At 38.4% G+C, this 72,089-nt stretch overlaps 1 protein-coding gene across 8 annotated transcripts; it reads right to left on the reverse strand.

The window, feature by feature from the left end:
• Positions 1-11,666: 11,666 nt before the first annotated feature.
• Positions 11,667-29,624, reverse strand: LOC107796845 (GBF-interacting protein 1-like). Of its 8 annotated transcripts, none has more exons than XM_075225460.1 (12): positions 29,206-29,558; positions 28,058-28,101; positions 27,760-27,816; positions 27,214-27,316; positions 26,582-26,696; positions 25,995-26,419; positions 25,698-25,874; positions 24,339-24,729; positions 16,652-16,934; positions 16,089-16,250; positions 13,981-14,490; positions 11,667-12,323 (listed from the first exon to the last, which is right to left on the reverse strand). In XM_075225460.1, exons 1-12 carry the CDS (start codon positions 29,390-29,392, stop codon positions 12,039-12,041), a joined length of 2,739 nt encoding a protein of 912 aa, XP_075081561.1. In that variant the 5' UTR covers positions 29,393-29,558; the 3' UTR covers positions 11,667-12,038. The 8 variants fall into 8 exon arrangements, with proteins under 8 accessions (XP_075081561.1, XP_075081562.1, XP_075081563.1 ...); XM_075225461.1 differs by having other exon boundaries at positions 25,698-25,871; positions 29,206-29,557; XM_075225462.1 differs by having other exon boundaries at positions 13,981-14,478; positions 29,206-29,557.
• Positions 29,625-72,089: the final 42,465 nt, after the last annotated feature.

Consider the following 72,089-nt stretch of genomic DNA (forward strand, 5'->3'; position numbering starts at 1 on the left):
CAATGCAGTAGGAAACAGAAATCCAGACAATCCAATTCCAAGAGAATCAACCAAGGCAAACCAAACTAACACACTTTAGCTGATACTTGAAAGAAAAGAAAACTGACTGAATAGGCTGAGCAGGCTAAGAGTTGAACAAAAAGCAGGCAAAAAACCAGTTTCTGATTTCTGTATCTTTATCCCTCTTACTATCTATTTCTTTTCAAACTCCAATGTCCAATTTCAGTCTTGAAATCTATTTTGGCTATCCAAAAGAATTCTTTTCCAGTTTTTCTGTTTTCAGAACTCAACTCTCCTCAAAATGTTCCCTCTCAATTCACTCTGTCCTTATCAATGTTTGTCTGTGTGTGTGTGTGTGTATATCTCTCAATGTGTATCACTCTCCCTTTTCAAGAAAATTCCCTCTATCTTTTTCTTAACCCTTTCTCCTCCTCTTTTTTTTTCTTATTATCAGATGTCCTCCCCTCTTATAGGCCCTAACCTCAGCCCTTTAACAGCCTGTTAGACCAAAAGAAACACCCTCCCATGTGCTGCCCCTTTTCAGTTTCCACTTAGCTAATTAAGTATTAACCCCCCATCACATTTCCTTGGCAGGCTTCACTTTTAGTAAGGTTTATTATTTCTGAAACTAAAGCAAAGTATGGGCAGCAGAATATATCTGACAGCACATGCTGTCAAACCATTTTTAAATCAAAAGCCCTTTATGCAGGAACCAGGCTGTGCACAAATGCACCTGTGGTGCACAAATGCACATGCTGTGCACAAGTGCACATGCCCTCCAATTCAGAACTTAAACAAAACATTCCTTTTACATTATTGATTCAAATTAACAACTATAAGTAAACAAACTCAGTTCCTAATTGATTCAAACAAATGCTTAGCAGAAGTAAGTCGATTTGTTATTGTTCAGCTAGTTTAAAACTAATTGACGACACATGTCGACTCGACTATATTAATCATAACAGGTGCAATCGTAGCCAAAAATCAGACATTTAACAGTATCACACAAGGGGTTCATATTGCAATGTTAACACAGAAAGGCCCTAGGAGCTAAATGAACGAACCAATTCAATATTCACTTGATTGTACAGCTTACACATACCATTATCAGTGAACAAGTAGAAGAAAGAAAATAATCAAACACAAAGGCTCGGGCAAGGTGGACAGGACACATTTAATAAAACTCGAAATAAATCACACAAAATATGAACAGGCCTTTTAAACGAAAATGGATCAACAGAAATAAGCAAAGAAAAGCAAGACTCACCTCAAATCTCGAAAAATCAAAAGCCTTAACTCGGATTCGGACAGACCTTTCTTAAGGCTGAACGGGCTTTAATCGAAGTGTTTCTCATATGAGAAACACTTCGATTAAGGTCCATTAGACCTTAATCCTTTGGTTTGAACAAAACACGGACCATCGACGAGGAACCCTATGGTTCCAAAAATCAGATCTGGGATTCATGCTTCCCTGGTCAGATTCGGACCAAACCAAGCATGGTTTGGTCACGAGGGGGTCTGGGGAGTGTCTGGTGTGAAACTGGGGTCAAACGGTGTAAGTCAGGTTCCGACTCGAATCTTCAAATGAAGATTCGAGAAGGTGGGAAGGGATTCGAGCTAGGTGGTTAACAGATCCAGGTTCAGGATGGCAAGGGGGTTCTATGGTGTTAAGGGGAAGGTCACCGGCGTTCATGCCGCCGGGTTTCTGGTGAAGGGAGATGGGGGCGGCTAGGGTTTGAAGGGGAATGGTCTGTGAAGACGAAGGCCGGGGTATTGGATAGGGGGGTAGGGTATGGTTGGAAGGTTATATATGGGATGGGTGGGTTGATCTCAACCGTTGGATAAGGCACGATGAAGGGCCAGGATCCTTCAGCTCGAGGGAAACGGTGTCGTTTCATCTTTAGAGGGTTTGGGTCGGTCCGGGTGGAAACGGGTCGGGGTCATCAGTGGGTTATGGGGAGGTGATCTTGGCCGTTGATCATTCAGAGATCAACGGCTCAGATCAGACTCAACCACTACGACGTCGTTTGGACGTCCTTGGTGTCAGCTTGGACTGGACTGGGTTGCACAGGGGTCTTGGGCTGAGTTTGTTTGGGCCAATTTGTTTAAAATTGGCCCAAGTCCGAAAAGATCTCTCTTTTTTTTTATTATTATTATTATTTTATTTTCTTCTTTATTTTAAAAACAAAAACCTAAGTAAATCAAATTAAAATTAAATAAACACTTAATACAATTGTTTGCACACACCTTAAAATATTTTAAAACAGGTAAAATCAAGTAAGAACAAAATCACGGACAAAGATGCCTATTTATGATTTTCTATTTAACAACCGGATTACGGTTCAAATTATGCATGACACATACATTTTTTTTGTATTTGTTTTAATAAAATAAAAATGGGCAAAAAATCATAAATAATTAACAAAGTGCCATGCAAAAATCCAAAAATTGTACAGCAGGACCAATTGTTATTATTATTTTATTTCTTTTGGAGCGATCGTCGCGCGAAAACAAAAATCACGTGCTCACAGTGGGGATGATGAGAGAGGGTAGGGGTGCGTTAGGACAGTAATATACTATCAAACCCATAGCTCCCAACCGTCCGATTAAACAAAATCAATGGCCCAGATCGAAGGCTTCAAAACGGGGTCGTTTGGATAGGCGGTGGGGCTGGACCGGATATTGGGGCGGGTTCCAGGGCAAAACGTTTTGGGCTTGGATATAGTTCAATTAATTTTGGCCCAAATTCCTTTTCTTCATTTCCATTCCTTTTCTTTTATTTAATTGTTTTTCTTTTCCTTTTTAATTAATTAAAACTTAACTTAAAAACTCCTAAAAATAATTAATTTACTAAATTAAGCTAAAAACCTAATGTAATATTTACAAAAATTAATTACTTCTAAATTAAAAGGGAAATTATTGATTTATAATTAAAAGGCTAGAAATGCAAAATTAAACCAATTTTGTGATTTTCATTTTTGATAAAACACCTAATTTAATAATTAATCTTAAAATGTAGAATTAAATTCTAAATGAAAATGCAACATATTTTTTGTATTTTTCACTAATTAAAATGCACAAACAAAAATGCAAACAATTAACAGAAAATGCCACGAAAATCCGCAAAATTGCAAACACTGAAAGAAATTACTTTGTTTTTGAATTTATGGGAGTAATTCATATAGGGCAAAAATCATGTGCTCACAATCCTGAAAGCAATCTTCGGGATACCTGGCTCCCGAATCTTCAACTGATGGTAACCTAAGCGCAAGTCGATCTTAGAAAACACCTGTGCGCCTTGAAGCTGGTCAAACAGATCATCAATATAGGCAAAGGATAACGGTTCTTCACTGTAACTTTGTTCAACTGACAATAATCAATACAGATCCGCATAGAACCATCCTTTTTCTTCACAAATAAGACAAGAGCACCCCAAGGTGATACACTGGGCCTAATAAACCCTTATCAAGCAATTCCTGTAACTGATCCTTCAACTCCTTCAACTCAGGAGGAGCCATACGATACAAAGGAATAGAAATGGGCTGAGTTCCTGGCAACAGATCAATGCCAAAATCAATGTCTCTATCAGGCGGCATGCCCGAAAGATCAACTGGAAACACATCAAGAAAATCCCGTACTACTGGGACTGAATCAACTGAAGGGGTATCAATACTGACATCTCTCACATAAGCTAGATACGTGTCACACCCCTTCTCAACCATACGCTGAGCCTTAAGGAAAGAAATAACTCTACTGGGAGTGTGATCAAAAGCACCTCTCCACTCAACACGTGGTACACCTGGCATATCCAGCATCACGGTTTTGGCGTGACAATCAAGAATAGCATAATGGGGCGACAACCAGTCCATGCCCAAGATAATATCAAAATCTACCATGCTGAGTAACAATAAATCAGCTCTGGTCTCAAAACCATTAAGAGCAAGCAAATACGACCGATAAATAGGTCCACAATAAAAGGATCTCCCACAGGAGTAGAAACATAAATAGGGGAACTCAAAGAATCCCGAGGTATACCCAAATACGGAGCAAAACAAGAATACATATAAGAGTAAGTGGAGCCTAGATTGAATAGAACCGATGCATCTCTGTGACAAGCCAGTATAATACATGTGATGATAGAATCAGAGGCAACAGCCTCAGTACGGGCAGGAAGGGCATAATATCTAGCCTGGCCTTCCCCTCTAACTGGCTAAGCAAGTGGGGTAGCAACTGGTGTTGTGATCATAGCCTGAGAACTCTGCAGAGTGCGCTGTGGCTGAGAAGTCTGTGGAGGTGCATGCCTCCCAAGTCTAGGGCAATCCCTCACCATATGGCGTGTGTCACCACACTCAAAACAAGCTCTAGGAGGATGTGGCAGTGGGAACTGTGCGGTACGGGTACTCCAAGACCCCTAAACACCTGAAACACTGTGTGAAATCTGAGATGCAAACTAATTTGGTTGACCCACAAAACCTCTACCATGACGTACTCTTCCTCCAAAATAAGGACCAGTGGGTCTCTCCAGTCTACGAGGTCTCCTCACTTCCCTATACTCTCTCTCCTGTCCTCGTTTGTCCTCTTTCTCTTGGACCCACCTGTCCTCTACTCGGCGAGAGGTCCTCACCACCTGCTGAACTGGGACCACAGGCTGTGTCGCTATGACACCTAGAACCCGACCAATGAGAACTCGCTGCTCTAGAGTGGGGGTGGCGAAAGTCTGGGTCCCTTCCCCGATCTGTGAAGTAGTTGGTACAACTTGAATCAACCACGCCTGAACTAATGTACCAAACATGCTCAGGAACTATGCTAATATATCCTGAAGTGCTAGAGTAGTAGTAGCAGTAGACGTATCCGGTGCCTGGGCTTTGGCTAGAACTGCTTGTGGCTCCTTGGTGGCAGCTCACGCGGGTGCTCTGGCTGCACCGTGTGCACGTCCTTGGCCTCTACCCCGGCGCCGACCTCTAACAGTTCTCGTAGGGGGCGCGGGTGTCTGATTATCTCTGGTAGCACGTGTCCTTACCATCTGTGAGAGAATGGAAGATAAAGGTTAAGGATTGTGATGTCAAAACCTCACACGACAAGGAAATCAAATGAAGTGGAATTTTTCCTAACGGTTACACAGCCTCCCGTAGATAAGTACAGATGTCTCCGTTCCGATCCGCGAGACTCTAATAAATCGGCTTGTGATTCATGACTCCTATGAACCTAAAGCTTTGATACCAACTTGCCACGACCCCGATTCGCCCTCCGTGAACCATTGTGACGGCACCTAGTCTCTGCGACTAGGTAAGCCTAACAATATGGAAAAATAAACCAATTTGCGTAAGAAAATAATAAGAACGAAATAGTGAAATAAAACAGTGTTTAAAAGTGTTGCTCAGCATACACAATATCAACTCTCAAAATCTAAATACTTTTCCCAAAACCCGGAATCTCATGATCACAAGCCTTTGAATGTCTACTAGTATCTAACTCCAGAATATCTAACAAAGGAAAGGAAAATATAGAAGGGCTAATACTAAAAAGGGGGAGTAGCAAGGGACTCTGCGGAGGCGGCAGATTTACCTCGGAGTCTCTACAAGCACCTCGTCTCACGAGTGATAAGTCTGAATGGAGGTACCTAGATCTGCACATGAAAAACATGCGCAAAAAGGGCATGAGTACACCACAGTGGTACTCAGTAAGTGCCAAACCTAACCTCGGTCGGGTAGTGACGAGGAAGGTCAGGGCCTTACTGAGATTAAATGAAATATTAGGTATAACAGAATAAGATAAGCAATATAGTTGAAAACTAACAGTAAGAATTAATACAGGATAATAAGGATAACAACAACTGAAACAGAGACAAAAACAATCACAAGAAAACACCACTCTTCACAAAGATAATAATCGGGGATCTCTTAGTATCCCGAGGATCTCTTAGTACCCTCAATATATTTCAGGGATCTCTTGGTATCCTCAATGTATTCTAGGGATCTCTTAGTATCCCGAGGATCTCTTGGTATCCTCAATATATGCTAGGGATATCTTGGTATCCCGAGGATCTCTTGGTATCCTCAATGTATGCTAGGGATCTCATGGTATCCCGAGGATCTCTCGGTATCCTCAATATATGCTAGGGATCTCTTGGTATTCCGAGGATCTCTTGGTATCCTCAATGTATGCTAGGGATCTCTTGGTATCCCAAGGATCTCTTAGTATCCTCAATATACGTACTGGGGATCTCTCGGTATCCTGCACTTCAGCTCACATCATAAATGCGTACAGGGGATCTCCCGGGATGTCGTCTCGTAGTCCCAAAGTAAAACACACAACAATGGCACAAAGAACACTCAAATAAACTCAACTTCATACCAAAGTAACACAGGCAATTCTAAACTAGCATGTTTCACGTAATTCAAATAAGGCAGTTAAAGCAAATAAAGCAATTAAGTCAATTATACATGCTTTTCTAAGCTAACAGCAGGTTTAAAAGTGCAAGTAGAATAAATAGGAAGGGAAAACACAATTAAAGTTACTTAATGAAAATAGGGTTTTCAACAATTAGCACAAGTACGCACTTGTCATCTCATGTACAAGGCATTTCAATTATCACAATACCAATCCTAAGGGGAAAGTCCCTCACACAAGGTTAGGCAAGCCACTTACCTCGAACCAGCTCAAATTAATCTGAAACCACGCTATTGCCACGAGTATTCGACTCCAAATGGCCCAAATATATTCAATTCAATTTCATAATGTAAATAACACTTCAAATAACTGATTCTACAAAGAAATTCTAAGCTAATGCGCGAAATTAGGTAAAATAACCAAAACGCCCCTCGGGCCCATGTCTCAGAATTGGGTAAAATTTATATTTTCAGAATCCTCATACTCTCACGAGTTCATGCATACCAAAATTATCCAAATCCAAGGTAAAATTCCCAATCAAAATTCGAATTCTAGGTCTAAGAACTTTCTTCCAATTTTTCCCCAATTTTCATCTCAAATTCAAAATTAAATGACAAAAGTAATAATAGATTAATGGAATACAACTAGAAAGGGTTAAGGAATTGTTACCCACTGATTTCCTCTTCAAATTCCTCCCAAAATCGTCCTCCCCCGAGCTACAAATCAATTTTTCCAACTTTTGAAACCAAACCCTCGAAGTTCCTATTTTCTACCCAGCAATTCCGCTTCTGCGGTCAAGGGACCGCACCGGCGGTCCCGCTTCTGTGGAAGAATGACCGCACCTGCAAAAACTCATTATTCCCCAAGTCCGCACCTACGACCTGTTCACCGCATCTGCGGTCACGCAGGTGCGTGAATTCATCCACACCTGCGGCTCTTTGCCTTTCCTCATATGGCCGCTTTTGTGGCTAAATTCCGCATCTGCGGGAGTCGCATCTGTGTCCTCCCAACCGCAGATGCGGTTATGATAGCAGCCCATAGAACTTCAGCTGCAAACTCCAAGTTCTAACTCCCCGTTAACCATACAAAATCATCCTGAGGCTCCCGGGACCTCAACCAAAAGCACGGACAAGTCATATACCACTATCCAAACTTATACAAATCTCCAAAATACCTCAAACAACATCGAATCAACGAATTAGCATCGAATTCAAGCCTAAGAACTTCAAAAACTCTCAAAATACGCTTTCGATCAAAAAGTTTATCAACCTCGTCTGAATGACCTGAAATTTTGCAAACACGTCACATTCAACAATACGGAGCTACTCCGACTTCCGGAATTTCATTCCGACCCTCGGATCAAAATCACACTATCGAACCGGAAACTTCAAAAATTCATCTTTGGGCATTTCAAGCCTAAATTAGCTACGTACCTCCAAAACACAATCCGAACACGGTCCTAAATCCTAAATCACCCAACGGAGCTAATGGAACCATCAGAATTCCATTCCGAGGCCGTCTTCACACTGTTCCGACTACGGTCAAATTTCCAAAACTTAAGCTTTCATTTAAGGACTAAATGTCCCAAAACTCTCCGAAACTCCACATAATTTCTCCCGACAACTCACAATAGCAGGAACAAACACGGGGAGAGAAGTTAATAGGGATCGGGGCGTAAATTCTTAAAATAATCGGCCAGGTCGTTACAATCTCTCCTCTTCACATGCTCAAACCATCGCAGCCTCAATTCTCGCAACTTGGCTTCCACGGATGCCACTCCCGCCTTGTCCCTAATAACTTCATTTCTGATGTTGTCTTTCCTGGTATGTCCACACATCCATCTCAACATCCTCATTTCTGCTACGCTCATCTTTTGTACATAGGACTTCTTGGCGTGCCAACACTCAGCTCCATACAATATAGCCGGTCTAACCACCACCCTGTAAAAATTTTCCTTAAGTCTAGGCGACACATTCTTATCACATAAAACCCCCGAAGCTAGCCTCCATCTCATCCAATATGCTCCAATGCGGTGAGTAACATCCTCGTCAATTTTATTGTTACCTTTGGATTATAGACCCATGATACTTGAAACTATCTCTTGTAGGAATGACTTGAGTATCAATCTTTACTTCTACTTCTTCTTCATGCCTCTCATCACTAAACTTGCACTCCAAGTATTCAGTTTTTTACCTACTCAACTTGAAACCTTTGGATTCCAGCGTCTGTCTCCAAAATTCCAACCTAGCGTTAACACCTCCTCGCGTCTCGTCAATTAGTACTATTTCATCAGCAAATAACATACACCATGCCACTTCCCTTGTATGTGTCGTACATCCAACGCTAGGGAAAACAAAAACGGGCCAAGGGTTAATCCCTGATGCAACCCTATCTCCATAGGGAAATGTTCCAAGTCTCCTCCCGCAGTCCTTACTCGAGTCTTAGCGCCTTCGTACATGTCCTTAATCACCCTAATGTACGTTATCGGGACTCCGCTAACCTCCAAATATCTCCATAGCACCTCCCTCAGGGCTTTGTCATAAGCTTTCTCAAGGTCAATGAACACCATGTGCAAGTCCTTTTTCCTTTCCCTATACTGCTCCACCAATCGTCTCACAAGGTGAATGGCTTTTATAATTGACCGTCTTGGCATAAATCCGAACTGGTTCTCAGAGATAGATACGTCTGTCCTCACTCTCTTCTCCACCACCCTCTCCCATACCTTCATAGTGTGACTCAGTAGCTTGATACCCCTATAGTTGTTGCAGTTCTAGATATCACATTATTTTTGTGCAACGGAATCATCAAACTCCACTTCCAATCTTCGGGCATCTTCTTCGTCTTGAAAATGACATTAAACAAGCTAGTAAGCCACTCCAAGCCTATCCTACCCGCTTCTTTCCAAAATTCCACCGGGGTCTCGTCAGGCCTAGTCACCTTACCCCTGCTCATCTTCCATATTGCCACATCAACCTCCTCACACTTAATATGCCTACAAAACCCAAAATCTCTCCGACTCTCTGAGTTCTCCAACTCACCCAGCACGATGTTCCTATCCTCTTCCTTGTTCAAGAGCCTATCGAAGTACTCCTGCCATTTACGCCTGATACACGCCTCTTCCACCAATACCTTATCGTCTTTGTCTTTGATGCACCTCAATTGATCCAGGTCCCGAACCTTCCTCTCCCTAATCTTGGCTAACTTGTACAACTTCCTATCCCCTCTTTTGCCCCCAAGATTCTCATACAATCTTTCAAAAGCCGCAGTCTTAGCCGCTGTGGCCGCGAGCTTCGCCTCTCTCCTTGCCTTCTTATAACACTCCCTATACGACCTTCGCTCTTCCTTGTTCGTGCTCCCCACTAGCTTCGGATATGCCGCTTTCTTAGCTTCCAGTTTTCCTTGGACCACCTCATTCCACCACCAGTCCCCTTTGTGGCCACCCGAGTAACCCTTCGAGACCCCTAACACCTCCCTAGCTTCTTCCTTAATGCAGTCCGCTGCCATGGTCCACATACTACTCGCGTCCCCACTGCTCCTCCAGGCCCCCCATAGCCAACAGCTTCTCCCCCAACTCCTGAGCTTTTCCCTTAGTCAAGGCTCCCCACTCAATCTTAGGTTGTCCGTACATCGCTCTCTTCTTCCGTCCAAGTCCATTACCAATAGCCTATGCTGCATCAACAGACACTCACTCACAATATTTTCTTTTAGTGATGTAGAAAAAATATTTTCTTTCATTTCAGTAAAATAAGTAGTTTCTTTTCATAATGTAGAAAAAGTATTTTCTTTTTCACAAAATGAGTACTTTCTTTTCCGGTTGTAGAAAAAGTATTTTTTTATTTCAACAAAAAGAATATTTTCTTTCATGTTATAGAAAAATTATTTTCTTTCATTTCAATAAATGAGTACTTTTTTTTATTATGATAATTAAAAAATAGCTCAGTAATCGTCCTCTATTTTATTGATATTAATTTTATTTGTTATTTTTCTGTTATGATAATGTGTTTCTTCTTTATTTTTAATTTTTTTTTCATGTGTGATGATTATTTTTGTCAACAGCTAGTTTTGTAATGTTGAAAAAGAGTTGGAAAATATTTTCCCCTCTCTTGATATAGAAAATATTTTTGGAAAAATATTATCCTCCAAATGGAGAAAACGAATTCATAAAGAAAATATTTTTCAAATATTTAAACCAACCAAACAAGGGAAGGTAGAACTCTAAATTAAACATTTTAATGGGTTAAGGTTGGGCATCATCATGGGTCCATTTGGGCTGATGATTTTTGATGGTTTAACTTAGGCTAGCCCAAAACAACCCATTTTCAAAATCATTCTAGCCCAAACCAATTAAAACTTGAGCGGATTGGGCGGATCAAATGGGTTTGAGCTTGTTTTGCCACCCCTAAATTTGACTTCATTTACATAACATTAAAGATGGGAGGCGTGCAGGCAAAGAAAGCTCATTTAGCAGAGTGAGGTGCAAGCACCTACAGTCGAATGAGAAGATTTTGATTCATCTCATTAGAAGCAGAAAAAGATTAAGCCATCATCAGGTATATAAAATACAGAGTACAGAATTCCATGGCTTCCTAAGCACATCAGGCCTAGCTAGAATCAAATAGCGATATTCTCTATAGTACTGTTTCTTTTGTGAAGGTTGAATTGCAACACTTAGGCCAAGCCATTAAAATATGAAAAGTAGTTGGTCCTAATAGTGAGTTTCTGAGCTTCCAAAATTCAAGGAGTTTGTTTGTATGCCTCACTGATATAGCAATAATATTTTGATATTGCCAATATGAATCCAAGATATCAAAGAAAGCCTCGAGTGCCACAGTTTGTCATGTGCTGTTATGATGTCCAGCATCTTAACTAATCCAAAAGATTCTTTTAAAATAAACACACTATGTACCTCTTCGCTTCGTGATAATAATGGAAAAGACAAACTAAAGTTGAATAAAAGAAAAAATATAAAATCACAGAAACTCTTGGGCATCGGCAAGATATTAAAATTTCCAATGTACCAAGAGCTTTAAAAGCTGTATCATACCAATTTACCCCACCATGCTCACCACTGTAAGTAATCCAGCAAAACTGAAAGAATGCAGCATCTTGCTTGTGCCAAGCACCAATTACAGCAGTCCAACTACGCCTGTTTCTAATGTCAAAACTAACTTTACAGATAAAGAAGATTGGAGCCAAAAAGGGAAGAAAATGTATGAAAATCCCCTAAAAATCACATTGCTTTAGGAAGCCCTAAACCTACCAAAGAAGGATATATAGGAAAGAAACTCGAAAAATTGACTGAAAAGAAAAGAGTTAATACTGAAAACTATCGAAGGGCTACCAAAATGTAATGGAAAATCGATTTGCTTATGCCTGCCTGCCTCAAACAAAACTAAAAGACTGTCACTATTCGTTACAGGAGGATATACTCTTTGCATCCTCAATCCCAAGCAAGAAAAGTGATACCTCATCGTTTTTTTTCCCCCAGGAGGGGCATCTCTCATAGATTTACAGTCAACCTGCACAGTGATTGTCTTTTTGGCATTTGCTGGATGCTTCCTCCATCTCCAAACTAATCGTAGCCCCAAAATTCCAATCAATAATTTCATTTCTTTTCTTTGTGGTTTACAAATGACAGGAACAGCTCCTTAGTAGCTACTCGGCCAGTTAATTTGTGAATGTTGAGGCTGCTGATAGACAGTGGCTGTTGGTCCTACCATATCCGGACCAGCCATCATCTGTGACTGTTGCATAAGTGAATGAACAGTCTGTGCAGTTACCGGTTGTGCTGGATGATAAAGACCAGCAAGGTTTCCGTGGCCAGGTTGTGCGGGAGTAAAAGCCACTTGACCCTGGGGTAGGTTATAAAAAGAACTTGCTTGCAAGCTGGATAAATCTCGGCCTGGAGTAATCCACACACCTGAGCCCTCACTCTGCAAAAACAAAATTGTTCATTTCTGTAAAACACATTAATAAATAAAGTAAAAACATAAGAGAGATGATAAACACAGCCAAGAGAGAAAAGATCAGAATCAATGGGCTCAGGCCCTACATAACGATGCTATTTCAGAACAATCAACTTTAAACTTGGAAACCTTTATAAGAATTAAGAGGTGGACATAGAATCAAGGTTACACGTTAATATCTCAAACGACAAAAGTTTGATACTCGTCTTTGTCACTACTCCAAAACTCAAAGCAACCAGCATACAAAATTATTTACCACATAAGTCAGAAGGATACATCATAGCAAAAGCTCATTCATAAATTTGATTTAGAAATGAAAGCAAATATCTCAGTTTCAAAGGAGAAGCCTTTCCAGACAGACTGGAGAAACATGCCAGTTCAATTTCTCAATGTACACGTCCCCACAATCAGCAGGTTGATTCACTCAAGAGCAAAGGTGCGACTGAAAAAAAAATATTACTCGACACCCACACAAGAACAAAGGGATCGTGGAAACTTCCTCAAAAGGACCGCCATGTAACACATCTATTTTGCAACAGCCTTGAAGAAAGCAAACAAAAATTCAAAATGTTGAAGGCAAAGTATACACAACACTCCAAGGGAACCCCTAGAACCTCCACAAAGGAGGACTGCCATCTAAAGCAAATATATATACACACATGCATAAAACTATAAGAATACACACGCAAACATCACATATAGAAACTCCGGAAACTGTAAGAAAGTACATATATATTTATTTTTTCCGAGTGGTGTCGGCGAAGGGGTGTCAGACTGTCACCCTTGGGGCTATGTGACTTGCTAGTGCCCCTCCCTCCCCCCAAAACCCCCAGTGTTGAGATCCAGCAACACCAAGTTTTTCCAGCATATATTGTACTCCCTCCGTTTCAATTTAGATGAGCTAATTTGACTCGGCACGGAGTTTAAGAAAAAAAGACTTTTAAAACTTGTGATCTTAAAAGCTTAAGGGGTAAAGCTTTGTGGGGCCATGACATTTGTGTGGTTATAAAAGCTTCTCATTAAGGGTAAAATGGATAAAATGAAGAGTTTAAAGTTGTATTATTTCCAATTGTAGAAATGTGTCCTTTCTAGAACGGACTAATAAGGAAAGTGTGTCATCTAAATTGAAACAAAGGGATTATCATTTTAGACAATATACAAATGAAAATTTACAATTACCATACTTATCCAAACGAAAATTTTCAATTACCATATTGCATTCGGATTAATTATCATATAATTATCAATTAGAAATTCAGAACTAGTTTCGTCAATTCTCAGCTCCAATCAGTTTTAAGCCCATCATCATACTGCTCAAAGCATTTCAAGTTCTCAAGTAATGATTATTTTTACATGGTTTTCTTTCACTTTATTTGGCAAGGTTAGAATGATGCAAATATCTTTTCACTAGGGATAAATCAATATAGACCCTATTACTCATTTCTCTTTCTCCATCCTTTTTGGGATAGCACCCCCTTGCTGCTGAACTCAGGGGATGTTGATCTTTCATCACTACACAATCTCTTTTGTTCACCGTTCGAGATGATGCGAATAATGTCAAGTAAATATTTCAATAGTGAAAAAAATAATATCAACATTGATTTAAACTAAACACAAGACCAACCTGTTGTTGTCCATTCACGTGGACATTGTTTTCCTTAAATTGAGCAGCAGAAAGATCATCATTAGAAGCAGGGTTTCCAGCTGCTGTAGTTGAACTAGGGTTATAGTTGGCTGTGGAGGATCCATATGGCCCATATGAGCCAGGCACTCCACTGTGAGTTGAGTTTCCCACATTAGCTCCTGGCCTATATTGTGAAAGTGAGTATCTGCCAGCAGCAGCAGATGGTGGAGGTGGATATACGCCACCAGCCTGAGGTTGCTGGGGAAATGCACCATTGCTTAAGAATTGATGGATGGCTGTTGGTGGAACATAATATGGGGAAAAGTAGTGAGCGTATGGAATATAATTTGGAGGATAATGGGGCAGATGCATCCCTGCAGCTTGTCGAAATACAGGGAGAGGTTGCTGAGTTACAGCTGCTGAACTTTGCATAAGCCCAGCAGCTTGAGTTGCAAGTGCTGTTGGAGCCGCTGTAGATAAAACAAGAGTGTTTCCTCCCTGCAAATCATTCTAAATACATATCAGTAAGTACCTTAGTGTTGAGATTACCTGAAGTTAGTAAGTTCAACATCAAACAGGTGACCCAAGAAATAAACTATTTTTCTGTGCAAATTATTAACAAATAGATGTGCTATACTTCTGTGGAGAGTTATGATGGCACAAAAATCACCAAAACGTAAATAAAGTTTGTTCCGTCATAGATACAGAAGGGACTGCTAGCACCAACCACACGATTTTACTGCAGATTGTCAAAAGCTATCTTGAATAGATTTACTCTATACTTGGTGGCTCACTGCAACATATAAGAAGAACTCATACCATTAGCATGAACCTTCTAGTGAATCAAAAATTTGGTAAAACATCAATTTCAAACAGCAAAAGTAGGCATCTCAATACTTATAGAACTTAGAAAGCATTTGCTTAAACATGACTCAGGCTGCTAAGAATGCAATTCCAAAACATTTCATTAATGTTCACTACACTATGGAAATTGTGTACAGTGTGTGAAAAGGATTGTATAATTCCCTAAAAATATCTATTTCTTATCACATTTTCTTGAACTATACAAGTCATATAAGTTTATGTTAACAGTCAACCAACGAGAGACATTGAACTGACCCCTTCTAGAACTGCAACCATGATAATAATTCCGATTTGCACCAATAAGAGCTTTTCACTGGGTTTTTAGCAGAAAAATGAACTCTCCATCTAGGCTAAGCACATCATTAGTAAAGGAAATTAAACAATGGACAAGTTAAGAAAGCAGAGAGGAGGAACTAATTACTATACAAGGGAATACAATAGACACAGAAAAACCGTTGATGCGAAGAAGGACAAGGGAAGCAGCAAGAGGTGGGTGGTTGTAGTTCTGTGTGCTTCAAGAGTGAATAACCTGAGCACAAGGTATTGGAATTTCCTGTCAGGACCATAGAGATGCTAAAGCAATGATGAGCAGCGTGACTAGGTCACGGAGTTTCTTTTTTTTTTGGGATAAGTAACAGAGTTTCTACAGTTTATCAGTTTACCATTCCATGGTAGACTCTGGTAATCATCACATTTGGCTATCATTGATCCAAGCTGTACAATAATTGCAACAATAGTCCTGTCTAGAGTACCAACTTTAGGAGGAAAAACAATTCAAAAATGGTTGTAATTTGGTACTTGATGAATCCCACCCCAGTGGCGAACTTCGATCATGATAGATTTTAAGACCAAAAGTCCAATTTATTCCAACTCGTCTAGTCCAACTTTAAGGGAAGAGAAGACAAGGAACCCGAGGAGCGGGGATATAAGTAGGAGTGAGGTGACAAGCATATTCCAACACTCAGTCAAAGGCGTAACTGAGTTTCTCCCACATATATTCTGCAAAGGTATTGTTAAATACCAAATGTAGTGAAGCCGCCTATCATACAATTCCAAACAGAAACATTCATCTTTCTGTTTCTGGGATCATTCTTATTTCACTTTACATCCATGCACTATGAAACCCTTAATAAGCTGTCAATTGCGTTATTCCCCCCCCCCCCCCCACACACACACACGTATATTTTCCTGAATAAGAGTAATATAAAGAATAGAACATACTACCTGATACAGTACTTTCATACCTCTTGAGCAGATTGAGAAGTTTGTGGAGCCACAACTGCAACATTGCCGTTGTACTTGGTAGAAACTCCTGCTGATTGAAAGGGTGAAATGCGGCCATCACCATCAGCACTGGAGCGGTAGAACTGGGCATAGTAGTTTGTTGGGTCAATTGGTTGCTGAACCTAGAGGAAAAAATGAATTGTTTTTAACAATTCTTGAGTATGAGAACTAAATTTTCTTGAATTGATAATATATTGATTCCACGTGGTCTCAAACTTTTCGGGATATGTCAAATCATCCCGAACAACGTTATTTACTGCTGTCAAATATTTCCTACATTCAACATTAATTTAGACCCTACCTTAACTCAATAAAGCATAAGATTCGAGGACCTTGCCACTCACAAGTGAGGTGAAACCAACACATGACACATATTATGAGTCCATGACAAGGTGTTAATCTAACTATGGATATTTTACTTGATGTACTTGCAAGTTTCCATACCAATTTGATCTACATTGAAGCTTCAGAACCAGTAAAATGACAGTACATAGAAAAAGTACATCAAAGAATGAAGGCTTACAACAAAGTTTGGAAGACGAGAAACATCATGAGACTGTGATTCAGAGTTTTCAAAAGGTGCGAGCTGACTGCCTAATGTTGGTGGCAGCATAAAACCAAAACTATAGTTGGGGGATGTACGAACAGCTGAATACTGATGGCCTCCTTGCAGAGTCTCTTGCTTAGATTCACTGTACTCAGGGACAGAGGGTGATACATCTTCTGGCTTTGCAGATAAATTCTCCTGCCCACTTGAAGGCGGAGACTGGTCAGAAAAATCTGCGGTGGTTGGTGGATTTTGATCACTGCATTCACTCATAAGAATGAAAAACGTTGACATCTTAACATGCTAGAAATGGAAGTATATATCTAACTATCAGAGTCAAGTGTGATATAACAACATTCCATCAAGATCTAAAATACACAGCTAATGGCAACAAGATCATATGCTACAGAAAATAATAGAAATAGGAGAGGCACTTAAAAGACGAAAGAAAAAAGAACACTTTGAATAAGATATTTTAGGTCTCAATCTTCAAGAAGATTTTTCTAAAAGATAGAATTAGAGGATTCTGTCCATGAAATTAATTCTCAAACCTTGTGAAAAGAAATATTTGAAATTCGGGTTTGTTTAAGATTTTGAAGAAATATTTGCAAACAAAAAAGGTCCAAAAACTGTTTTTTGAAGTAGCATAACATTCTCTCTCTTTCTTTCTTAAAGCTCTCAGGCACACTCCCCGAGGAGCCTGAGAACAAGGAATTCTGAGAATCCATTAACACCATTAGAACGCCGATCAAATTCCGACCACCCCTCTGAAAATAGCTCCGATAAAACACCCCCACGGGCAGCCAGACTCCGGCGAGGACAAAGCCACGCGCCGGCGCGTGAGCACAATTCCGACCACTTTTTCAAAAAATTTCTTTTAGACAGCACAATCACTGGGGAATTCCGACCACAACCATATAATCCTTTCTGAATTTTGACAACTTTTATTTTTTCCGGTGGTAGGAACCTTCCAGATTTCTGGTTCTGGTTTTTCCTCTTTCATTTTCGAGTTTTCTAGCCCACCGGGATAACTTCCAAACAAACTTTAACTTTCATAAGCTGAGCAGCTGGTTTTAGTACAATATGGGAGACAACAGGATATATTTCAACGCAGGATTCAAATCTTTTGACATCACCAGATGGAACTCTAACAAAGACACATGGTTTGAATGGGTTGAGAGAAGTCGCAACATGATGAGAAGATCATCCATGGGCAGAAAGGCAATGGAATGGATCTGCTTTGCACTTAATGAAGCCTCGACAGATCAAAACAATCTAGTGAAGAGATGGAAGTACAAGGAACAAATGACAGAACATTTCTGTACTAGGAAATATAACGCTCATGGAAGATATATGAGTATTCTGTCACTGAAGGGAGAAGGGAGGTCAGTGATAATACTCCCAGAGTTACCTCTGAACTCTGGCTGGAAAGACATAGCAGCTAAGATAGAAAGATTCACTAATCAGACCACCAGGCTGATTTCCATAGCACCACCCAGAAACACTGTGGAAAATCTCCCTTATGCCCAAGTAGTTAAGGAGAGTAAATGGCAGTCCAATACACTTCGAGAGGCAAGGGTCAACACGAACAATGGCGAAATCTCTATTATGGAACCTACTGGAGGAGAGGATACAAGCCTACTAAAAAGATGCATTATCGGGTCTTTTGGGAAAGAAATCAATGAGAGACCCACTTTAGCAGACATAAGGTGATGGGCTTGTGCTTCATGGAACAAAGCATACGGAGTAAACATATATGAAATGACAGGAAACATGTTTCTTTTTGAATTTCCAAACAGATTCATGGCAGAGCAGATTGTGCAAGGAGAATGGAGATGGAAAAAATTCAAGCTTCATCTGGAATGGTGGAATCATACTGCCGGTTGCATTCCAAACTCACAAATTGAGGAAACATGCTGGATTAGAGCCATGGGGATTCCTTTACATCTATGGTCACAAAAGATCTTCAAAGAAATAGAAGATCTCTGTGGGGGATAGTTAGCTACAGAAGAAGAAACTGATCTCAAAAACCATCTTAAGTGGGCAAGAATCAAAATTGTTGGTGATGGCAGAAAGACTCCCAATGAGGTGGGGATTGAAAGAGAAGGAACCAAATTTTTCATCCCAATCTGGGCTGAAAGAAAGACACGGTATGAGCTTAACACTGGTAAAGGAAAGGCAAGTGGACAATTTGCACAAGGTTCAACTTCGATGAATCAGAGCAGTAAAGTGTCAAAAGTCAAGCTGAAATCCTATGACCCCGATATGGCTACACAAGTCATTTTTAATGACCTCTCGTGTGAGATCTCTGATGATACTGGGCGGAAGCCTTATATCGAGGAAATGGGAGGGCTTTCTTACTCGGGGGCAAAAGAGTCCTCTCCAGGGGGCCAAACCCTCAATGTGAATCTCGAAAGTATGCAAAAGGAAACAATTACCAGTTGCAATCAGTCAGATGGAGGAGCAGATTGGGCAAGATCGGAACAGAAGGAAGGGGAGCAAAGCATAAACTCAGAGATGGGGAATGAACATGTGGGAAGCACTGTGGAACACCTAAAGCAACTTAGCTCTATTCAAGAGTGGGAAATCGAGGAGGTGATTCCTATAGCAGTTCAGCAACACATTCCATCACTGGATAAAGACATGGATGCAACAATATGGGTCCACCAAAATATGATCAAATTGGGGAAAATGTTTGGAGTAGATTTTCAAGGACATGAAGAAGAAGCACTGGAGTTGCTAATGCAAATTGACAGCTGCAGACAGGTAAGAAGGGTGGAGACAGAGTTGGAGGTGAAGAAACAAAGATTCAAAGGATCACTGGAATTAAAAGGTTTAACTTCGTTCGATGTCAAGTTCAAGAGTGATGGAAAAAGGAGTAGGGGAAGAGATCTATCAATCATTTCTATATGATGATCAAAGTAATTTCCTGGAATGTAAGGGAATTAAACGATAAGAAGAAAAGGGAGATAATAAAAAGTCAAGTGCAGAATTGGAGGGCAGACATTATTTGCATGCAAGAAACAAAAGTCGAGGGGGATATCGAGGAAATAGTCAGGCAAATATGGGGTGGTAGATGGGTGAGGTATGCATGTTTAGAAGCTAGCGGCACGAGAGGGGGGATTTTGTTGTTATGGAATTGCAGAGTATGGAAAGGGGAGGTGTTACAGACTGGTGCATACACTTTGACGTGCAAGTTTGACGCTCTTCTACAAAATTTTCAATGTCACATAACAGGAGTGTATGCTCCAAATTGTAGAATAGAAAGGAAAAAAGTATTGAGAGAAATTGGTGCAGTGAGGGGATTGATGGAAGGTCCTTGGGCGGTTTGTGGCGATTTTAACGTTACAAGGTACCCTTCTGAAAAACGGGAATGTTCAAGGAGGTCCAGAGCGATGGTGGAGTTTTCGAATTGTATAAAAGATATGGAGTTAATAGATCTTCGACTTGAAGGAGGAAACTATACTTGGTTCAAAGGGGACAACCACACAGCGGCTTCAAGAATTGATAGATTTCTCATCTCAGAAGAATGGGATGTAAGGTTCAGAAATATCAAGCAATCTATCCAACAAAGGTTGATTTCGGACCATTCACCTGTGGCTCTAGACTGTGGTGCGTGGGAACAAGCTAAATCATACTTTAAGTTTGAAAATTGGTGGCTGAATGTGGAAGGCTTTGAGGATAGAATTAGAGAGTGGTGGGGATCTTTTGAATTCTCAGGAAGACCTGATTACATTTTAGCTTGCAAGTTAAAAGCTCTCAAGGGCAAGCTAAAAGGATGGAGTAGAAGTTACGAAGGGAATTTGGGACTGCAGAAATCAAAATTACTAAGTCAACTAGCAGATTTTGAGACAACGCAACAACTAAGAGCGTTGACAGAGGAGGAATCAGTCAGGAAAGCAGCCACTCTAATGGAAATTGAGGTGCAACTCAAGAATGAAGAATTGGCATGGAGACAAAAATCAAGAGCTTTGTGGCTCAAAGAAGGGGATACGAATACAAAAAAATTTCAACTGCAAATGCACGCAAGAGAAACAACAACATTGACCAAATAATGATTCGACATGAAGTAATCGAGGATCCAGAAAGAATAGAGAACGAGATCATAGAATTCTACAAGGAGCTTTACACAGAACCTGAACAGTGGAGACCAACAGTCAATTTCGAAAATAGTTCAAGCATTTCTGAATCAGAAAGGGAGTCTTTACAGAGAAATTTTGAGGAACAAGAAGTGCTGAGCAGTCTGAAGATGTGTGCAAGTGACAAGGCTCCAGGGCCAGATGGATAAACAATGGGTTTTGTCAGAAAGTGCTGGGACATTCTGAAGGAAGATATCATGGCGGCTTTTAACAACTTCCATTCACAGGAGATGTTTGAGAAAAGCTTCAATGCAACATATATAGCTTTGATTCCAAAGAAGACAGGTGCGAAAGAATTGAGAGATTTCAGACCGATCAGTCTGATAGGGAGCTTCTACAAACTGCTCGCAAAAGTCTTAACTGAAAGACTTAAGAGGGTGGTTGGGAAAATTGTCGATGCTCAACAAATGGCGTTCATCAAAGGAAGACAAATAATTGATGCAGTGTTGATTGCTAATGAAGTTGTGGACTCAAGAATAAAAAAGAAAGAACCTGGAATCTTATGCAAATTGGATATCAAGAAGGCCTATGATCATGTGAACTGGAGCTTCCTACTAAGAATGTTAGAACAAATGGGTTTTGGGCAAAAATGGATTAGATGGATGAAATTTTGTATATCTACTGTGAAATTTTCCATTCTTATAAATGGATGTCCTAAAGGTTATTTTCATTCACACAGAGGTCTCAGACAAGGTGATCTTTATCTCCCTTTCTATTCATCATAGCCATGGAAGGATTAAACAACATGATCAAAACGGCTAAAGTCAGTGGATGGGTTAAAGGCTTTGAGGTAAACAGGAGTGGGGCTAACAATCTAGAGATCACACATCTCCAATATGCAGATGATACTCTAGTCTTCTGTGATGCTGAAAAAGACCAACTTAGATTCTTAAGGATCATTTTGGTTTTATTTGAGGGAGTATCAGGATTACACATTAACTGGAGAAAGAGCAATATTTTTCCCATTAATGAAGTTAACAATATGGGGCAACTGACTCAGATATTGGGAGGAGAACTTGGGTCCCTACCAACTGTTTACCTTGGGATGCCTCTTGGTGCAAGATCCAAATCAAAAGAAATCTGGAATTCAGTCATAGAAAAGTGTGAGAAGAAGTTGTCAAGATGGAAATCGCAGTACCTATCATTGGGGGGTAGGCTAGTTCTAATCAACTCAGTATTAGACTCTCTACCTACTTACATGATGTCTTTGTTCCCAATTCCAGCAGGCGTTCTACAGAGATTGGACAAACTCCGAAGAACTTTCCTTTGGCAAGGCAATAAGGAGAAAAAGGTCTTCCATTTAGTCAATTGGAAGACGCTAACAATGGATAAAAAATAAGGTGGAATGGGGATAAGGAATTTGAAGAACCAAAGCAAGGCTCTTAGAATTAAATGGTTATGGAAGTACTCTAAAGAACCCCAATCTTTATGGTCCAAAGTGATCAAAGCAAAGTATGGTGAAGAAAACAACTGGGTGTCAAAAAAAGTCAGAACATCACATGGAGTAAGTGTGTGGAAATCCATCAGAGAACTTTGGCCAATAATGAAGAATCACTCCTCCATAAGAGTGAACAACGGAAGGAACACATCATTTTGGAATGATAACTGGTTAGGAATTGGAAGCTTAAAGGAAAGATACCCAGATATGTTCGTTGTAGCACAAAAACCAGCATAAGACGGTAGCTGAAATGAGGAGTTGTCAAGGATGGGAAATAGCTCTAAGAAGACAGCTGAATGACTGGGAGATAATAAGACTAACTGACCTCTACAAAGAGCTGGAAGCATTTACAGGATTACAGGAAGGTTTGGATTCAATATGGTGGAAGAGGCACAACAGAGGGGTTTACCGAGTGAAGGATGCATATAAGATTTTGAATCATGATAATCAACAGGTAGACACATGGCCTTGGAAACATATATGGAAAACAAAGATTCCATACAAGGTAGCTTGCTTCACTTGGCTACTAGCAAAGGAGGCGGTTTTAACCCAGGATAATCTCATAAAAAGGGGAATATCTCTGTGTTCAAGATGTTTTCTGTGTGGGGAAAATGCAGAAACTGTCAACCATTTGTTTCTACATTGCAAGATTACAGACCAACTATGGAAAATCTTTATTAGTCTTAGGGGTATTTCATGGTCAATGCCATACAGGATTAAAGATGTCATTTATAGTTGGGAAGAAGCTGGAGCTGAAGCAACTAGCAGAGATAGATGGAGGACTGTTCCGGCTTGTATTTGGTGGACAGTCTGGAGAGAAAGGAACACTAGATGTTCTGAAGACAGAAGCAATCCACTGCAGAAGATCAAACTCAATTGTATTCTTCTATTTTGTTTTTGGTGCAAACAGATGTACACAGAAGATACATTGACAATCATAGACATACTAGGATCCTGCTAGGTTTTAAATTAGAATATCTTCAAATTCTCTCTATGTAAATTTGGTTTTCAGTGCAACCTATGTACTGATTTTTATAATATATACAATAGTTACCAATTCAAAAAAAAAACTGTTTTTTGAAGTTGTGGTTTGAGGGTGTATTTCAAAGTATATTTTTCTAAATAACTAAGATAGCTCTTCTTGTACGCAAAACACACTCACTTCCACAAAATTTTTGTCAAAGAAACTACAAATATCCAAACACGTCTCAGTTTCAATATGGTTGTTCTAAAAGATTAATGTCAAAAAAACCCTTTCCAAATGTTGTCCAAACTTCTAAGAAAAGAAGAAAACTAGGTCAGTGCAGAAGATATTTGGAGAAGGCTTGCCTTTGGTTCCAGAAGAACCTAATCTGGAAATGGTTCTGGGTGAAAGTTTTATGTTTGGATTACTGTTAGTTTGGAAGAATTGGTTCAAAGTCAGATTTTGCTTAGAAAAAGATTGTTAATCAGTTTTTGGTTTCCAAAACAAGATCAAGTTGGTTTCAGCTTTTCTCAAACCAAACAACACTTGGTTTTAGTTTTTGGAATGCTTTTTGAATCATTACCAAAACAACACATAGCTGCCAGCTGTCTGAAAAATTGAAGACCGAATAATGAGCACTTGAATCTAAATTGCATCACTAAATTTCGGTAACTAAAATTTTTCAATCTCCAAAATATTGAAAAAATATATTACTTGAATTATATACTGAAACATATTTGAATATCTCGTTTAATATTACTGCAAAACTGGACTTTGAAACAAACAATTCCCTCCTTAGTCCTTACCCGCTATAATGCTTAAAATATCTTTTGTAAGATAATAATATACAACTCAAACTGGAGAAGACCCTTCTAACAACGTTGGCATCCACCAACTAATTATATGCATTTCTCTTCCAATTGCCGTGTAATATAAAACGGCAAAAACAAGACATTCCAGATTTTCCTACATCTATACTTCTAACAGGAGAAATATTACTGATACTACTCATCCTAGTCCTAGATTCCTAATGCTAAAAGAAGAGCAACTACCAAAAGCTTTCACAAGTCATAAACAGGGGAGAAGAGGGATTGAGAGTAAAGAGACCATGCGATGACGGACCTGGAAAAGTGCTCATTTTCTGTTTCTTCAATATCCTCAGAACTTCCAGAAAGTGATGGAGTCTTTTCTTTCTCAGCAGCATTGTAAGGGCTCACACCTAAGCCCAGGCTAGCTTCAAAACTTCCAAAACAGAACCCAAGTTTTTCAGCCTCAGGCACATGAAGGTGGTTAGGGATAACAACATGCTGAATCTCTGAAATGTGTGATTTTTCTAGCTTCTGCTGCAATTCCGAAGTCCCTTCCTTTGATTCAACACTGACAGACGTAGGCTGCGGTTGTGTATCAACTTCAGCAGAAACTGTAGAAAGATCAGCTGAACTAGCAGATATAGCTTTACCCTGAGCAATATTATTGTGTGTAGGCTTTGGCTTCCATTCCTTACCGGGACCAGCTGCAGTGAAATAAAGAAGACAGGTGTTTAGCTTCAGCATGACAGTATGAATGAATTGCAAGTAAGAGACCCTAATTGCTACAATTCCGCTGAAATCAAATTTAACAAACAGCAACAGTATCATAACACTCTATGACTCTAAAGCCGCAAACAATGGAGTTATTGAGTCAACCGGAGACCAAGAGTAGTCAACATCTGGGAATGACATTTTTGGGTTTCCTTATTCCAGAAAAACAAAGAATAAGTTTAAACAAAAACGACACTTGTACAGTAAACCAGCAGACATAGAATGGACCAGGTACATGACTTCACTAGCAACAACCACCATTCTGTTTTGGAAAATTGAAGATTACTGATACACTAAGACCCGCAAGTAGGACTATAGACACAAGGAGGAGATACAAACAGAAAATGCAGATATATGAGAAATTTAGAAGAGAATCACAATTGCAAATGAGAATAAGAGATGATCACCAACTGGAAAAAAACAATCGCTCAGCACAAGAAAAAAATGGTTATGAAAAGGTTCAAAACTTCTTACCAAATACAAAAAGGTAAAGGTATAAACCGAAAAATGCAGATAAATGAGAAATTGAGAAGAAATCGCAATTGCAAATGAGAATAGGAGATGACCTTTTTATCTCTCAAGTTGGACCAACAAAAACACCAACTGGCAAAAAAAAGATCACTCTCAGCTCTAGAAAAAAATCAATATGAAAAGGTTCAAACTTCTCACTAAAACAAAAGGAGAAGGTACAGAAAGCATTGAGCACGTAATTCGAGGGCAAAAATGGAGTTCTTCAATCATCAAGTAAGAACCATTACAACAACAACAACCCAGTAAAGTCTCACTAAGTGGGGTAACAATTATAGTAGCAATATCAATTAAAAGAGTCTTTCATGGAGAGGGAGGGGGAAAGAAAACAATATACTAATGTGTAGAGTAGTCAACTTGTAAAGTACTATACCTTTTTGTGGGCCAACCAGGGGACGGTTGTTGTAATTAGATGAAGGCCTACTAAGAGAAGAAACACCCTGAGCCGATGAAGCACATTGTGAGAAATCTGGAAGCTGATTCTTTCCAGGCCCCTGGAATTTGCTTGACATTTTTACTTGCGGAGTCGAATTTCTAGAGTCAGAAACTGCTATACAGGCATAGGCAGAAACAAATACATAAGCTTCATTAACTGGACGAAAAATAAGTATGTCTTCCTAAAAACCAAAGAATGACAATCAAGTTCTCAGACAAATCTTCACAGGCTTACCAGTGGTTGCCTTGCTCCCGATCGAGTTGGTAGGGACATGATCAGATGACACATGCTGGCCACCAACTTCCCTTCTAATTGTGCCTACTGCACCAGGGGGTCGTAAATCATGAGATGGCAAAAGAACAGGATCTGATGCTGAAAAATAAGCTCCTGACGAAGGTGGTGAAGACAAGGAGGTTGAAGAGTTGCTGGAGTTAGGCATCGTCTGTCCAAGTGTATCCCTGGTTCCTACAGACACTCTGGGGCTTTTGCCCGCACCATGACTTGGAGTGTGCAGTGGTTCCTCCGACTTGACAGAGCCAGCACCTGCAGTGGCTTCAGATTGCTTAATCCCTCTGCCTGCTGATGCATGGGCATCATGTACAACACTATTACTCCCAAAAGCTACAGCACCAGGCCCATTGGCTCTGGAACTTGATGAGCTGCAAAAGAGCCAAAAAGGTTAGGTCACAGAAATATACAAACTATGTATAGGAAACAAAAACCATATTTTGTAATCTGAAGGGGTTTATAAGTGGCAATTCAAGGAGCACACATATGCTGTAATGCACAGACGGAGTAAAATCCAAAAACATCAATAACACCTTGAAGTATTATTCGCCTCAATAGTTGGTACGGAGGATGGCTTGACACTCTTGTCAGAAACTTGACTGGCTTCATTTTCCTTATCAGGTGCAGAGTTCCTTCGACCACCAGCATCTGACCAAACACACACATCAATTATGAGTGTATAGGAAAAGAGGGGCTCATAAGACTCAATCTGAAACATATAGTGAAAACTCTCCCAAGGTAAAGGAGAAGGTCTCAGTAAGTTATGTTAATTGTTCAAAGCCTACTCGCTGTCAAAAAGGCAGAATGTCAGTCCTCTTTGTTACCTTTTGACCAGTGCAACTTAAAAAAGTTAAAAGTGAGAATCAGTTATAATTTGCAGCAACTTATAATGTGCTTAAATATATCAGGCAAACAGTGTAAAACTGTCTGAGATTGTTGATTAGAAGCAGCATCAAGATCACAATAACATAAAGTGGTACTAATTTGGATTCTTAAAGATGCTTTTGTCATTTTGCACAAAGCGTGAACGAAATAAAAAAGGAAAGCAGGTCAGCAATTTAAAAAGCACGCAAGAATCATGTTATCACAAGAATGACAAATATGAAATCACAGGCAGCATAAGAGATCACAAATACAGAAAAATAACAACAAAATGGATGTTTACCAAGCGAAACATGGCGAGAAGTGAAGTTTCCCCGACTCCCCTTGTTTCCCCTTCCCTGCATAGCTGGTTTCCACTTTGGCTCAGCAGACTCCTTGTTCAAATTCTGCACAAAGACAAATCAAGTTGTAACAATTCAGGGACAGCATGTAAAAGGCCGAGGAAGCATGTCATACTAACACTCACATTTATTCGGTCGTTAAGAGAGAACATGTGAAGAAATTATAGCATCGTGCTGATATGAAAATTGAACTATAGCATGGAATTCTACAGGAAAAGAAACTCATTTGACATTCATGGGGTCCACAAGAGCAAAAAATGAACTAATACACACCAAGGTGCTCATGCCTACTTGCACATTCCGGATTTTATTGCATTAATCGGGTTTGTTATACCAAGTAGACATCCTCTGCACCATAAAATACATTATTTTTTTGCAAATCAGCCAGCTAAGTTGCAACTTAGATGACAGTGGGTAATAGTTTAGGCATTCACACATGCAGAACAGCATCATCTTAGCAAAGAGGTTTAATTGAGATGGTAAGTTACATTCTTTGTCGGGCAATAATTGCTCCACCACCCTAGGTTCAATTTTGATCCGTGAATCTGCACCAGCTAATATATCACTTGTCAATATGTATGTTCACCTCTTCGGACACCTAGAATCAGCTGAGGCCTTAATTAATGAATCCCCCACCCAGAAAACATAAATAAATTAATGGGGGAAAATTAACTTCTAAACCACTTTTATGAGAAATTTACAGGCAAATCAGGTCAGCATTACTTTATGCCCTATGGGTCTTTGTGGAGAGTGTTTGTAAGCATGCAAAGTAGTAACTAACCATACCTCTCTTCTTCTGTCGCGTTTCCTTTTTACTTCATGGAATGTATCTGTAAATAACCCCTCAAATTAGATGAGTAAAGAGAAAATAAATTATATATTTCCATAGCTAGGAAGGAAAGGTAACAACAACAAAAGTCTAGCTGGGGCAGTATGTGTAGCTTTAAAAAGAACCAGTCTCAGAGAAATACAGAACACACAAAACAAGACCAATCTATACATTTATTTTTACGAGAAGGTTGCAAATTTCTAATTAGACTTGTTACCTTGAAACCCATAGGTTACTAAGTGCATTAAATCATTAAAAAGTCAGCAAGACAAGATAATGGAGCAAGCGAAATTTTCTGCTCCTATATATTGAAGGTTTGGATTTCTATGAAAGAATGTGTTGGATCTAACAGTCATAAATGTAATAAAGAAAACAAGAAAGAAGAACAGTTGACCCTCTTAATTGCTTAGTTACTATAAAATACAAAATTCATCGACAACTCCGCCGTGCACCAAATAGAGGATGCAAAGTGTGGCTAAACCTTCTCTATAACAAATTAACTGCAAAATGTTATCTTTGAACAAAAAATGTAGTTCAAAATGTTATCAGCACCAACCGGCTTACTTTTTTCTCCCTTTTTTTACATGTAGTTCGGACTGACTATGAATTCTTTGTCACCTTTCTGCTATAAAAAGTTTGTCTTTGACACAAATCAAGGGTCCTCCAAAGCTAGAGGTTTGCTCATCGTAACGGCATAAAAAAAAATCTTTTGGGAGGGGGAAGCAATCTCTGTTAACAAAAGGGAGGGAATAGTACAAAAACAATTTAAAGACCATGTTTTCACACACACGCGCGCGCATATATATATATATGGTCAAAACAATTTTAACAGCCTGATAAAGTCCACCATTGCAGCCCAATTCAGAACAGACCCAATTGAGGATGAGACACATGCAAATAAGGAAAATAAAAGAAGAGAGACATCAAAAATAACTCACTATAGAATATTCAGGAGAACAAATAGAATAAAAATCTGTCACCGGAACTCACTATATAGAGTAATCAAGACAGAAAAGGAATCACAGAGAAAAAAAACAAGATCAAACACCATATATACATAGCTAAAAAATATGTGTGTGAATAGAGAAGCATATATTTATCTGACCCTGAAAGAGGAGTTTTTGGGCAGTCTCATTGGGATCCATAGAGCATTCTTTGAGCATTGCATATATCTCATCCTCACTATGATTCCCAGTGATCTCTTTTATATTCTGAATCGTTTTCCGAACACTGCTCGGAATTGAAACCCTAGCCCCTCCAACAACAACTCCACTACTGTTGCTGCTACTCATCTTCACCACCCCTCCCCAATCACCTACACCACAAACAATTTTCTTTCTATATATATTTATATACCTCTTCTGTATCTATCTATCTATATATATTTTCCTGTATCTCTATACGTTGAGAGAGAGAGGGAGGGAGGGAGGGAGGAGAGAAAGAGGGAAAAAAGAGTAATTGTATTTGGTGAAGGAAGAGAAGACTTAGGAGAAGGGTTTTGAATATGAATTTCACTCTCACTATTTATTGTTTTGTTTTTGTAATGTTTTGTTTTTGTCCACCGTGGAACAGTCCTACTTTCTTTTTTTCTTTTTTCTTTGTCTTTAATTTTTAAGAATTTTACTTTTTCGTTTGGAAAACGGCATAGAGAAGGGAGACAGAGAAATTGAATCATATTGCTATGAAATGCCTATTTCAATTTAGATGAGGCAGTTTGATTCGATATAGAGTTTAAGAAAGAAAAAAAAAATTAAAATTTATGGTCATAAAAACTTGAAGGGTAAAAGCTTTTTGGGGCCATGAGCTTTGTGTGGTTATAAAACTTTTCATTAAGAGTAAAATAGGTAAAATGAATAGTTTAAAGTTGAATTATTGCTACATTTAGAAATATGTCATTTATTTTGAAACAACTAATAAGGAAAGTAGCTCGTCTAATTTGAAATGTATAAAGTATGTAATTGCAATTATTAGGGGTAATAACTAGTGGTAAGTATCTTGAGTTTAAATTTTGAAAATAGAGTCAATTTTTGATTAAAAATGAGATTTCTCACCTCAATTTTAAATTCCAAAATAAATATCGAACGTCAAATTAAAAACATAAAATACTTAAATAGTTATAAGCTCGAGTAAAAGGATCTACGGATATTTCACTATTTATTATTTGTTATTTTATTTTCTTCAATGTTATAATACTTAGTTTTCTTCTTTAGTTTAAACCCTTTTACTTTACTAGTTTTTTCTCGTTACTTATTTTTGTCCTTTACTAGTTGGGTGACTAATATATCATAATCCAAGTTGCTGTTCACACACTGCTAACCCAGTCAAGTCAAATTATATAGTTCACCTATATTAAACGTGTGATTCTTGTATTTTGTGATTTTTTATTGTAAGAAATTAATTGCAAAAAAAATAAAGCAAATTAAATGAAAATCAATATCAAAAGCATTATCTGTCATGTATGGAGATCGATTTGCAACAATCAGAAATAATGAAAAAAATGAGGATTCAATAGTTGTCATTGTATTGGGAAAAATTGAGTTTACATATTATTAAAGTGATGTAAAGATGACGTGTCATGACACATAGATTGGTCAAAGAGTTACAATTGGCAAAGAGGCACGAGTTGCAACAGATACGAGCAGAGGCGAAGGAAGAGGCACGAGCGGTTATCCAAAAGACTCAGCGCTCGTACTTATTTAAGTCCAAGAATCAAGGAAAATGAATCTGACACTACATGGGAGTACATATACAGTATTTAATGAGCCTTAAATACTAAAAATGTTAGAGAATCTGTATTAAATAAAATGATTACGTAACGTAGCATTTAATATCTTTAATTGTCCATAATGGCCTTATTATGACAAAGGTAAAACGCATATCTCCAAAATAGCTATAAAAGGGAGAGAACGGATCAATTGTAGGGACACAAAATATTATCTGAATATATAGATTTACTTGCTTATCTTCTAATTATCTTATTGCTAGCCAAATTATTTTCTTTCATATATTCTTTTGATTATCAGTAACCCGAGTTCTTCTAAATTAAAGCTTTGACCGAAATCCCATTTTTTGGTTAAACAGTCATATACTTTTATAATTAGATTATGTGACAACTCGAATCAAATGAAAATTCAGATAATCGAAATGTAATTCTTAACATTTAATTTTTATTAAACTACCAAATAAGTAACAACAACAACTCAGTAGAATCTTACTAGTGGGGTATCGGGAAGGTAAAGTATACGCAGACCTTACCCCTACCCCGGAGGGATAGAGAGGTTGTTTCCAGGAAACCATCGGCTCAAAGACAATAGATATGTAACAACAACAGAAACCAGAAAAATAGGTAAAAATAGCACGATATAGCCAGTTTTCGGACTAGTCATTCAAAAATAGCAGCGTTTACGAAGTCAATAAAAAATAGCCACTATTTTGCTGCAACGGAGACCGGTCCAGCATAATATACTGGAGTTCGGTGCACTTGTGTATGAACTCCAGCATATTATGCTAGACCGATATACTTTGCTGACTCCAATATAATATACTGGAGACTGGAGCACCGGTGCTCCAAACTTCAGTATATTATACTGGACAATTATACTTGCTGGAACTCCAGTATATTATGCTAGAGTTCTAATGTACTTATGCTAGAACTCCATCATATTATGCTGGAGTTCCATCATACTTATCCTGAAACTCCAGTATAATATGTTGGAGTTCAAGTATACTTATGCTAGAACTCCAGCATAATATACTGGCGTATTTTCCGGGTTTTGAATAGTATTTTCTCTCAGATTTATCTTTACATGAAAAGTGCCTAAATTTCGATTACTTTTGAATATGAGCTATTTTTGAACGACCAATTGTAAATCTGGCTATTTTTGAATTTCTCCCGAAAAATAGCATCAGCATCGTAAAAAATAGCAAATAAATGGAAAGGCCAAAACAGTATGAAACACAACAAAAACCATTAGCAGTCCTAGACAATTTTTTCCTCAGTCAATCTGGAAATTTTTCCTTTTCTAAAAAAAGGTTTTAAAATTTATTTTCAGAATTGATGGACCCATTAATAAACAAAAGGGGGGAAAATCGGGATGGCTCTTTATTGATATTTTGTCAAATTTAATTTGATGACTAAAAGATCCCCAATTATAGTTTGCATAACAGTAACATAATTTTAGCTCTAGTAATCCACTTTTGTCACATTGAATTTGCTTCGCTATTTGCTCTTTTAAGTTTTTTTTTTTTAATGTAAAGGAGTTAATATTAATAACTAAGCATTCCAAATATTACAAGTTAATGTCTGTGCCTTGCAAGGCATCTAAGTTACCTAAAGCAACCAGCTTCAAACATACACTACTACAAACATATTTAATAGAAGAAAAACCCTCCAGATCCTATTGATACTGTTGTATCGCCGTCTTCGGTGGAGTTGCCAAAAAGATGATTTTATTTATGCTGGACTGTGTTATGGCCATTTTTGCCAAGGCATGGGCTACCATATTTCCTTGCCTGAAGCTATGCCTTAGTACCACCTTGCCCTTCCTCCTTGTTTGTTGCATCAACCACCTGTATTCATAGATTAATTTGGTGTAAGTAAGGTGGTCATTAGCTAGCATATTAATAGTCTCTGATGCATCTGTCTCAATCTCCACCGACAGTAAATTGTGCTCATTATAATTTGTAGACATTCTCTCAAGGCTTGAAGCTCCACTTGTGTTGCTGATAGTGTTGGAACCTTCGTATGAAACCATAGTATTTGCTCTTTTAAGTTGAAATTGTGGTTCTAAAAATTTTTGTTCGAGAAGCTCGTTTGGACATAAAAAAAAATTCCTTTTTTTCAAAAAAAATAATTTTTTTTCGAAATCAGCATTTGTTCATAAAATTTTCAATTTTCACTTGAAGATGCATTTTGAAAATTTTCGGAAATTTAAGTGGGCGTGTGGACATAAGAATTGTAAAATTCCAATATAGGGTGAAAAAAATTTTCAAGTAAAAATGGCATTTGAAATTTAGAGTGGTGTTTGGACATGAATATAATTTTGGGTTGTTTTTGAAGTTTTATGAGTGATTTGAGTGAAAATTTTGAAAAACAATTTTTTGGAGTTTTTCAAATTTTCGAAAATTTCCAAAATGCATCTTCAAGCGAAAATTGAATATTTTATGAACAAATGCTAATTTCGAAAAAGTGAAAAATTTTTGAAAAAAAGGGAATTTTTTTTATGTCCAAACGGGCTCTAAAAAACTCCAAAAAGCTGCTTTCAAAATTTTTCACTCAAATCACTCACACAACTTCAAAAATAGCCCAAACTGAAATTTATATCCAAACATAACTCCAAATTTCAAATACCATTTCATCATTTTTTGGAATTTTATAATTCTTATGTCCAAACGCCTGCTAAATAGTTTACATGTTCTTGCATGTATGATACTTGGAGCTTTGTGGGGGCAAGAACTATTAATAGGTGTCCACGTGGGTTCTCACTTGGCAAGTTATATAGGTGGATGGGTTGCTTAGAGATGGCATGATCAAATATTGTCTCACCTTTTCTATCATAATTTTCAAAAGGTCATTAAAAGGAAAATTCGAAAAAGAACAAAGATGCAGAATTGCAGATTGGAATCTGAGTGCTAATCTGCAAATAGAGCAGCACACAATGTGTATGGATCTGTACACTTTTTTCATCATTCGTGTAATGGTGCAACTTTTGCATATTCTATGTGAGAATTCCTATAATTTTCAATGATGATATCTTTAAGAACATTATCTTTCAAGTGGTATATTAGTAACTTATTAAAAATTTAGTATTTTCAAATCCAAACATATGGTATTAAACAATTTCTTTTACTAAACACGCACTTCACTCTGGAAAATTTAAGTTGATCTTAATAAAAGTCAACTAGGTAATTCCTATAATTTTAATGATGATATCTTCGAGAACATTATCTTTCAAGCAGTATATTAGTAACTTATTAAAAATGTATTATTTTCAAATCCAAACATATGGTATTACACAATTTCTTTTACTAAACACGCACTTTATTCTGGAAAATTTAAGTTGATTTTAATAAAAGTCGACTAGGTATTATAGATCTTATGACAACGGTTGAATATTCATTATTCGTTCAAATAAAAATTTAGATAACCAAAATATAGTTCTTGAACTATGACCAACAATACATTTGTGCCCAAAGTTACAATTTCTTAATATTATTTATCGGATACATATTGCAGACAATAAATTGCGTCGAGAAAATAAAATCAAGATCGAAAAAATATCGCAACAATCATAGTATTTTATTTCGAATATTTGAGTGTTACAATCTCTATGAATCTTCTGATTTTACTTTTCCAATTATAAATAAATCCAAGGGCCTTTGAGCTTGATCTTGAATTTTAATTTGATTTATCCATCGCGAGCACTTTGATTGTTGCCACGAATTTTATCACGAACAAGTAGCCTTGATCTTGAACGCCTTATATTTGATTTGAACGAAACGCCTTATATTTGATTTGACTTCGTTCTTGATCTTGAATACTTGAATTGTTCTTCGTTCTTGAACTTGAACTTGATTTGTTCTTGAACTTGAACTTGATTTCTTGAACTTGAACTTAGTTGCTTGAAGTCTGAAACTTGTAGAGAAATTTGCGGCGTTTGATCCACGAGCTCTCTTTTGCTTCTTGTTATAACTTATGGTATCTTTTCTAGGTTATTAAGACCCCTATTTATAGTTGTCGAAATGAGGAGTTATGATAAGAACAAACTCTTTCCGACCAATCAAATTGAAGTGTGATATGGCCGCATTTGATTGGCCAGAACATGTCACTTGCACACGTGGTCCTGTTTCATTGGCCATTTAATGTGACTTGGCATGCCTTGTCATTTTGACACGTGGCATGATCCTATTGGCTCTTCCGCTTGACTTGGCGTGCCACGTAATTTCTCGTGTGACACCAAATTGGGCACTGGGAAAATGATATTTTGGGTCTCACGAAGTGGGCTCATTATTTGTAGCCCAATTAAATTGGACTTATGTAATTAATCCAATTATATTAGCCCAAAATATTTATTTGGACTAATATATGTAAAATATAATCTAAATTATTTATTTAATTTGAATCGAATAAATTTTACATGTCTACAAATGCCCCTGCTCCCAGACTTGTCAGGATATTAAATCATTAGGACTAAGCTTGAATAATCATGCGACGTCCACTTTTGAATATCACGTCAAAATGTAGCTTGAGATTGCAAATATGGATATTTGATCACTTGGTATTTGAATTTTAACATAGCCAGAAAAATTCCCCTTTCGCGTGATTAAAATATAATTTTTCCTTACTACATTTAATTTATGAAGAGGCTCACATACACTAGCCACGTTGGATATCTCCTTTCTTTGTAGTTGGATAATTGCCTTAACTTTAGGTGAAATCCTTACTTTAGAAAAGGACTTCACCGCCACTACTAAGTCAAATTCGAATTGGAATCAAACAATTCAACCAAAAGGCGTCAAAAGCAGTCCCACATCGAATCAAAAGGATTTCATCAGCCGCTCCCATATCTATATATACCACTGTGCTCATATTTGTTGAGCATCACTTCGTATTATTTGCAATACATATTGAGTCTACTTTTGTGGATTCAGAATCATTATCGTGAATGTAATTTCTTCTTTTTCTTTTTTGTGCTTTTCTTCCTTTCGTTTTTTTTGTAGGTCAAACAAGAAGGATGTATTCTTATTTAACGAGATAATCTATGCACGAAAAAGACAATTTTAGGGTGTGAATGTAATTTCTTCTTCTTTTCTTGTGCTTTTCTTCCTTTGTTTTTTTGTTTTGTTTTTTTTGTAGGTCAAACAAGAAGGATGTATTCTTATTTAACGAGATAATCTATGCATGAAGAAGACAATTTTAGGGTGTGAGGGGATGAGTACTCATCATTTTTCGAATATCGGAGAGATTATTCTCAATGTGGCCCGACTACCGGAGAGATTACTCTCAATGTGGTCCGACTACCGGAAAGATTACTCTCAATGTGGCTCGATTACCGGAGAGATTACTATCAAAATGACCCGACTATTGGAGATGATAACTTAAGGTGCAAAGAGACTCATATGTCCACCTTAAGATTGGAAAGTTATAGTTCCTTTTAAGGACATGCCCACGAAGAGGCCAACTTAAGGTGCAAAGAGACTTATATGTTCACCTTAATATTGGAAAGTTATAGTTCCTTTAAAGTTCACACCCACGAAGAGGCCAACTTAAGGTGCAAATAGACTTATATGTCCACCTTAAGATTGAAAAGTTATAGTTCTTTTTAAGGACAAACCCACGAAGAGGCCAACTTAAGGTGCAAAGGAACTTATATGTCCACCTTAAGATTGGAAAGTTATAATTTCAACTAGAAGACGACATCGACTTGACGACATCGACTTGAACCATTGGAAAAATTTGAAGATTTGACAGACTTTGCAGACTTCAACTTGAAGAGCGGTTGACTCTTGAAATTTAACTTGAAAAATTAGCAGACTTGAAGACTTCAACTTGAAGATTTGGAGGGCTTAAACAATTCTACTTTAAGACCGGTAAATTTGAAGACTGAAACTTGAAGACCGACGGACTTGAAGACTTCAACTTGGAGACTTGAAAGGCTTAAATATTTCAACTTGAACAGTGGCGAACGTGAAGACCGACGGACTTGAAGATTTCAACTTGGAGACTTCGATGGCTTAAATATTTCAGCTTCTCTTTTACTTTACATTGTCCGTTCTTTTATCTTAGTCGCATAATTTTCAGCTTTACGCGCTTGTAATAAAATATTCATATTTTGTCATGGGAGAGTCCAAATAATGAACCGTTTGATTTTTCGAAAATTAGACTTCAATATCTAAAATATATCCAAAATTTAGAATCAAACACCTTCAGACTTGCCCCAGATAATATTTTTGAAACCAACTTTAAATTCCACCACATTGAAAATTTTAGATTTGCACAGTCTCACCAAAAAAATCATATCTTGGTGTAGAAAAGTCAAAATCACGAACCATTTGATTTTTTTGAAAACTTAACTTGCAAATCTATAACATATTCAAAATGCAAAATTTGCCTTAAGGATAGTTTCAGATGATATTTCAAAGTCAATACTAAATTCTGACATACCGATAATTTCAGATTTGCGCGACTTTGCCAAATGTTTTATATCTTGAAGTAGGAACATCGAAATAATGAACCACTTGATTTCTTGGAAACTAGACTTCAAAATCTAAAACATATCCAACATGTAAAATTTAATGTCGTAAGGATAGTTTCTGATGATAGTTCGAATTCGACTTTGGTTCCTGATATGCCAATAATTCCAAATTAGCGCGACTTCACCACATTTTTTGTATCTTGGTGTGGAAGCCTCGAGATTGTAAGACCTTTTAATTGTCAGAAATTAAAATTCAAGAGCTTCATTCTCGCCAAATGTCTTGGGTTCAAGTCTTACTGGATTTGAAACGTCGTGAAGGTACACCAAAAACTCGAAGGTTTGACGAACATGAAGGCATACCGAATCCCCGGACTTCAATGCAAATGCTTGGCAGCCTCCTAAAAGATATTAATCATTTTATCGAAGACACCAATCTACCATAGCGGCTTGCCCCCTTTAAATCAAATGGAATCCAAAGTTTAATAGAAGAATGGTATCTCAGCTTGATTTTCAAATGTTGATTGAGTGGATTACATTCCATCGTACTTCATTCAGACAATGATTGGGGGATTATGTATCTTTTGAGCTTATACGACTGAACTCAAAATGAAACTCTAAGCTGCCTACGTACCTCGGTGAAGAAGATCAAGTCATATCGTAGTTCAGAATGGGTGATAATTTTTTTTAATTATTATTATTATTATTATTATTATTATTATTATTATTATTATTATTATTATGTCCTAACTTTTGCCTAGGCCGCCTCTTTCGAGATTTTCAACCTAGCGGACTCTTTTTTTGGGGTCGTACATAGTTTATACTCTTGCGGGCCAGGAGTATAGGAACATGCGGTGTAGGCTCATGCGTTAAGGAGCGTTGTAACTTCAAGGATAATACTTCTTTAAAAACTTGCCATTTATAGGGCCGATTCTCATGCCATTTGTATTAACCAACTTGTAAGCCCCACTTGAGTAAGCTTCTTGTACGACATATGGCCCATCCCATTTTGAAGTGAACTTCCATACAGGTTTATGGGAAGTAATTATGGGTCTTCGTACGGCAAGGACTTGATCTCCTACTTGAAAGGATCTCGGGCGAACTCTTTTATTGAAGGCACGAGACAATCGAGCTTGATAACATTCTAGATTCTATTGAGCTTCCAACCTCTTCTCATCAAGAGCCTCCAACTCTGCTAATCGAAGTCGAGCATTTTCTTCATCAGTGATCCCTTCTTGAGTAGCTAGTCGTAATGAAGGTATTTGACGCTCAAGTGGCAATGACTCCATAAACGAGTGAATAAGGAGTCGCTTATGTTGGCGTGCGGTGAGTCGTTCTTTATGTCCATAGAGCTTCTTCCATATGGTCATTCCAATCTCATTTAGATTTGGAGACGACTTTCTTTAACAAGTTACATAGAGTTTTGTTGAATGCCTCAGCTAGACCATTGGCGGCAGCATTGTACATCAAAGAGTTATGTTGCTTGAGCCAAAGAGATCACAAATCTTGTTCATCAACCTATTATCGAATGGCTTTTCATTATCCTTTATTATGTAACGAGGAATGCCAAAGCGATAAATAATGTTTACTCGGATAAAACTTGCAACATTTTCCTTCTTTACTTCCTTAAGAGAAACAACTTCAGCCCATTTTGAGAAGTAGTCAGTTGCAGCCAAGATGTATAGGTGCCCACCAGAGGACTTTGGCAATGGTCCAACAACATCCAATCCCCAAGCGCCAAATGGCCAGGATGCAACAGTCCGGTGCAACACTTCAGGAGGTTGATGAATAAAATTCGCATGGAATTGACAAGCCTGACATCTTCGAGCGTAGTCCAAACAATCTTTTACCATCGTTGGCCAATAATATCCCATCCTTTTCATATGGATGTGGAGCTTTGGTCCAGACTGGTGTGACCCACATACCCCAGAATGTGCCTCGTGCAAAGCTTAGAGTGCTTCTTCTTCCCCTAAGCATCGCAAGATTACTCCCTCGAACGACCTTCTGTATAGAGTATCGTTGTAGTAAAGGAATCAAGGTGCACGACGATGGATTTCAGTCCTTCTCCTCGAATTTTCTGGAAGTATCCCATAGCATAAGTAGTCAATAATGGGTTGTCGCCATTCTTCTTTCTCAACTTCAGAAATATCGACAAGATGCTTGAGTTCATTTTCTTCACCTTCAGCCTCATTTGGCGGTAGTACTACCCATTTTTATCAAATAGTAACTTGCGCTTGATCAAGCAGGTTTAATGACGAAGCTAGGGCAACTAAAGCATCAGCTTTCTTATTTTCTTTCCTTGGCACATGCTGAATATTCACATCATCGAGCCACCCCATTAACTTTTTAGCGTAATCATGATATGGGCGTAGTTCAGGATTCTGAACCTCGTAACTACTTAGAAGCTGATTGACCACTAAGTGAGAATTACCAAAGACTTGCAATTGCAACCGCTTCATTTCGACAGCCATTTCAAGCCCAAGTATTAGTGCTTGATACTCAACAACATTGTTAGAGCAGAGTTGCATCAACGTAAAAGAGTAGGGCAGAACTTCACCTTGAGAAGTGACAAATACTACGCCAGCACCAGCTCCTCCGAGATGTGCAGCACCATTAAAGTACATCTTCCATGGAGGCTGAACTTCAATGACCATTGTGTCCTCATCAGGTAGTTCGTCAGTTAGCTCCCAATCATCAGGTATAGGGTGATCTGCCAAGAAGTCCGCTAGCGCTTGTCCTTTTATGGCCTTTTAAGGGATGTACACGATTTTAAATTGTTGAAACTGGAGGTACCACCTTGCTAGTCGATCACTAAGGACAGGTTTTGATATCACAAACTTGATAGGATTTGCTCTAGAAACCAAATGAACGACATGAGCTTGAAAGTAGTGCTTCAACTTTTGGATTGAGAAGACTAGCACCAAACATAACTTCTCAATTGGCAAATAATTTAGCTTATTTGGTATCATCATCCTGCTCAAGTAGTAAAGGGAGTTTTCTTTCCCTTCACTATTTTCTTAGGCCAACAGCACTCCAACATACCTTTCTTGTGCTAAAATGTATAGTATCAACGACTTTCCAAGTATAGGGGTTGCCAAAACTTGAGGCTTTGTTAAGTATGATTTAATGCTCTCAAAGGCATTGATACACGCTTGGTCCCATTTGAAAGGGACACCTTTCTTCATAAGGCGACTGAATGGTTGGCACCTCCCAGCTAGGTTTGAGATAAATCTTCTAAGGTATGCTAGCTTTCCTTGCAGACTTTTCAATTCATTGTGGGGCTTAGGCATTTTCAAAATGGCATCACATTGGCTTGATCAATTTTGATCCCTCAATGTCGGATAATGAAATCAAGGAACTTTCCGAAAGTAACTCTAAAGGTGCATTTCAATGGATTCATCCTAAGTTGGTACCTCTAGAGCAACTCAAACACCATTCTCAAGTCTTTCAAGTGGTCACCCATCTTTCTTGATTTTACCACCAAGTCATCCACATAGCATTCGACATTCTTATGGAAAAGGTCATCAAAGATATTCTGCATAGCTCTTTGGTAAGTAGCACCAGAATTCTTCAAGCCAAAAGGCATTACCTTGTAGCAATAAATACCCATGGGGGTACGGAATGCAGTAAGCTCTTTATCTTTTTGCGCCATGCAAATTTGGTTATAGCTTGATGAACCATCCATAAATGACATTGCCTCGTACCCAGTAGTAGCATCGATCATCAGTTCTGGAATGGGAAGCGGGAATTCATCTTTTGGACATGCATTGTTAAGATCCCTAAAGTCAATGCACGCTCGAATCTGGCCATTTTTCTTCCTTACAAGGACAATACTTGAAACACATGTTGGGTATTTAACTTCACGAATAAAGTCACATTCGATGAGTTTTTTAACTTTGGTTTCAATCAAGGGAATCAAGTCCGGCCTAAAGCGCCTTTGAGCTTGTTTAACAGAGGCGAGCGCCATTTTTGACTGCAAGGTGATTGACTGCTACTTTCGAGTCCAAGCTAGGAATCTCTTTGTAACTCCACGCAAAGACATCCCTGAACTCCTTGAGTAACTCAATATAAGTGTTTTCTTCATCAACTTCTAGTAAAACACTTAGGTAGGTGGGTCTTGGTTCTTCATCGGTGCCAAGGTTAACTTTTTTTAAGGCATCAACTGTCGTCTTCACTCCTTCTTCAAGTTCAGGTGGAGCATCTTTCGCATCTTCATCTTCTTGAGGGTCCCCATTATTGAAGGATATATGATAACACGGTGAAACATCCTCCAATTCTGCATTATCCTCCATTGAAGATGGAACACCATTCTCGCCTTGTACAGTAGCATGATACGAAGAACCCACACTTTCTTCATCTTCGTCACGTTCCTTAGTGTAGACTACATTATATGGCTTTACGTTCAGTACTTCTTTACATGAAACCACAAGTTTTGTTTGGAAATCCTTAGAGATATTCCGAACTTTGGGCGAAGCGGGAGTTCTTATGCTTTGAAAATTTCTCTGGAACTTGTTCCCTTTCTTTAGTGGACCCAATCTCTCAAACACGGAGGTCCTCACAGGTGATTTTCCAAATCGATTAAAGATAGAAGGATTGTTCGAAGCTGTCGATTCATCTTCTATAGTGATATAATTGTTGCTCGCCCTTCTTATGGAGATGCACACTAGTGACAGTTGCTTGTATCCCAAACCTTCACGTGGTTGTCTCATTGCAGCTTCTGATGGTAACTTCCCTAACTTTGATGGCTCATTAGGATTGTATCCAGCTTTTGCAAATAGCCTGTAAGCGTTAGGATCAAAACCTTCATCTGTTCGTTTTGTAGGGAGTGCCATATTCTGCAAACAATTTTAGGCTACAAACCCTGCAAATGGCTTTGAGGACAACTTTACTGCCTCGATTCGTTTTATCAAAAGAGTTAACTCCTTTAGCATGCTAGTTTGGAGATTAGATGATTCACCTTCATATTTCTTCCTTTTAGGGACATATTGGAGCGCATGACTTACTTTCTTTCCATAAGACGCAATATTCCCTCTATAAGATTTATTCGCGCTGGGTTGTACCTCTTTAGTAATAGCTTTGGCTTCACCATTAGTCACCTCTGCTCTTTTAGTTGTGGGCTCGTCATTCTTTCTTGTCATGCCATCATCAGCTTCTAGCTCATTCACAATGCGATTCTTCAAGTAGAACTTTGCATCGACAAAGTGTGACTCAGCCTCGGTGAATGGCTCATCATCAGCAATTATCTTCTTCTCGACTTCACCCTCGTAGTATTTTAGACATTGATGGTAGGTAGATAGAACTACTTTATTCTCATATATCCAAGGCCTTCCAAGCAAGACGTTGTATGAAATCTTTGCATCGATCACATGTAGCCATGCACTCGATTGCATATCTTCAATAGTGATTTCCAGCCTGATCGCGCCTATGGCTCTTTTCCCCCATTGGTTGAATCCTTGGATCATCACACGACTTTCTGAGAGTTCGTTCATGGGAATACCAAGTTCTTTCATAGTGTGAATTGGCAAAATGTTCACTGAGGATCCTCCATCAACCAAAATTCGATTTACTCACGCATATAGCCAATCAGGTAAAATGGGTGGTTATGAAGAGTGTCACTTAGCAGAAGATCGTCATTTGTGAAAGTGACTTTTTCCTCACAAGCATTAACTTCTTGAGGCGTAGATTCGATGAGCTTTCCCGAAGATGGTGCCAGCAGTAGGTCATCACTCTTTTCTTCCCCTTTGTCAGCATGGCAACAAGAGACATCGATACCCTCATGGGAAATCTTGGTGCAGAACAAACTTGGTAAAAACTCCTCCAAGGTCACTGGATTTCATGTCTTTTGAGAATGGTGTACCTCTACTTTTGCTTTCTTCAAATATTTAACTGGATTCCATCTCCTTGGTCTTTTCACCATCATTTTCCTTATTGGTTGTTCTATTGGTTCTTATCGTGGGCTCCTTTTGTGGTGCCTACGACGAGTCACCAACATCTAACTTTCATCATTATCAGGTTGATTGACTTCAGCTTTGTCGTTCTCCAATAATTCTTCATCTTTACTTTCTTTAAAACCACATAATTCATCTGGACTGAATGAGCCAAAGGTGATAGAGACTTGGTTTGCACTTGCTTTCTCATCTTCAAGCACGATCTTCTTTTCGCGAGCCAAGTCCATGACTTTGTCCTTGAAGACAAAGCATTTCTCCAGAGGGTGGCTCACAAGTCGATGGTATTTGTAGTAATTTAGGTCATTTGTTTTCCCAGCTTCATTTGGTCGCTTCATCTCCGGAATCTTAATAAGATTTAACTCGAGAAGTTCTTCAAAAATAGCTGGCACATCAGAATCCAGAAATGGGTACTCTTTCTCTTGCATTTCTTTTAGAGTCAACTTTCCACTTGGCTTATCTTGAAAAGAAGTGGATTTCCTACTCTGCTTATTGCTCACTTTCATTGTGAACTTCACAGGGGATGTGTTGATATTCATAGCTTCTTTGTTTTCAGATTTGGGTACGAACTTGCCCCATTTCTTGACTTCTTGCTTGTTGTTCCCTTTGCGAGGCTCATAGATAGGCAACCTTTCATTTCCAGCGGAGGCCATGCTCAACTCCATGTCTTGGGTACGAGTTGCAAGTTCTTCAAATATACTAGGCTTGATATCTTGAAAGATGTAGTGTAGCCCCCAATGCATGCCTTGGATGCACATCTCTATGCTAGAAGCTTCACTAAGCCTATCTTTGCAATTGAGGCTTGCATTCCTCCAACGATTGATAAAGTCGATAACTGGTTCACCCTTTCGTTGACGAGTATTTGTAAGTTCTATCATACTCACAGTACATCTCGTGCTATAAAAACGATTGAGGAATTCTTGCTCTAGTTGATCCCAGCTATCAACAGATCCAGCCTCAAGGTCCGTGTACCAATCAAAAGAATTTCCTTTTGATGAGCGGACAAACTGCTTGACGAGGTAATGTCCATAAGTCCCAACATTGTTGCATGTTTCAACGAAGTGCGCCACATACTGCTTTGGATTGCCTTTGCCATCAAACTTTTGAAATTTTGGAGGTTGATAGCCAGCATGCATCTTCAACATATCGATCCTTGAAGTATACGACTTTGCGTAGGTAAAGTAGGACTTGGAAGCGACTTTATATTTGTTTTTATAGTCCCTTCAATGAACTCCTTTAGTTGATTGATTGGAATCATGCCTTTCGAAGAGACTAGAATTTACTTAGTGGATGCAACCTGTTGTGGGGGAATGATTAATCTCTTGAACTTCTGGGAGTTTGTCGGGTGCGTGGGTAGGTTCTTCTTCTATCAAGATTCTCACCATGTCTGTTAGCTTGTCAATTCTAGCCTCTTGATTTTGCATGCATTTGGTCAAGCCAGTGATTGCTTCCGTCATGTTTGCCAACTGTTCCTCCACAAATGAAGTATTTGTTACCATGGTTTGTATGATTGTCGTGGAAGATGGAGAGTAGCATGGATTGTCACATAGATTGATCCTTGATTGGCTCATGCTATGTGGTGTTAGTGGGGAGGATCCATCACTTGAAGCATCATCATCTTCCTTCACAGTAGAGTGCTTGGATCTGGAGAGGTCAAGCAGAGCAAGAGTTTTCTTGATATTTTCAGCAACATCGTTTCCTCCTTCGGGTGCATTTGTGGAAGATCTTGCTTCTTTTGAGGATGAAGATTCGAAAACAATGGTAGATCTAGACGACACTTGGGGTGTTTGGTGTCCTAACGAGCTTGGTTTGCTCCTCGTAACTGGTCCAAAGCTTCCAAAGGTAACTTCGAGTATGTTTTCCACATCAGTATAGAACCTGGAATTAGCAGCCTTGGTGGAAGTTGAACTGGAGTTGATTTTCTTTGAAGCCATTTCAATGTTCTTGAACTTTGGTGATTGAAAAGTTGAGATGAGAGGTAGAGATTGTCCCACTGGGCGTGCTAGAATTTGTAGACAATAAATTGCGTTGAGAAAATAAAATCAAGGCCGAAAAATATCGCAACAATTGTAGTATTTTATTTCGAATATTTGAGTGTTACAATCTCTATGAATCCTCTGATTCTACTTTTCCAATTGTAAATAAATCCAAGGGCCCTTGAGCTTAATCTTGAATTTTAATTTGATTTATCCATCGCGAACACTTTGATTGTCGCCACGAATTGTATCACGAACAAGTAGCCTTGATCTTGAACGCCTTGTATTTGATTTGACTTCGTTCTTGATCTTGAATACTTGAATTGTTCTTCGTTCTTGAACTTGAACTTGAACTTGATTTGTTCTTCATTCTTGAACTTGAACTTGATTTCTTGAACTTGAACTTGGTTGCTTGAAGCCTGAAACTAGTAGAGAAATTTGCGGCGTTTGATCCACGAGCTCTCTCTTTCTTCTTGTTATAACTTCTAGTATCTTTTCTGGGTTATGAAGACCCCTATTTATAGTTGTGGAAGGGAGGAGTTATGATAAGAACAAACTCTTTCCGACCAATCAAATTGAAGTGTGACATGACCGCATTTGATTGGCCAGAGCATGTCACTTGCACACGTGGCGCGATTTCATTGGCCATTTAATGTGACTTGGCATGCCTTGTCATTTTGACACGTGGCATGATCATATTGGCTCTTCCGCTTGACTTGGCATGCCACGTCATTTCTCGTGTGGCACCAAACTAGGCCTCTAGGGAAAAAAGATATTTTGGGCCTCACAAAGTGGGCTCATTATTTGTAGCCCAATTAAATTAGACTTATGTAATTAATCCAATTATATTATCCCAAAAAATTTATTTGGACCAATATATATAAAATATAATCCAAATTATTTATTTAATTTGAATCGAATAAATTTTACATGTCTACACATATATTACAGACTTTCTTTTTACAAATTTTAAGTTAAACAAAAAGGTCAAATATCATTTAAAATTTTCATTCATGCGTCGTATACTTTAAATTTGAATAACCAAACGAAAGTTATTTTATATGAATGTAAGGAACTTTGATTTGAAAACAAGTAAGGTAGGGATTAGCAATGCTTGAACTAGTTATGCATGAATTAACTGTGAGAATTATAATACGAGAATTAGTTATGTAATAATTAATTATACAATGATTAGTTATGCAAGAATTAGTAATGTAAAGATTATTTCTTGTTGTATTTTTGAGTTTTTGTATAAGTTTTTAAATAACAATCAAATATTTTATTAAAACTTTAAATTTAAGAATCGAGATTTTGCATATTAAACTTAGAAAAAGAAAAAGATTTTAATTTGGAAGTGTGAGTATAATTTTTTCATTTTATTATTTTAGTCTCCGTAATATTAATACATATATTATTATTTTACATTCTTTTCACATAATAATACATAATTCGTATATAATTTATTCAAGTAGGCAAAATGCAACCAAACAATGCATTATTTATGTTGAAACTTATACTAGGATTTTTATGCAAATAAACAATGTATTATTCATGTCGAGACTTTATCAAAATTATTTTGCTTTATACACCAAACCAAATGGCCCCTAAATACCCAATAAAGGTTAGGATGACTATATTGAACAGTAGGAGGTTGTTTGATTTGCCAAACAAATAACACATACATTATATAACAAGATTGTAATGTAATAAATAGTAATCAACAATTATTTAGTACATATACAGTTTGATAAAATATATATCATTTCATATCCATACCAATTCTATGTAATGCCTAATAAAACAACATAATCCAATCATCATTATCACAATGTCGTATCATCGATATAATTTGAGACTCGAATTCAATGTCTTATCATTATTGTATATCAGATAGCGGTGTTAATGGAAAATCAAAAAATCGTACCAAACCAAAGACTAACTTAAACCGAAGAAAAAATTGATTTTTTTAGTTTGATTTGATTTTGGTTTTAATATTAAAAACCCGTCAAAATTTGATTTGGTTTTTGTTTTAAGCATAAAATAACCGAAAAATCAAACAAAATTATCACGATCCAAAATCAAACTAGTCGTGATGACACTTAACCCAACCCACTAGGTAAGCCAACTAATAGTCAGCATAATCCAAATGAGATTAATAAAAAAATTAATGATAAATTAAATAAACTTTAATACAATAACCCAAGGATTAGTAATACAATTATGAGCTTCTAAAACTTAGAGTTTACAAAGCTAGTACGAAGTAAATACATCATCTGTTCGAAATGTACATAAAAAGATTTACAAATCTAAAGTTATCAAGGACAAGTGGCAGTTGCAATCGGAACGCAAGTACATCTTCAATGCCAGCTCCCACCATACACAGCAACATCAGCTCCAAGATCTGCCTACAAGGTGCAGAAGTATAGTATGGGTACAACCGACCCTATGTACTTAATAAGTAACAAACCTAACCTCATATTGAAAGCAATGACGAGCTCGGAAGAAGGTCAGTTCCCATCACCAATAACTATTAACAATTCATAGCAGTATAGTGAAGGCAATAAAGGTATATAACTCAAGAGATGTAATGATCAGCTCATTCATAGATACGAAAAAGTAGACATACCTTTCAAGTGTAACAACCCAAATCTAAATCTTACCAATGAAATCAATTAAACATGAGTTTATTAAAAGAACAATATTTTCAAATTTACAATATAAGATAAGACTTTTCATTTATCAATTAGCACGAGAAAAGTACATCTATATGCTTACATGTCAATATGCATGTCAAGTCAACAATTATCATATACCGCCTAGTATGAGGAATATAAATATTTATGAGAAAAATGAATCTATATGCCTACATTCCAAGTATGCATGTTATGTGAATAATTTCACGGTGATATTCCAGGTACCATCACTCTCAACACTCAAGCTTTTTGTCTCAATTGCCCACTTCATCTCACACACAATCACTCAGCATTGTACGGGTGTCTGGCTCATAAGCCCCTCACCAAAACACACACACACACACACACACACACACATATATATATATATATATATATATATATCACCGTACCTACGCTCGTTGCTGGTATGTCAGACTACAGTGGGGCGGATCCTGCCCAAGCGCTAATCAAAAGCCAATATGGCCTGATGCGGTGTGCAGCCCGATCCACAATGATAATAAAGCCAATAAGGCATGTTGCAGCATGCAACTCGATCCACAACAATACTCTCTAAGGCCCGCCTCAGTCATCAACCTCTCAAGTCTCAAGGGCTCACAATCTTATACCACTCAGCCTAACAACTCCACATATGGAAAATAAACAATAATAACATGTGATGTAACAATAAATGATGAACAGAGACTAAGATATGATGTGCGAATGAAGAACCATGATTGAGTGTATAATTACAGTTAATTCAAATAATTCAAAACAACAGAAATAGCCTTATTAGGTCTCAACTGAATAATCATATAGCCTAAACATGATTTCTAACATGAATCACAGCTTAGGTAATCAACAAGTATGGGAAAATGCAGATATAATAGGATATGATAACAAAGCAAGTCTGGTACTGGTCTAAAAGTCAACTTGAATCATGACTACCCCCATGCACGCCCACACGCCCGTCACCTAGCATGTGCGACACATCAACACATTACAATAACATGGTTCACAGGGATAATTACCCTCAAATCCAAGGTTAGAAATATTACTTACTTCGAACAAGCCTAATCCAATGCCAAGCAAGCTAATCAATAATCTAGAAATGCCATCCCATGTGAAACATCCTACAAACGGCTCGAAATTAGTCAAAAGCAACTAAAAACATCAAATAATACCTTCGAAATCAAACCCAATCGAAAAAGATCGAATCTTTAATCAGATATTCAAAGTCAACCAAAAGGTCAACCCTAGGCCCGCACCTCGAAACCTGAAAAAACTCACAAAATCTAATAACCCATTCAATTACGAGTTCAACCATACTAATTTTACTTAAATCTGACTTCGAACCAATGTTCAAAACTCAAAAATTCTCTTTAGGAAAGTTTAGACAACCCCCCCCCCCTCCAATTTCTCTTTAAAATTCATAATCCAATGTCAAAATCGAAGATAGATTCATGAAATATAAAGTTGGTATGAAAATATATACAACATCTGTTTGGAATATACATAAACAGATTACAAAACTAAAGCTACCAAGTGGTAGATATATCCGGAAAGCAAGAACATCTTCAATGCCAGCTTTCACCATCTGTGAGCACCTAATTTTTGATAATATTTAATTTTTTATCACTTCTTCTATGTAAATATTTTAGGGGTTTTAACCTACAATTTTTAGCTTTGTTACACTTTTTATTATAGGGTAAAAATACAAAATTTAAAAGGTGAATTATTACTATTAATATTATTTTATTTTTATTTTTATTTTAAAATAATAAAAAAATTCCGAAAAAATATTAATTTTTTTTTAATTTTCAGGAGTGATTTAAAAAATAAGAAAAAGGGAAGTATTGAATAAAAAAAATAAAAGTAAAAGTAGGTGGAATTCTCTTTTAAAAAGTAAAAGAAAGTAGAAAATTTAAAAAATAAAAGTAAAGTTTTGTGGAAATTTTAAAAAAATAAAAAGTAAAATAAAGTTGGAATTAAAAAACAAATATAAAGGTATCTGAAAATTAAAAAAATTTAAAGTAAAAGAAAGTAGCATTTTTAAAAGAAAAGCAAAAGAAAGTGGATTGTTTTTTTAAGAAAAGTTTAATAAGTGGAATTCTCTTTTAAAAAGTAAAAAAAGTGGGATTTTAAATAAGCTAAAAGAAATTAAAGTTGGAATTTAAAAAATAAAAGTAAAAAAAGGTGTATAAAAAAAAAGCAATTTGTAAGTGGGATTTCTTTTAATTAAAAAATAATAAAATAATAAAATATTTTTTAAAAAAAAATCTGAAAAATTTCGAAAATTTTGCTATAAATAGAAGAGAAAATTTGAGAAGAAAAAAAAAGAAGAGAGTGGGAGGAGAGAAATTTAGGTTGAAAATTTTCATTAAATATTTCTTTCAATATTTCTGGCCTTGAATCTTGGGTTTGAAGAAGAGTTAATAGAGATTTTGTTGTTGCTGCTGTATTGACTCTACAACTTTCAGATTTTATTCATTTGAATTCACTCTCTTGTAGGTATGTAATTCAAGCTCTTGAGTTAAAAAATGTCGGAGCATCTTTATTGAAGCAGAAGCAAATTTTTTGGTTCTTTTGATAAAGTTTCTTTCGTATTTAATCTGTTCGCATGAATGATGTTTCTTTGATTGAGTGAATTGAGATTTGCAAATGTTAACGTTATTTTAGTATGTTCATGACTCTGTCTCGTTTTTTTTTTTTTAATTTTTCTTGGCTCATGACTTGTAACCAACATGTATTGTTTTGTTTACATTTAGATTTCAAGTTCATGTAGCACCATGTTCATATTTTGAAATTTAAAGAAGTATGTGAAGTTAAACAATTTGTCAACATTAAGATGTAAAAAAAAATAGATTGCGTTAGTGGAAGGATCTTATCTTCAGTTTATGTTATTGACTGCATATTTTCTTAAATTAACCATGTGAAGATTCAACTTCCACTGCTTCAAAATGGTAATGTAGAAGTTATAGTGGTGATACTACAACTTTCTCTTTAGCATAGTGTTAAATAAATTAATTACTTTAAGTGTTCTTTGTTATAATCAAGTTTAAAATGCATTTTTGTATGTCCATGTTTGTTTTGTTCCTTCTGGTTCATTCGAATAGTTCTCAGCATGGTTTTTTTTGTGCTCATATGGTCATTTAAGATTCATTATTTTGTTATAAAATTTTGTTAGTTTCTTTCTAGAATTTGAAAATGAAAGTCGGTCTTTTGAAGATGATATGGAGATGAACCCAAAGTTGGCACCTGTCTTTTGTTATTTTCACATAAATGCCAACTCCACCTTTCTGAATTGTAGTATGCTATAACAAAAGGCTTCAGTGATATACATGTAGCTAACCCATTTCTTTAGGCCTTTTGTACTTATCAATTTATACCACTCCATCCACAATAAAACATCAAAACTCATGACCCTCATTTAATTAATTTTAAATCCTTAGAATTCGATGCATGCCATTTAGCGAATTTTCTATGGCCCTCGCAAAGTTGAAAAATGTGTAGTTGCTTTAGGCGCGTAATTTGAAATTACCTTCCTAAACTCGGGTGTGCATTTCATGTGACCCAAATCCAAATCCCAACAACGTTAAATAAAATGTGTCGTGGTCCGCGGGTGCATTTATGTGACGTGGTTCAAGACATATTTTAAATGACGTTGCAATCTCCCTAAAAATGAATAAGAGCGGTTAATAAGTTCAAATTGAACCATAGGCTAAAACATGTATTAAAATCAGATAATAGGTCAATTATAACAGTTGAGCAACCGTGCTAGAACCACAGAACCCGAGAATGCCTAACACCTTCTCCCGGGTTAACAGAATTCCTTACCCAGATTTCTGTGTTCGCGGACTGTAAAACAGAGTCAATCTTTTCCTCGATTCGGGATTTGAACCGGTGACTTGGGACACCATAAATTATCCCAAGTGGCGACTTTAAATTTTTAATAATAAATGAATCCCGTTTCGATTATCACTTTAAGTTGGAAAAAACTCCCTTATACCCTTTCCGGGGTGTAGGAAAAAAGGAGGTGTGACAGCCTGGCGACTCTGCTGGGGACTGAAACCCAGAACTTTTGGTTCAGGGTTCGAGAATTCGAGCTTGGAATAATTGTTATAATTGGCTTTGTTTATTATCTGTTTTTTACATGTTTGGGCCTAATGTGCTAAATGCTGCTTTTACCGCTTTGATATTATCTGAACTGTATATAAACTGCTACGAAACCCTTCTCTTCTCACCTTCGGGGATGTGCTCGTTGGTCGAGACTCCCTATTCTGTTAGTGTCATACCTTGAAATAAGAAAGAGGCTCGGACAAGTTACTAAGCCGGATGGCCTTTTGGTTCCCGGTACGTAGCCCCCTCCTCGGCTCGAGTTGTCCGCTCGGGTACACAGTCTAGAACAAATACCCAGGCTTTGAACCTAGAATAACTCAGCTTCATGCCGGATCCCTAATAGGAACGTTTGTGTGCATCATGTGCATTTGACTTTGGAGGCTCAACACAGGGGTTGGGTCTGTCTAGGACAGGTGTACCACAAATGAAAAAGACCATCCTGATGCATCTTACTTGCTACTTGTGCATTTATTTGCTTCGAACTTGCATGCTGACCAGCTTTTGAATATTTTGAGGAAAGAGAAATAGCAGTATGAGGGTTAAAGAGAATTAATCGTCTATTTTGAAAAAAAAGCCAATGTCCAAATAGTGCCGAAACTCTGCCGACTTTTTGAGAAAAGTTTTTTAAAAAAAAAGAAAAAAAAGGAGAAGGAAAAGAAAAAAGATTTGTTTTCAAAAATCGTTTGTTTATTTTGCCAATAAAATAAAAAAAGAATCTTGTTTTCAAAAATAGTTCGTTTTATTTGCCGAACTACGTCAGTTTGATTCTCACAGGGTGTGGGATATGTAGGCAACCCTCATCGGGTCCAACTTTTTTTTTGCCAAAAATAGCCCGAAACGAAAAAAAATAATAATTTATTTTACTGTAAATAGGCAAGGTGATGCCATTTTTATCAAAAATAGCCGAACGTTTCCGAAAAGGACGCCAGAAGGCTGATTTCGCATAAACAGCCACCTTTGGTCTTTTTCCAATTTTTGGCCAGTTAGCAGGCACAACTTTAAAATCTCCCTCCGGAAGTGCTGAAAGGCCGTATTTGCAAAGTTGGGCTTTTGGTTTTAGAAAAAAAAATCTGAAAAAGGGTTAGTTTTGATTCAAAATAGAGTAAATCATGATTAATCACCTTAATAAATGTGCAAAATGAGCACAAGCCAGAATTTACCAGTAACAATTATGAACAAGATCCTTTTGGAGTTGCACATGTGGTGGGATGCCTTGGGCAAATCAGGGCGAGACACGGTCAATCTATACTTGGGAGGCCTCGCTGGGTTGCTGAAAATTAATCCCAGATGGGATATCATAAAGGCATTGGTCACATTCTGGGACCCGACTCACAACGTATTTCATTTCTCAGATTTTTAACTTACCCCAACATTGGAAGAAATAGCTGGATATATTGGGGGTCCCAAAGTTCCTCTGAGACACTAGTACCTAATTGCTCCGAGGGCCATAACCGTGCAAAGGTTCCTAGACTCTTTGAAAATAAGTAGGGAGGTCCACAACCCAGACTTGGCAGCTGGTTTTTGTACTTTGCAGTTTATATACAACAGCTATGGTCATATAGGGGGGGTTCAACAAGCCAGAAAACAAAATCTGCAGCAAGGGAAACCGCCTTAATTGGGAAGAACACAGATGTTTTGCATTTATGGTGGTCTTTTTGGGACTTTTGGTGTTTCCTAGAAAAGATGGGAATATTGACATACGAGCAGCTGGGGTTGTCAGCACTTTGTTTACTCAGGCCAACAACACCCTCGCACCCATGATAGTAGCTAAATTCTTTCACGCTCTCACAGCCTGCAAAGCTGGGGGAGACATTTTTGAGGGGTGCAACGTGTTACTGCAGATGTGGATGATCGAACACCTATGCCGTCGTCCTCAATTTATGAGTTATGGGTCGACAGAGAAAACATGCATAGAGGAATTTTCTACGAGGGTTGATGGAATCAACTTGCTAGAAGGGGTCACAGAGTGGATAGCGCGCCTCCGTTCCGTCACTACAAGCCAAATAGAGTGGACATTTGGATGGCTGCCTGTGGATGAAATCATATATATGCCAGCCACTGGACCCCATTTCCTTTTGATGGGACTCAGGAGTATCCAGCCCTATGCCCCGTATCGAGTTTTGAGGCAGTTGGGGAGATGCCAAATAATTCCGAAAGATGAAGATCTTAGTGGCCAAGTGGTCGAGATCGGGCCTAACGGACAATTTCGTGAAGCAGCAGTCCGCCAAATTTGGAGCGAGTGTCAATACTTAACGGTAAATACATGTGTACGTGATCGGTCCAAAGGTGAAGTTTCGCCGGGATACCTTGCTTGGTATAGGATAGAAATCGAGTTTGGGAGGCCGGCCAAGAGACCCCATCTCCAGGAGTTCGTCGGGGCATCGCAAGAATAGTGGGATTGATTGACTAAAGAACATGAGTACATGGCCATAATAGGCAGATTGGAGAAACAAGTCATGGAGTTGCAATTTGAGAAAGATCTGCAGGCCGTCGCAGATGAGGGGGAGAAAAAGAAACTAGCTAAAGAAAATGAGGCCCTTCGAGCCCAAATTCAAAAGATGAAAATAGCTGCAAAAAACCCCGCCCGAAGTGCCAAAGATGAAAAACTTATAGATTACCTGAGGCGGAAAGTGGGCGAATATAATTTTGATCTGAACAAAGAAGAAAGTGAATTAACCAGGGCTCGAAAACAATTGGCCGAAAACTCGGCAGAACGAGCATGTCTGGTTAAGCAGCTGAAAGAAAAGTATGACAATGAGGTTGTAGGGCTAAAGAAAAGGTCATCGCCACAGAAAACAAAATGATCAAATAGGCAAAAGACTTCAGGGTTGAAAGGGAACATTGTTATACGGCCTTGGCGCAATTAGAAATAGACTTGCAACAACTTCAGGAGCAGAATCATGTGGCCGACCAAACTTTGGAAGCCAGGGCCCAGCAGATTGGGCGTTTGTTACAAGAAAAAGGCGTCATAAGAGTGAGAACTAGAAACATCGCTGACTACGTTGTTATGAAGTGCCAGATCTGTGAGGATATGACTCGCACTACCTTCTTCGCAGCAGTGATGACTTTTGTTAAGCAGATAATGAGTGACTTGGACCGTCTTCAAAGGGATCTTGCATATAGGCCTGCGGCGAGACCGAATAATGTCCCGTGGGCACCAGGAGCATTGATGTATTCATGATTTCTCATGAAGTCTGTATTTCTGTTTCGGTTAAAGTCTGTCAGTCATGTTGAGTTTGTATTTTCTTTCTGTTCTGTATTTCCTTTTGTTGGAGTATGATAGCTTATTTTCGGAGTCTGTATTTCGTCTTTGCATCATAATCTGTTAGTTTTTTGGAGTTTGTTAGTTTTGAGTTTTGTAATGGAAGCATTTGTTTTTTAGAGCTGTTTACTTGTGCACTTATCTGCCAGAACTACGCACGGTCTGATTCATGCGGGGACATGATACGTAGGCAATCTCTATAGGATTCGACCACCACTAAAAAGAAAAGGGGGAAATGAAAAATAAATAAAGGAGGATAGAATAAAGGAATCTTAAAAGAAGGGTCACAATTATGAGAGGCCGGAATGACGCACGCAACCAAAGCAAATGCATGATAGAAAATGGTTAATTGCCTAGGTGCATTGCATCCCAATGTGTAATTGCATATGTGTTAAACTCTAAAAACTAATAAGTTTGTTGTTTTGTAGAGAATTCAAGCAGTTAGTTTATCTAGAGGATACTGGCACATTATCATTACCAAACCAGATCAAAAGGACCAATACCAGAAATCATGTCTATCCCGGATATCGACACAAGTGTTGAGGTAGAGGAGTTGGACGTCAGTAAAATGAAAGAGGAGATGCTCAAACTTAAGCAACAGATGACCGAGATGTATCAGGCCTGGTCTAAAGGACAATCACCCCCATCTTACCTTGCTAACCCTGTTTCCACCCCACCACTGGCTCAGGCTCAGGATCATCTGGCCATCGATCCAAGCTTTCCCATTTACCAACATTACCATGGCACTACTTCTCATATGCCACAAGCTCCACTACCAAAATCAATTCCATACCCCCCTCCGCCAGTCACCCCTGTCTTTGTGGCATCTCCATCAGCTGCACTCCATAGATCCTCAAGTGAGCCTATGTTCCAAGCTCAGTACAACCAGTACTACCCCCCGGAGCCCACCTTCAAAGCTCCCGAAACCTACCTCTATAATCCACGTTCTGATCTCCCGAGAGAAGCTGAGAGACCAACCAAAAATCCCAAACATGAGGAGATGTTAAGGAAAGTTAAGAGCCTAGAACAGTCATTCCTGGACATGCGAGGATTAGGAGCTCAAGTAAGTGTGGCCTACAAGGACCTATGTCTGTTTCCAAATGTGCAATTGCCTCCAGGTTTCAAGATGCCCAAGTTTGATCTATACAATGGGCACGGTGATCCAGTAGCACACTTAAGAGGTTTTTGCAGTAAGATGAGGGGAGCCGGAGGAAAAGATGAATTGTTAATGTCTTACTTCAGTCAGAGTTTGAGTGGATCAACATTGGAATGGTACACCCGCCAAGATCACGGAAGATGGTACACATGGGATGATCTAGCACAAGCGTTCGCTTGTCACTTCCAGTATAATCTTGAGATCATTCCATACCGACTGTCCTTGACTAAACTAGAGAAGAAGCACAGTGAAAGCTTTAGAGAATATGGTTTCCAATGGAGGGAGCAGGTAGCAAGGGTAGATCCCCCAATGAAAGAGAGCGAGATGGTTGATTACTTTTTGCAGGCTTTAGAGCCGACCTACTTTGGTCATTTGGTGTCCGCAATCGGTAAGTCTTTTAATGAGGTTGTAAAAATGGGAGGTATGGTCGAGGAGGGACTTAAGTCCAACAAGATCATGAGTTATTCAGCAATCAAGGAAACCACCCAGGCCATCCAAAACGACACTGGGGTGTACTTGGGAAAAAGAAGAAAGAAGATGTTGCGACAATTGAGTCTGGAGCCTGGTTCGGATCTAGAGGCCCATCACCCTACTATAACCAACCCTACCCTACCACCAAAATTACCCCCACACTCCATATAGCCCTCCATAACAATACTACCCACCGCCAGATCCCCATTTTCCCGTCCATCAGGCACAAACCTATACCCAAACCCCGGCACACGCACAATGGCATGCGCCGGCTCCACAAAATCCATATCCAGCTCCACAAAACATATATCCACCCCCAATAGCCTACAAAAATCCCCCCGGAACGGGTTTCCGACCAAGCCAAGCCTTCAAGAATGAGAGGTTATAGAAGCAAAAGACTTTCACTCCACTGGGGGAATCGTATACCAGTCTTTTCCATAGGTTGAGGTAGTTGGGCATGCTGAATCCAATTGAGTCTAAAATGCTAAATCCCCCTCCTAGAAATCTTGACCACTCGGTGAGTTGTGAGTACTGTTCAGGGGCCCCTAGGCATGATACAAAGAAGTGTTGGAAACTGAAAACAGCTGTGCAAGAGCTTATTGATACTCATTGGATCGAGGTCCAGGCCCCAGAAGCACAAAATATCAATCATAATCCACTGCCAACTCACCATGATACCCATATGATTGAGTTGGTACCCAAAGGAGAGGAGCCTAAGAAACCCTCGTAGACGGTAATGATGATCCGTTCCAGCGAAACCAGTTCAAAGGAGAAGGTAACCAGTGGGAAATCAGTGGTCCAATTGAAAGTGGTAGACAATAAGCCAGTTGTGGTAGTCGAGAAAGGGTCGTCAAGCACTGTTGCAGTGAAACCAGAGAAAGCTAAAGTGGTAGTACCAGGGGTTGCAAGTAAACCTTTTGTGGTCGTGAAGGGTGCTCGCACAGAGCCTGTTATTATAAAACTAGTAACTCAGCTTCCAGTGATCAACAGTAAGTATGTTCCTTGGAATTATGAACGGGTGATAGTGATTTACAAAGGGAAAGAAATCAAAGAAGAAGTTTGTGAAGCACAAGGTTTGACTCGCTCAGGAAGGTGTTTCACTCCCGAGAAGTTAAGAAGAGCTAAAGATAATCCAACGTCGGTAAAGAAAGCTATAACTAAAGAAGAGGCAGAGGAATTTTTGAGGAAAATGAAAGTGCATGACTATTCTGTTGTAGAGTAGTTGAGGAAACCGCCCGCTCAGATCTCATTGCTCTTATTGCTAATCCATTCAGATGAGCACCGTCAGTCACTGATGAAAATCTTGAATGAGGCCCATGTCCCCGACAAGATCTCGGTAAACCATCTGGAAAATATAGCCAACAAGATTTTTGAAGTAAACAGAGTCACTTTTTCCGATGATGAATTGCTCGTAGAGGGTACTGAGCATAACAAAGCCCTTTACCTTACAATGAAATGTGAGGATTCCGTGGTTACCCGGGTATTGATTGACAATGGTTCAAGTGCGAATATATGTCCTCTCTCCACTCTAAGCAAGCTAAAAGTAGAAGATGAGAGGATCCATAAGAACAATATCTGTGTGCTGGGATTTGACGGCGGGGGCAAAGACTCCGTCGGGGACATAATGTTGGAGCTGACTATAGGTCCAGTAGAATTCACAATGGAATTCCAAGTGCTGAATATAGCTGTTTCCTACAATTTGCTATTAGGGCGACCATGGATTCACGCCGCTAAAGCAGTACCATCAACACTCCATCAGATGGTCAAGTTTGAATGGGACAGACAGGAAATAGTTGTGCACGGCGAAGATAATTTTTGCGCTCACAGCAACACCATTGTGCCATTCATTGAAATGGAAGATGACAAGGGACCATGGGTCTACCAAGTTTCTGACGCAATGTCAGTCGAGAAAGTTCCAGAAGGGAAGTGTATCCCAAATCCAAAGATAACCGCCGCATCAGTCATGGTAGCGTATGAAATGCTGAAGAATGGTTTTGTACCAGGAAAGGGTTTGGGATCAGCTCTTCAAAGCATCATACAGCCCATGTCTCTTCCTGAAAACTTGGGAACATTTGGTCAGGGATTCAAGCCCATAGCTGCAGACATAAAAAGAGCCAGGAAATTGAAACAGAGGGCATGAGTCCTTCCAAAGCCGGTCCCACATCTTTCCAGATCATTTGTCAAGTTCGGTACGGGGAGTCGCCCAGTAGCAGCAATTCCCAGTTCTGTGATTGATCTTGACAAGGAGTTAATTGAAAGATTTGAGAAGTTGTTCGACAGTGTGAACATGGTGGAAATTGTAGAGGGTTCTAGCAACACGGAAGTGCAATTTGTCGGGCCAAAAACAAAGCTTAATAATTGGAAGGCTACTCCTCTCCCTACTCGGAAGGAGTCTTGGTAGTTTGCTTTGATTTTCCTTTAAGTTTGTACGGATTATTCCAGGGTTGTAATCCATATTTCATTTTTTTTCTAGTCTGTTTGAGTGTGCAAACCTTGTTATCTTTTATCATTCAATGAAATACAATTTCCCTTTCTTCATCATTCCTGATGGTTTTCCTTTTTGTTTTCTTTTCTTTTCTATACAGTTCTTTTTACGCTGATTCTAATGCCATGACATGCATAAGGAATCCTCAGCCCAGTCTTAAAAATCAATCTGATTCTGAAATATTAGTTCAAGAAGTAGATTGTGATTACGAATCAGAATACGATGATGAGGATAAAGCCTTCGAAGAGATTAGTAAGGAGTTAATTCACTTCGATGAAAAACCCAAACCCAACCTGAATGATATAGAAGTCGTCAATTTAGGGGACACAGACAATGTTCGAGAGACTAAAATAAGTGTCCAGCTCGAGCTGGAGATCCGGGAAGAGTTAATCAAAGCACTCATCGAGTACAAAGATGTTTTTGCATGATCATATGACGACATGCCGGGTTTGAGCACTAATTTAGTGGTCCACAAATTGCCTACTGATCCAGCATTCCCTCCCATCAAGCAAAAGTTTAGGAAATTCAAAACTGATATGAGTGTGAAGATTAAAGAAGAAATTACCAAGCAGTTGGATGCAAAGGTTATTCGGGTCACTCGATATCCTGTTTGGTTGGCTAATGTCGTGCATGTACCAAAAAAGGACGGCAAGATCAGAGTATGCGTCGATTACCGCAATCTCAACAAAGCAAGTCCGAAGGATAACTTCCCACTACCCAATATCCACATTTTGATCGATAATTGTGCCAAGCGTGAGATAGGATCTTTTGTGGATTGCTATGCCGGGTATCATCAGATTCTAATGGATGAAGAAGATGTAGAAAAGACGGCTTTCATCACGCCATGGGGGACTTATTGCTACAGGGTAATGCCATTTGGTTTGAAGAAAGCTGGGGCAACTTACATGAGGTCCATGACTACCGTGTTTAATGATATGATACACAAGGAGATTGAGGTATACGTAGATGATGTGATCATAAAATCAAAGCGTTAGGCCGACCAAGTTGGGGATTTGAGGAAATTCTTCCAGAGGCTTCGCAGGTACAACCTCAAGCTTAACCCTGCCAAGTGTGCATTTGGTGTTCCATCCGGAAAGCTGTTAGGATTCATAGTCAGCCGGCGAGGCATCTAATTGGACCCATCAAATATCAAAGCCATACAAGAATTGCCACCTCCGAGGAACAAGACTGAAGTGATGAGTCTGTTAGGAAGGTTGAACTACATCAATAGGTTTATTGCTCAGCTCACGACAACTTGTGAGCCTATTTTCAAGTTGCTGAAGAAGGACGCTGCGATCAAGTGGACTGATGAGTGTCAAGAAGCATTCGACGAGATAAATGGGTACTTGTCTAACTCGCCTGTGCTGGTACCACCAGAACTAGGGAGACCTTTGATTCTTTACTTGACTGTCCTGGAAAATTCATTTGGTTGTGTACTGGGGCAGCATGACATCACAGGTAGGAAAGAATAGGCCATCTACTATCAGAAGTTCATGGCTTATGAGGTTAAGTACACTGATGAAAGCCCAAGCATTGGCCGATCATTTGACCGAGAACCTGGTCGATGAAGAGTATGAGCCACTGAGGACTTATTTTCCCGATGAAGAGGTGATGCATATTGTCGAGCTAGAACAGGCCGAAAAACCAGGTTGGAAATTTTTCTTTGATGGGGCTGCTAATATGAAAAGAGTGGGAATAGGAGCCGTGCTTATTTCTGAAATAGGGCATCACTATCCTGTTACAGCTCAGCTTCGTTTTCATTGTACCAACAATATGGCTGAATACGAAGCATGCATTTTGGGTTTAAGGCTAGCTGCAGACATGGATGTCCAGGAAGTCTTGGTCTTTGGAGACTCGGATCTTCTGGTACATCAAATTCAAGGAGAATGGGAAACACGCGATTTGAAGCTCATACCATACCAACAATGTTTGCATGATCTTTGTCAACGGTTTCGATCAGTGGAGTTTAGGTATATTCCAAGGGTCCATAATGAGGTCGCCGATGCTTTGGCTACCCTAGCGTCAATGTTGCACCATCCGGACAAAGCCTATGTCGATCCTTTGCACATTCAAGTACGAGATCAGCATGCTTACTGCAACATGATTGAAGAAGAACTTGATGGCGAACCATGGTTCCATGATATCAAGGAGTACATCAGAATGGGGATATATCCAGTGCAAGCCACGGGGGATCAAAAGAGAACAATTCGACGGTTGGCAAGTGGATTCTTCTTAAGTGGAGGAGTTTTGTATAAAAGAACACCAGACCTTGGATTGTTAAGATGCATAGATGCTAGACAAGCTATGACTGTCATGTCCGAAGTACATTCAGGAGTCTGCGGACCACATATGAGTGGATATGTGCTGGCAAAGAAAATTCTCCGAGAAGGTTATTATTGGCTCACCATGGAGCAAGATTGTATCAATTTTGTGCGCAAATGTCATCAGTGCCAGATACATGGAGATTTGATTCATTCTCCACCATCAGAATTGCACACGATGTCGGCACCATGGCCCTTCGTTGCTTGGGGCATGGATATCATTGGACCAATTGAGCCAGCATCGTCCAATGGGCATAGATTCATTCTGGTAGCCATTGATTATTTCACCAAGTGGGTTGAGGCCAAAACTTTCAAGTCTGTAACCAAGAAAGCAGTGGTCGATTTTGTTCATTCAAATATCATCTGTCGATTTGGAATCCCAAAGGTGATCATCACGGATAATGGTGCTAATATTAACAGCAATTTGATGAAAGAAGTATGTCAATAGTTTAAGATTGCACACCGCAATTCCACCCCATATCGTCCCAAGGCAAATGGAGCAGTTGAGGCAGCCAACAAAAACATAAAGAAGATACTTCGGAAAATGGTAGAAGGTTCCAGGCAATGGCATGAAAAATTACCATTTGCGTTGCTAGGTTATCGCACTACTGTCCGTACTTCAGTAGGTGCAACCCCTTATTTGTTGGTATATAGAACCGAAGCAGTGATACCTACAGAAGTTAAAATCCCGTCCCTTCGGAGTGTCGCTGAGGCTGAGATTGATAATGATGAGTGGATCAAAACCCGTTTGTAGAAGTTGAGCTTGATTGATGAAAAATAATTGGCAGCTGTGTGTCATGACCAGTTGTATCAAAAGAGAATGGCAAGAGCATACAATAAAAAGGTGCATCCCCGGAAGTTTGAAGTGGGCCAGCAAGTGCTGAAACGCATCCTTCCACATCAGGCTGGGGCAAAAGGCAAGTTCGCCCCGAATTGGCAAGGGCCATTCATTGTAACCAGAGTATTGTCCAATGGTGCTTTATGTTTAACAGCTATCGAAGGAAATTGCATAGACATGACTATCAATTCTGCTGCAGTAAAAAGATATTATGTATGATTTCTTTGTTATAATTGTTTATTGTTTGTATTTGGCATTATTTCGAAGATTGAAATGACGAAGGCAATTTGTTCTGCTATCTAAACACTTTACCCTTTGTTTCCCCTTTCTGAGCCTTATTTATTTCTTTCATACCCCTCTTTTGGAATCAATCACGAAAAAGAAAGAAAAAGAAAGAAAAGAAAAAGGGAAAAGAAAAGAAGTGAAAAGTATAACAACAAGGAAATTCAGGTGTGAACTACGTTTGACCTGATTCCTGTTAAGGATACATAGGCAGCTTTACAGTTCGGTCATAGTAAAATAAAAGTCAAAAGATCCCCAAGCAAGAAACTGGGGCAGAGGTTGTATTTTTAATAAGAAATGTGATTCAAAAAGTTGTAATTTTAAACCCATGTCAAATTGTTTTGAGCCTTTGATAACCTTTCTTTCTAACCCCATCCAAAAGCCCACATTACGGTCCAAAGAAAGACCTTCCGATCAGTTTTCGAGAAATGCCAAGTCGATCAAATAGAGGTGATTCATATCAGGGTAACACTCTGGTCCAAGCAGGGAAAGTAATGAAAATGAGAGAGTCTTATTGGTGAAAACCCTCACGGGCACCATGAGGCGACGAAAGCTGAGAGAAAATAAAAATGAGAGAGTCTTATTGGTGAAAACCTTCACGGGCACCATCAGGCGACAAAGAATTGAGGAATCAACAAATGAGAGAGGTTTGTCGGTGAAAACCCTTCAGGGCACTACAAGTCGAACAAGATCCGTAAAGTTGGCAGAAAGTAAATTGGGTTGTGGAACATCTTGGAGCACAAAGTAAAACAATTGGAAAAGAGATTGGTTAAAAGACTGAGCCGATTAATCCAAAATGCATACCATGATCATTAGTGCCAGTGACTCCATTCAGATAAGTTCCTTTTTCCTATCTCCAATAGTCATCCAAATTCGGATTTTCTCCTTTATTCTTAATTCCCAAAATCATTGCATTTCATTGCTGTTAATTTTTCCAACTTTAGCCTTGTTTCAACAAATAAGAAGGAATTTCAAAGCTTACTACCAGTTTCGAAATTGCACAAAGCAAAATGCGGCTAGAACATGCCAGAGATGATATGATGAAAAGTGGGACATATGGTGTAAGCAAAAGTTAAATCGGTGGAATGGTTCTGTAATGTCGTGGGAGATATACGAGTTCAGACAGAAAGGTCAGAAATGGAGAACAACAGTTGGGGATCCTGCAGTTAAGGATCAGTCAGAAGGTCAAAACTATCCTTCGACCATGTTCAAAGCAGTCAAATCGAAGCAGAGCCTAGCAAAGAGAAAACCACCCCCAGCAAGAATGCCACAACTAACCGCCACGTTTAAACTGACAAGATTTTCTTTGATTTGAAACAGGGGCAAAGTTGGCATTTGTTTCCGGAAACACCCTGTAAGGAAGACAAGTACCATGCAGGTTTAAACACAGAATTCTCAGGACCCTCATGGAAAATGAGACTTAGTTTAAAATTCAAAATACACGATTGAGTAGCAAGATCTGGCATAAATGTACCCCAAAGAATATAAGTTGGTTTCAAAATTTTCATTCTGGAGATAGAATTTAGTTAGGAGTTGTTAGGACCCTCCTGGAAAATAGGGCCTAGTTTAAAATTTAAAACAGTCATGAGTAGTAAAATCTAGCATAAATGTATCTCAAGGAATAAGATGGTTTTAAAGTTCGCATGTTTAAGATATGATTCAATTAGGAGTTTTCAGGACCCTCCTGGATAATGGGACCTAGCTTTGAGATCTCCATTAGATAACAAGGTTTAGCATAAGTTCTTGTTGTAGGGTAATATAATTTAGCCGTAGAATTGTCACTCTTAAGATAAGACTTGATTTAAGAGTTGTCAGGGCCCGCTTGGATAATGGGACGTAGTTTAAAACTGGTTTGGATAACAAGATTTAGCATAAGACATACCCTTCAGTAGATATAATTTAGCTCTAAAATTGTCGTTTAATTAAGAATTGTCAGGACCCTCCTGGATAATGGGGAGTAGTTTAAGACCTCCTTAGATAACAAGATATAACTTAGATTTAAAATCGTTGTTTAGTTAAGAGTTGTCAGGACCCCCACTGGATAATAGGACCTAGCTTTCAAATTCTTAGTAATATTTGGTGATGTGATTCAGTTTAAACTCACAGATGCGCCCAACTACCAAACTGGGGCAGAAAAATTTCTTTTGTTTTGTCTATTTTTGTTGAAGTCAGGTTCCCATCTGAAGAATAGGGAGAACAACACGGATACCAAAGATAAGAGCGTGACCAAGTACTATCAATCAGGCGTCCACCTGGAGAACAAGGAACAACAGTTGAAGTATCAGCAATCAGACGTCCACCTGGAGAACAAGGAACAACAGTTCGAGTTTCGGCAATCAGGAGCCCACCTGGAGAACAAGGGAAAACAAATTAGGTTTCAAGGAAGATTGGCACAAGTATTGGTAATCAGGCGCCCACCTAGAGGAACGAGGGAGAAAAAGTCAAAGAAAAGCAGTTTCAAGAAGAAGATGGACCAAGTTTCAGAAATCAGGCGTCCACCTGGAGAACAAGGAAAAACGGTTGAAATTTCAGCAGTCAGGAGCTCACCTAGAGAACAAGGGAATACATTCGAGTTTTAGCAGTCTGGAGCCCACCTGGAGAGCAAGTGAATACATTTCGAGTTCAGCAATCAGGAACCTACCTGGAGAACAAGAGAATACATTTCAAGTTTCAGCAGTCAGGAGCCCACCTGGAGAACAAGGGAATACATTCGAGTTTTAGCAGTCAGGAGCCCACCTGGAGAGCAAGGGAATACAATTCCATTTTTGGCAATCAGGCGCCCACCTGGAGAGCAAGGGAATACAATTCAAGTTTTGGCAATCAGGCGCCCACCTGGAGAGCAAGGGAATACAGTTCAAGTATTGGTAATCAGGAGCCCACCTGAAGAACGAAGGGAAACAGCAAGTCAAGTGTTGGTAATCAGGAGCCCACCTGAAGAACGAAGGGAAACAGCAAGTCAAGTGTTGGTAATCAGGAGCCCACCTGGAGAACGAAGGGAAGCAGCAAGGTTCAAAGGAGTTCAACAATCAGGAAACCACCTGAAAAACGAAGGGAAGCAGTTCAAGTTTCGAGGAAAAGCAGCGCAAGTGTTGGTAATCAGGAGCCCACCTGGAGAACGAAGGGAAGCAGCAAGGTTCAAAGGAAGACAACAATCAGGAGCCCACTTGAAGAACAAAGGGAAAGCATCTCAGAATGCAATTCAAGTTAGCAACAAAGGAATCTCACTCAGAGAGTACAAGTCAGCAGGGCAGCAGAAACTGTAAGTTCAAGATATAGATAAGATTCTTGTAATTCGTATATCATAGTTTAGTCTGGCTTCTTTTATTTTGTCACGGTATAATAAGGAGATCAGTAAGCAGAAACAACAGCAATAGCAGCAAAATCACAGCTCTTCGGTAGTACCAGCTACCAAAACTTCTTGAACTACACGCAACCTGATTCCCCTATAACCCTAGATATGTAGGCTTTCCAAAACCAAGACTCGGTTGCACCCTTTCTCTTTTCTCTTATCCTTATTTCTTCCCTTTTGAATAAAAATATGTTAAAATATTAGTCACATGGCTCACCTTATCTTTGCTTGAAAACTCTTCATGTTTCCAAACAAAGAGGGGCAACTGTGAGCACCTAATTTTTGATAATATTTAATTTTTTATCACTTCTTCTATTTAAATATTTTAGGGGTTTTAACCTATAATTTTTAGCTTTGTTACACTTTTTATTATAGGGTAAAAATACAAAATTTAAAAGGTGAATTATTACTATTAATATTATTTTATTTTTATTTATATTTTAAAATAATAAAAAAATTCCGAAAAAATATTAATTATTTTAATTTTCAGGAGTGATTTAAAAAATAAGAAAAATGAAAGTATTGAATAAAAAAAATAAAAGTAAAAGTAGGTGGAATTCTCTTTTAAAAAGTAAAAGAAAGTAGAAAATTAAAAAAATAAAAGTAAAGTTTTGTGGAAATTTTAAAAAAATAAAAAGTAAAAGAAAGTTGGAATTAAAAAACAAATATAAAGGTATCTGAAAATTAAAAAAATTTAAAGTAAAAGAAAGTAGCATTTTTAAAAGAAAAGCAAAAGAAAGTGGATTGTTTTTTTAAGAAAAGTTAAATAAGTGGAATTCTCTTTTAAAAAGTAAAAAAAGTGGGATTTTAAATAAGATAAAAGTAATTAAAGTTGGAATTTAAAAAATAAAAGTAAAGAAAGGTGGGATTTATTTTTATAAAAAAAAATAAAAGCAATTTGTAAGTGGGATTTCTTTTAATTAAAAAATAATAAAATAATAAAATATTTTTTAAAATCTGAAATTTCGAAAATTTTGCTATAAATAGAAGAGAAAATTTGAGAAGAAAAAAAAAAGAGGGGGAGGAGAGAAATTTAGGTTGAAAATTTTCATTAAATTTTTCTTTCAATATTTCGGGCCTTGAATCTTGGGTTTGAAGAAGAGTTGATAGAGATTTTGTTGTTGCTGCTGTATTGACTCTACAACTTTCAGATTTTATTCATTTGAATTCACTCTCTTGTAGGTATGTAATTCAAGCTCTTGAGTTAAAAAATGTCGGAGCATCTTTATTGAAGCAGAAGCAAATTGATTTGGTTCTTTTGATAAAGTTTCTTTAGTATGAATGATGTTTCTTTGATTGAGTGAATTAAGATTTGCAAATGTTAACGTTATTTTAGTATGTTCATGACTCTGTCTCGTTTTTTTTCTTTCTTTTTTTTTTACTTTTATTTTTTATTTTTCTTGGCTCATGACTTGTAACCAGCAGGTATTGTTTTGTTTACATTTAGATTTCAAGTTCATGTAGCACCATGTTCATATTTTGAAATTTAAAGAAGTATGTGAAGTTGAACAATTTGTCAACATTAAGATGTAAAAAAAAATAGATTGCGTTAGTGGAAGGATCTTATCTTCAGTTTATGTTATTGGCTGCATATTTTCTTAAATTAACCATGTGAAGATTCAACTTCCTCTGCTTCAAAATGGTAATGTAGAAGTTATAATGGTGATACTACAACTTTCTCTTTAGCATAGTGTTAAATAAATTAATTACTTTAAGTGTTCTTTGTTATAATCAAGTTTAAAATGCATTTTTGTATGTCCATGTTTGTTTTGTTCCTTCTGATTCATTCGAATAGTTCTCAGCATGGTTTTTTTTTGTGCTCATATGGTCATTTAAGATTCATTATTTTGTTATAAAATTTTGTTAGTTTCTTTCTAGAATTTGAAAACGAAAGTCGGTCTTTTGAAGATGATATGGAGATAAACCCAAAGTTGGCACCTGTCTTTTGTTATTTTCACATAAATGCCAACTCCACCTTTCTGAATTGTAGTATGCTATAACAAAAGGCTCCAGTGATATACATGTAGCTAACCCATTTCTTTAGGCCTTTTGTACTTATCAATTTATACCACTCCATCCACAATAAAACATCAAAACTCATGGCCCTCATTTAATTAATTTTAAATCCTTAGAATTCGAGGCATGCCATTTAGCGAATTTTCTATGGCCCTCGCAAAGTTGAAAAATGTGTAGTTGTTTTAGGCGCGTAATTTGAAATTACCTTCCTAAACTCGGGTGTGCATTTCATGTGACCCAAATCCAAATCCCAACAACGTTAAATAAAATATGTTGTGGACCGCGGGTGCATTTATGTGACGTGGTTCAAGACATATTTTAAATGACGTTGCAATCTTCCTAAAAATGAATAAGAGCGGTTAATAAGTTAAAATTGAACCATAGACTAAAACATGTATTAAAATCAGATAATTGGTCAATTATAACAGTTGAGCGACCGTGCTAGAACCACGGAACCCGGGAATGCCTAACACCTTCTCCCAGGTTAACAGAATTCCTTACCCGGATTTCTGTGTTCGCGGACTGTAAAACAGAGTCAATCTTTTCCTCGATTCGGGATTTGAACCGGTGACTTGGGACACCATTAATTATCCCATGTGGCGACTCTGAATTTTTAATAATAAATGAATCCCGTTTCGATTGTCACTTTAAGTTGGAAAAAACTCCTTTATACCCTTTTCGGGGTGTAGGAAAAAAGGAGTTGTGACACCATCCACAGCAACTCAGCTCCAAGATATGCACGCAAGATGCAGAAGTGCAGTATGAGTAAAACCGACCCCATGTACTCAGCAAGTATCTAACTAACATTGGCGAGGTAATAGAATCAAGAATTATAAATGATACTCGCTAATCACTTGTACAATTCATAAATCTAACAAGTACATAACAATAATATGATCAAGTCGTGAATCACAGATAAAACCACCTTGGTTCACACAATAACTTAACGTACTCTGCGCAGTCAGCAGTCAAACATATAAAGAAGATATGCGAATAAATAAGGTAAACAACTAAGAAAATTTGTAAGTAAAGATGAAATGCAATAACCTAATATCAATTCATTGCGGCGCGCAACCCGATCAAAATAGAAATCATAATACGGCTCTAAGTCCTACAACAGAATCTCAATAACCGAACCAAAATACTGATCAACTTTCCTCATACCATATCAACCAGAAATGTGTCGGTTTCTCACAATACACATGCAAGCCATCAAGAAGAAACATAAGAGGGTGTCCCTAGGGATGGATCCATTCCACATGCTGCACGGATAACTCATGTGTTGCACGGACAATTCACGTACTAATAATATCAACTGCATGGACAACTCACGTGCTAATAATATCAACTACATGGACAACTCACGTGCTAATAATAACAATATCTTAGATCCGCACAGATAACTCACGTGCTCAATATCACAATTCGCCTAACATGGTCGTAGGCTCAATATCACAATCTACCCGGCGTAGTCACATGCTCAATATCACAATCTGCTCGGTGTGGTCACATGCTCAATATCACAATCTGCTCGGTGTGGTCACATGCTCAATATCACAATCTGCTCGGTGTGGTCACAGGCTCAATATCACAATCTGCCCAGCTTGGTCACAAACTAGTAGTCTAATCTATATCACATAGAAAGCAGATATACAAGAATACATGTATATGATCAAAGAACATCAAATTTCATACTCTTGGTCTGGTATAAGTGACATGCTAAGGTGTATGCATGTGCAAAGTGTGCTATCATAACTCAAATCGGCAATTACATCACAAATGTAACAATTATCAGGTTTAATAAGGAGATTAACCTCTATGTAACCTCAAATATGTCTGAAATAGCTCATAACGGGGGTACAAATACAAGAATCATTACAGCATGAAGCTTCACAATCAATCTAAGACATATCATAACCTAAACACTACCCCGAGCATGAAAAATATCCCGGTACACGCACATAGGCTCATTCCCACACATGTGTGCTGCCCATAGCACGTAGCTATTACAAATAACTCAGGCAACTAGTGCTTCAATAAGGTTTAAGTAAGATACTTACCTCAAGCAAGCCAAAACAATACTCTAGAAACACATCCCGTGCGAACCAACTTCCGAACGGCTCGAAACTGGCCAAAAGTAACTAAAAATACCAAATATTGCCATAGGAAACAAACCCAAACAATAAAGGTCGAATCTTTAATCAAATACTCAAAGTCAACCAAAACGTCAACTCAGGCACGTATCCTGGAACCCAACAAAATTCACAAATTCTGATAACTCATACGAATATGAGTCTAACTATACTAGTTTCACTCAAATCTTACTTTGAATCGATGTTCATATCTCAAATATTCACTTTAGAAAAGTTTTGACAACCTCCCCCCCGCACCAATATCTCTTTTAGACTCATTACCCAAATGCCAAAATCAAAGATGAAATCATGTAAAAATAATCAAATCCGAGTAAAAAAATACTTACCTCAATCCAAATCGTGAAAATATCCTCAAACATCGCCCAAAATCGAGCTCCCAAACTCAAAATGTGATAAAATGAGTCAACCATTGTATATATAAAATATGCCCAGGCATCTCCGCATATGCGGGCCAATCAGCCGCATCTATGGCATCGCATCTGCGACAAACAACTCACATTTGCGAGTTTCACTGAAGCCCCGATCAACCGCATCTGCGAACATAACCTCGCATCTGCGGACTCGCAGATGCGGAAAGACCTTCGCACCTGCGCACACACCAGACTCCGCAACATCACATAAGCAGATACCTTAGCGCATCTACGCTTCCTCTTATGTGATCAATCTCCTTATTTGCAGACTGTGCTCCTAGTCTACCTCTTCCTCTTCTACACACCAAATACCGCTGCGCACCTCCCTTCGTAGGTGTGATTGCACCGGGCTTGCCAATATTTAGCCAAACTCAACCACCTTCCGGGTGTTCTAAAACCCACTCAATCCCTCGAGACTATGTCCAAACATACCAACAAGTCTCAGAACATAACACGGACCTACTCGTGGCCTCAAATCCCATAAAATAACTTCGAAACCACGAATCACACCTCAATTCAAGCTTAATAAACTATTTCAAAATTTCAAATTCCAGCCTTACGCCGAACATGTCTAAGCAACTCAGAATCACCTCAGATTTTACACACAAGTTCCAAATGAAATAACAAACCTATTGCAACTCTCAGAACAACAATCTAAACCCGATAACATCAAAGTCAACTAACGGTCAAACCTATAAATTCTTCAATCCTTAAAATTGTCAACTTTCCCCAAATAGAGCCAAAACCTTCTAGATGTATCCAATTACAAATACGGGCATATGCCCAGGTCCAAAATCACCATTCGGACCTAACGGAACCATCAAAACTCTGATTTGAGGTCAAATTCACAAAAGTCAAACTTGGTCAACTTTCCAACTTAAAGCTTCCAAATTGAAAATCATTCTTCCAAGTCAATATCAAACAACTCAAAAACCGAAATCGACCATACACACAAGTCACAAATACATATGAAGCGACTCAAGACTTCAATCCATGGAATGAAATGCAAATGCTCAAAGCGACCGGTTGGATCGTTACATTCTCCCCTACTAAAACATATGTCCCTCCTCAAACATGCTAAGAGTAGCTACAAAGCCATCAAATCACGGTATAAACACATCATACACATTTCCATGGGTGATCCCATATCACCCCAAATCTATGTAAGCCCGTCAACACAACATAACTGAAGATCCTTCCTTCAATCTTAGTCCGTGAACCTTATAGCCCTGTCTCCAACATTCGAAATTCATTATAAAACCCAATTCTCACATTTATAAACTGTATAAGTCTGAAGAAGTTGTATAAATCCATAACCATATTCCAAGATATAATCACATGAC

The sequence above is a fragment of the Nicotiana tabacum genome, chromosome 11, assembly GCF_000715075.1.
Source record: "Nicotiana tabacum cultivar K326 chromosome 11, ASM71507v2, whole genome shotgun sequence".
Lineage (NCBI taxonomy): Eukaryota > Viridiplantae > Streptophyta > Magnoliopsida > Solanales > Solanaceae > Nicotiana > Nicotiana tabacum.

What these genes read in the sequence shown, in the direction of transcription:
- LOC107796845 (XM_075225460.1), bottom strand. Translation starts at nt 29,392, where the DNA reads ATGAGTAGCAGCAACAGTAGTGGAGTTGTTGTTGGAGGGGCTAGGGTT. An exon ending in TTCTCGCCATGTTTCGCTTG is followed by an intron (nt 26,697 to 27,213) that starts GTAAACATCCAT and finishes GTGTTTGGTCAG; the next exon opens with ATGCTGGTGGTCGAAGGAAC. An exon ending in CCTGGTTGGCCCACAAAAAG is followed by an intron (nt 24,730 to 25,697) that starts GTATAGTACTTT and finishes ATTTCACTGCAG; the next exon opens with CTGGTCCCGGTAAGGAATGG.